This window comes from Lycium barbarum, chromosome 10 (genome assembly GCF_019175385.1).
Source record: "Lycium barbarum isolate Lr01 chromosome 10, ASM1917538v2, whole genome shotgun sequence".
NCBI classification, from domain to species: domain Eukaryota; kingdom Viridiplantae; phylum Streptophyta; class Magnoliopsida; order Solanales; family Solanaceae; genus Lycium; species Lycium barbarum.
This window is the reverse complement of record NC_083346.1, coordinates 36,629,453-36,701,541: the sequence shown is the minus strand read 5'-3', so window position 1 is coordinate 36,701,541 and position 72,089 is coordinate 36,629,453. Positions and strand designations below refer to the sequence as shown.

General features: G+C 39.7%; 1 protein-coding gene and 1 long non-coding RNA gene across 2 annotated transcripts; both read left to right on the top strand.

Moving 5' to 3' along the window:
* The first annotated feature begins 36,726 nt into the window (after positions 1-36,726).
* On the top strand, positions 36,727-37,194 carry LOC132612937 (secreted RxLR effector protein 161-like). Its single transcript, XM_060327007.1, has one exon. The coding sequence runs from the start codon at positions 36,727-36,729 to the stop codon at positions 37,192-37,194; it is 468 nt and encodes a 155-aa protein (XP_060182990.1).
* A 16,487-nt stretch (positions 37,195-53,681) lies between these two features.
* Positions 53,682-57,117, top strand: LOC132616084 (uncharacterized). Its single transcript, XR_009572984.1, has 3 exons — positions 53,682-54,316; positions 55,629-55,802; positions 56,267-57,117. It is a non-coding gene; the product is annotated as an uncharacterized LOC132616084 (long non-coding RNA).
* The last annotated feature ends 14,972 nt before the right edge of the window (positions 57,118-72,089 follow it).

Genomic DNA, 72,089 nt, shown 5'->3' with positions numbered 1-72,089 from the left:
GAATTCTTTGGATCAAAGCCGGATGAGGACCCTCAGAATTTTATTGATGGAATGCTAAGGACGCTTCGCTTGATACATGCTTCGGACACCGAATTGGTGTAGTTAGCGTCCTATAGATTGAGGGATGTGTCGATCCATTGGTACACGGTTTGGATGGCTTCCCCGGTATGGCAAGAATTTGTCGATGCTTTCCTCCGACATTATTTTCCTCCAGATCTTCGACGAGCTAGAGCCGATAAATTCTTGAATTTGAGGCAAGGTAGCATGAGTGCTTTAGAGTGTAGTTGTTACACCTTGGAAAATTCCCCAATTACGTACAGGGAATAGACTAACGAAGAATACGAGTATACGATATTTTAATAAGAAAGGAATGACGTTTGATGACCTTAATTAATATTTCAAAGGCATTTGAGATAAGAGAAGAAAGTTTGCCGAGAGAAGGCAAGGCATACGATGTGTATCAGAAAGAAATTATGAGTAACGAGTTAACGATAACTAAATGGTGCTTTGGAGAAGAGTTATAACATCCCTTAGATTGGTATTGAGGTGTTAAACAAGTGTTAAGAAAGTTCCAAGAGGATCGGAGATCAAACGAAGTGACGAGAATAAGTTCAGTGGACTGATGGGTTATATGGCTCATTATACCGACCGTATAATATTATATGGACCATATAATGGACCGTAGAACCATCACAGTGAAGATCCCTCACTGGTGGGATTAAACGGTCGGTTATACGGACTGTATAAATTTATACGGACCGTATAATGGACCCTATAATGGTCACAGAGAAGAGACGATGAAGGGTCCATTTCACGGTCACTTATACGGACCGTATAAGTGTCCGTATAATTGCCCGACGGATCAAATTTTAAGTCATTAAAAAGGAGACCCAAGTTCATTAATTCATTTCATTTCCACACCACTTCTCTCTAGAAACCTCTAGAATATTCTCCACTCTTCATCCACAAGAAAACAAAGGAAATCAAAGATCAATATCAAGAATTCAAGTGAATAAAGTGTATGAAATTCATCAAAGTTCATCCAAGCCAAGAAATTTCAAGGGAAGTGAACTAGGGTTTTGGGTGCAAAAAGAGTATTCCACTCAAGACTTATTCTACCATTATCTAAGGTAAGTTTTATGGTATTTATATGTTGTTTAAGGTCTTGAGAAGTTGAAACACTTGGATTTTAAAGGAATATAGAAAGTGGGTCATAAATGCAAGAATAGTGCCATTGTTGAGCCATAGTTTGGAAGGAACCATGAATATGAATATGTTGTGATTGTAAGTAGGTTATGAATGACATCTAGAACATGGAATAAGCATTGTATGTGAAAGAACGTAATAGTGAAATATGACCATGATTATGGAGGATTGAAGTGAAATTGTAAAATGTGGGCAATGCAAGTGAATGGTGATTGTGTTTATGATATTGTGATTTTTGTTATGGATGTTTGGGAGTTGATATGTAACATGAAGAAAGTCGTATAAACAAGGAAATACTGCACAATTTTCTCTAGCTCTAGTACGCACGATCTTATGATTGTTTAGCTAATGTCGATACGAATTCTCTTGAAGGTAGAACGTGTGCATTAAGGGAGAACGAGCAAGCAATACAATAGTTAAAAGACAAAGGTATGTGAGGCTATTCCTTTCTTTCTAAGGCATGAATCTTACGGCATGATTTTCCTCCTTCTTTATGAATTCCCCATCCTCAAGAAACTATGAGTCCTTGTTCATGAATAGCCATATGAGATAAGAGATACACAATGAGTACAATAATGATGATGATAAGCTTAAGTCTAAAGATTCTATAATATGTGATATGATGTTCCTATAAAGCTAATGATGCTATCTATAATCCATTGATGTCGTTATTGTATACACTCACCTTATATGCTAATTCCTTCAAGGTGAGGCAGAATGTCAATGAATGCTCCATAAGGAAATCGGGGGATCACGACCTTACATCACCCCGCTAAAGTATAGTTGTCTTTGAATCTTTATGCATGTATTATGATGAGCATATTATGAGGAGCATATCATGAAGATGATATAACACCGTGCCTATATGGTCGGGCAGTCACCTCTAAGGCGGGCAGCTATACACCATGGCCAGACGGCATGGGCAGACACCACTAGTGGGCGGCATGAGATGGTACCCCAGACGCGGGAGGCCTGGACGCAGGCTAATGTTATTGATTTTCACACCGTACCTATATGGTCGGGCAGCTTATGTATATTTATGCATACATAAGATGATGATGATTATGAAAGTAAGCCAGCATGCATTATTTCCCTTATGATTCACAGTCAGATACAGATGGCTCCTCATTTGATGCCTCCTATTTCATTGATATTTTATTATTGTTTATGCCTTACATACTGTCACGACCCAAACCCCGTGGGCCGCGACTGGTGCCCTAACTGGGCACCCATACGTACCTACCTGATCGAACTCGAACCATACAGAGTTTTTTTTTTCAAAACAGAAGTACAGAAGTAGGCCGATACAAATACGGCGTGCGCGTAACATACATATATATACATATACCTGAACACACAGACATTTACAGATAAGCCGATAAGGCTAACATACAGACGGAACCCGTAACCCACACATATATCTACAGGCCTCTACAGACATACAGAGTCATATGACGGGACAGGGCCCCGCCGTACCCAGAATATACAAACATACAGAGTACACAGAAGACAGAAGATATATACCAAAAGCTATGCTCCAAGTCAAAGGAGCTCTTCAAAAAGCAGAGTCGGAAACCTACGCGGGCGGCGTATCACCTGGTGCGTCTGTACCTGCGGGCATGTAGCGCAGCCCCCGAAGAACGGGGGTCAGTACGGAAAATGTACCGAGTATGTAAAGCAGAAACGTAACAGATATAAACATAGTCCGAACTAGAGTCACAGAAATATAACGGGCAAAATCATAAGTCAAACTAACGGACAGAGTTATGATCCAGACAGACATATAGAATCGTGTTACACACAAATGAACAGAATTATAGTTCGGACAGACAGACGGAATCATAATACGGACAGACGAGCAGAATCTGAATCCACACGGACATACAGAAGCAGAAGCCATACGGACATACAGAAATAGTCGTAACACAGACGGACAGACAGTAGTATGACGGACAGAATTATGCATGCAGAGTAGCACAGAGTCATACAAAATCATACCAAGGCGTGTGCTTTATAAATACAGATGGCACACGCATATATTCATACAGATCCCGGCCCTGTCTGGGGGCGCGGTAACAGAACCCGGCCCTCTTAGTACGGGACGCGGTGGACAGACAGAATCAAATCGGATCATATGCCATCCTGGCCGCCATCCCCATACACAGATCATACAGACATACAGATCCCGGCCCGTACGCCGAGGGACGCGGTGAACAATGCAGAGAAAATATGCACGATAACAGAACCTGGCCCGGGTCGCAGTGAAAGAATACATTGAGACAGACACGAATCGATAAATGAGAAACCACCTACCTACAGACTCAACATACAGACTCGATCAATCGGAAGGGTGCCAAACGGCGAGCCAAAATCAGAATATCCAGATAGTATGCATAGCACGCGCTCATATCCTAGTTAGGAAGGCACGACAAATTATCAGAATGGGATGCTCGGATGTTCAGAAATAAGATTGTATAAATTACACAAAAATATCCATAATATTCACAAAATAATAGTTCAGAAGTTTTTGGAGAAGATCGGACCCAAAACAGAAGTATTTTAAAAATCGTACCGGAAGTATCGGGCCTTGTGGGCCCACCTCGGACCAACCCGAGGCTACATACGTAAATTACTGATGATTGACCTTATGAGGTCACCTATACTCATTCGGAAGTGTTCCGACTCCGTTTGGGGAAGTTTTGTACAAAATCTCACTTTAAGGGCAATTTGCAATAAAATAGTTTCAATTGAATTGAAGGAATTGGAGCGGTTTTCCGTCTCGAATTCCGGGGAACGGAGTCGGACCTAGGGCTCGCGGCCGAGCCTACCACATCCAGAACATGCCTAGGAACGTAGAGAAGTGCTTCACATACCTCGATGGCGCCTTACGCTCGCTCGGCGTCAATCCAAGTTTCGTCCAAAATCTGGAAATGGTCAAGTTTACCATTTGGTTAGTTTCATTCTTTCAATACTCTATCTTTACACATAATTGCCTACCGAAATTTCGGCAGCATTTCCTCTGTATATACGACATCCCCGAGACTTAGCTCGGCTCAATTCCTCAACACAACAGCCCAGAGAAAACATCCAAACAACAACAAACATCAATAAACACTAATTCATACACTATGGCATTATTAGCCATCTTTCGACACAACGAGTTATTTTTCGTTTTAAACTTGCATTTCCAACCAAACTTATTATTTTCATATCCATTATCCATCAAAATCATTACGACACACATCGGAGGCATCCATACCATATTCACATAACATTCATAAGTTACTCAAACATTCAACTTCCTATCAAATCACTACCTTTCCAATCTTTCCTAACTTCCAACATGCAAACTCATCAACACATTTTTATATTCCAAGTTCATTGTCATAAGCATAATTTGCCTCTTAACACTTTCATTTTCACTTATACACAAATCATAACAAAGTTCAATAATTTCCTTCAACAACTTAATAACCAATCTTCCATAACAACACAATTAACATGCTAACAAGATTCAATTCACCTTAACTCAATTAGCATACAACCAAAAATCAAATTCATATTTCATATCAAACCTAGCACCACACGGCCACCTCCCACACTTCCAATTTTTCACTAATTCATTCCACTTTCCTTTCTAATATAATTCCCATCATATTACAACTAGATTACAACAAGAATTCAAGCCATTAAAATCATGCAATTTCATGTACATATTCGGCCAACACACCCCTAGTTCCAACACACAAAATTTCAATGTTTTTCATTCATTCACACATACTACAACATACATATACCATTTATAACACAACAAAAGCATGAAATTCTCACCTTTCTTCAAGCCCTTCACTTGGAGGATGAAAGTGTTTTCTTGCCACAATATTTATACCAACTTGAAGAGAACCTTGAGCTTAGTACAAATCTCACAAAACTTGGATTTTTAGAGCAAAGATTTGGCTCCCAAAATTTTTCTTTCTTTTCTCTCTTCTTTTCCTCCTAAACCCGAAATGCCTCTTTTTTTTTCCTTTGGTTTTTGCTTTGCTTCTTGAACCTTCTTAGGATAAGTATACTTATAATTCCACATGGAAATTAATCACTTAAGGGGCTTGGACCCTTTGGCCGGTTGGGCCTCCCCTTGTTGGGCCTTGTTTCATTAATTTTTTTATTGAGCCCAAATTGGTGGTTACATATTGTAATTCATGGGGCAAGTTTCCAAAATTCCAGTTTTTGCCCTTGGCCACCTTTCGTAATTCCACACCATTGTTTTTATACCCTACACATTCATACCAAGAAATGTCCAATTGTGGCCTTATCCATTACAAGTCAATTTACCTTGAATTTTTCGAATACACAAAAATGTCGGATGTAACATCCTCCCCCCCTTTAGAAACATTCGTCCTCGAATGTTAAATTTACCTTATGGGGCGTCATACTACTTCGGGAGGGTTCTCTTTACAATCGTCCTTTACCGACTTTCCGACATGGCTTCTCTGCCAACATTATGGGGTAATTTTTCACATCACTGATTTAAATACCTTCATAATATATCTTCTCGTACCCCACGCAATCGTCGAACCATAAGCTATATTCTTGTAACTGACGAACGCTTTCCAGACGTCATAGTCCGTATCATTTCTTGTTACACTCCGGAGATTTCTACCACATCAATATAATCCCACTTCATACCAGACACTTCTTACCAACAGATTCAGGACTGGAACCGGACGCGTAGAAGCATATCGGACGGATTCGTAATCGGAAGCAGACATGCCAAACTATGGCGGATAGATTCATAATCAAAAGAAGAGATACGGAAGTATGTCAGACAGATCTGAGATCAGAGTCAGATGTATAAAAAGGTATCGGACGGACTTCGAAATCGGAATCAGGCTTACAGAAATGTATCATACAGAGTCACACTTAGAATCAGACATGCGGAGATGTATCAGACAGATGCGTGACCAAAATTAGACGTACGGAGGCACACCAGACGGATTTATATCCAGAGTCAGACATACAGAGGTGTGTCAGACAGATTCGTAATCAGGTTTAATCGTACAGAGACATGTCAGACAGGAACGTATTCAGAATCAATCATACAAATCGCCTTGGGTGTCGCTTATCGACTTTTTCAAAGTTTCTGCTTACTCGCCCTACTTATCTCTCTCCTCCCTACTATCCATACTCTTTTTCCTTTTACAACTATCGTCATACCAGCCTAACTTATGACGTAATTGGGCTTTTTCTATCCCCTGACAACATTCGGGTCGTCGCTGACTGTTATCCAGATTCGCTAAGTTTTCCGAGTGGTATCGCACCTTTCCTTTTTGCCCATTTAACCCGCGTCGGTCTGTGTGGTATCTGTAAAGGCGCTAATTACTCCATACATTCTCTTTTCCTTTAGATTACCCCAAGTTTTCATTTATATCGGTCATACCTACACTTGAGCAAAACTTTGCATTACTTCCCAGGGGGTCACCCATCCCAGAATTGCTATGGCCTGAGCACGCTTAACTCCGAAACTTTCATGCATTTCGACACGTTAGGGCTAATATAATTTCGTCGATTGCCCCTCACGACCTTTGTCACGTAATTTTAGAGTACATCGGGGTCTTCGCAGATTTTCTGAAAATTTTTGGTAGCGGGTCCCACCCCCGGCTAAGTCATACCATTACCATATTGCTTTTCTGAATCTCGGTATCCACCAAATTAACATTTATCTTACTATTTCCAATACCCAGAAGTATAAGATCACGTAATTCAGCAAAATACAAACTTATCCATACATACATTTCTCAAAAAGGATTGGCTGGCGTACCTGGGCGTGCACTCGAAGACGCTCCTGGGTCCTGCCGGCCGGTTAAAGCAAACACGCGGTTCGAAGGACCGCTGTAACCAGAAGCTGCACCACGTCCTCTGCCACGACCCGCTGGCGCTGGTGCTGATGCTGGTGCTGGTGCTCCTCGCCCCGCAGGGCGCATGGCCGCTGAAGGAGAAGATGAGCCTGCAACGGACCCAGCAGGCCGGGCTGAACCCGAACTGCCCTTAAGTGGGCACTCTCTGACTCGATGGTCTGGGCTCCCACAAAAATAACAAGCGCCCGTAGCGCGGTAACACTCCCCCGGGTGGGGCCTCCCACAATAAGAACACGGGGGTATGGGTGGCCTCGACTGACCGGGACCTCTGGAGCTCTGTCCTGCGAACTGTGGGGGCGTACTGTAGGCTGGCTGGGACGAATACCTATTTCTTTGCCGCTGGGAAGGCTCGCTCTGAAATCCCTATGAATACCCAGCCGATCTGGCTCTCTTAGGCTGGCCCCTATCGTAACCCCTATCAGGCCGACGTTCCCTACGTCGGTCCTCCATGCCCTGGGCGTGTGCCTGTACCCGGGCTACATGCATCCCTGGCTGAGTAGCCACAGCCAAACAACCATCAATCAGATAAGAGTCCAGTCCCATCACATACCTGTGCACCCTGTCGGCCATCTCAGCTACTATGGTGGGTGCATACCTAGCCAGTGAGTCGAACTCTAGGCTGTACTCGCGAACACTTCTACCATTCTGTCTCATGTTCAAGAACCGATCAACCCTAGCTCTTCGTAGCTCTGGTGGTAGAAAATGGTCAAGAAAGGCCTTAGTAAATTCGGCCCATACCGCTGCGGGCGCGTCGGCACCCCTGGAGAGCTGCCAAGACTCATACCAATTTGCTGCCACCTCATACAGTCGATACGAAGCCAACTCCACAGACTCAGTCGGCGAAGCCTTAATCAATCGCAGTGTGCTCTCCATCTTTCTAATGAACTCCTGGGGGTCTTCCTCAGACTTGGTCCCGGAGAATTCTGGAGGACCACATGTCAGAAACTCGCGAGCCCTTGAGCTCTCATACCTGTCCGCACGACCACCCCCAAATCCATGCCTGCGAACCTGCTCCGCCATTAATGTGGTCAATAGCTGAACCGCATCTCGCATGGCCCTACCCTCCGCCCCTGCCTGTGGAGCTGGAGGCTCGGGCGCTGGAACCTCAGGAGCTTGCGGTGGAGCCGTCTCCCGATTAGCAGCTCCTCCTGCTGTGATATCCTCCGGCAAGGGGGGTGTAACAGATCCAGACGACGGGGGCACATCCTCAAGTGCAGGCTGTACACTGGCCCTGGTAACCCTCGGGGCCTGGCTATTCTCTCCTGCTTCAATCCTCGCCTTGCCCTTCTGGGCGGCTGTTGCCTTCCTCGGAGGCATCGCTGAAACATAGCAGATCGTTAGGAGAGGATCATCCTACTAATACAGTTCTATCGCACGATCTAAGAATCCAAAGAAGGGTAACATCCTAAATGCCCTGTAGCTTCCCGTTTATAGATGTGGTGCACAACACATCGATAAACAAGACTCTACTAGACACGGCCTGTAGACATTCCGAGGACTAACCGCTCTGATACCACTTTTGTCACGACCCAAACCCCGTGGGCCGCGACTGGTGCCCTAACTGGGCACCCATACGTACCTACCTGATCGAACTCGAACCATACAGAGTTTTTTTTTTCAAAACAGAAGTACAGAAGTAGGCCGATACAAATACGGCGTGCGCGTAACATACATATATATACATATACCTGAACACACAGACATTTACAGATAAGCCGATAAGGCTAACATACAGACGGAACCCGTAACCCACACATATATCTACAGGCCTCTACAGACATACAGAGTCATATGACGGGACAGGGCCCCGCCGTACCCAGAATATACAAACATACGGAGTACACAGAAGACAGAAGATATATACCAAAAGCTATGCTCCAAGTCAAAGGAGCTCTTCAAAAAGCAGAGTCGGAAACCTACGCGGGCGGCGTATCACCTGGTGCGTCTGTACCTGCGGGCATGTAGCGCAGCCCCCGAAGAACGGGGGTCAGTACGGAAAATGTACCGAGTATGTAAAGCAGAAACGTAACAGATATAAACATAGTCCGAACTAGAGTCACAGAAATATAACGGGCAAAATCATAAGTCAAACTAACGGACAGAGTTATGATCCAGACAGACATATAGAATCGTGTTACACACAAATGAACAGAATTATAGTTCGGACAGACAGACGGAATCATAATACGGACAGACGAGCAGAATCTGAATCCACACGGACATACAGAAGCAGAAGCCATACGGACATACAGAAATAGTCGTAACACAGACGGACAGACAGTAGTATGACGGACAGAATTATGCATGCAGAGTAGCACAGAGTCATACAAAATCATACCAAGGCGTGTGCTTTATAAATACAGATGGCACACGCATATATTCATACAGATCCCGGCCCTGTCTGGGGGCGCGGTAACAGAACCCGGCCCTCTTAGTACGGGACGCGGTGGACAGACAGAATCAAATCGGATCATATGCCATCCTGGCCGCCATCCCCATACACAGATCATACAGACATACAGATCCCGGCCCGTACGCCGAGGGACGCGGTGAACAATGCAGAGAAAATATGCACGATAACAGAACCTGGCCCGGGTCGCAGTGAAAGAATACATTGAGACAGACACGAATCGATAAATGAGAAACCACCTACCTACAGACTCAACATACAGACTCGATCAATCGGAAGGGTGCCAAACGGCGAGCCAAAATCAGAATATCCAGATAGTATGCATAGCACGCGCTCATATCCTAGTTAGGAAGGCACGACAAATTATCAGAATGGGATGCTCGGATGTTCAGAAATAAGATTGTATAAATTACACAAAAATATCCATAATATTCACAAAATAATAGTTCAGAAGTTTTTGGAGAAGATCGGACCCAAAACAGAAGTATTTTAAAAATCGTACCGGAAGTATCGGGCCTTGTGGGCCCACCTCGGACCAACCCGAGGCTACATACGTAAATTACTGATGATTGACCTTATGAGGTCACCTATACTCATTCGGAAGTGTTCCGACTCCGTTTGGGGAAGTTTTGTACAAAATCTCACTTTAAGGGCAATTTGCAATAAAATAGTTTCAATTGAATTGAAGGAATTGGAGCGGTTTTCCGTCTCGAATTCCGGGGAACGGAGTCGGACCTAGGGCTCGCGGCCGAGCCTACCACATCCAGAACATGCCTAGGAACGTAGAGAAGTGCTTCACATACCTCGATGGCGCCTTACGCTCGCTCGGCGTCAATCCAAGTTTCGTCCAAAATCTGGAAATGGTCAAGTTTACCATTTGGTTAGTTTCATTCTTTCAATACTCTATCTTTACACATAATTGCCTACCGAAATTTCGGCAGCATTTCCTCTGTATATACGACATCCCCGAGACTTAGCTCGGCTCAATTCCTCAACACAACAGCCCAGAGAAAACATCCAAACAACAACAAACATCAATAAACACTAATTCATACACTATGGCATTATTAGCCATCTTTCGACACAACGAGTTATTTTTCGTTTTAAACTTGCATTTCCAACCAAACTTATTATTTTCATATCCATTATCCATCAAAATCATTACGACACACATCGGAGGCATCCATACCATATTCACATAACATTCATAAGTTACTCAAACATTCAACTTCCTATCAAATCACTACCTTTCCAATCTTTCCTAACTTCCAACATGCAAACTCATCAACACATTTTTATATTCCAAGTTCATTGTCATAAGCATAATTTGCCTCTTAACACTTTCATTTTCACTTATACACAAATCATAACAAAGTTCAATAATTTCCTTCAACAACTTAATAACCAATCTTCCATAACAACACAATTAACATGCTAACAAGATTCAATTCACCTTAACTCAATTAGCATACAACCAAAAATCAAATTCATATTTCATATCAAACCTAGCACCACACGGCCACCTCCCACACTTCCAATTTTTCACTAATTCATTCCACTTTCCTTTCTAATATAATTCCCATCATATTACAACTAGATTACAACAAGAATTCAAGCCATTAAAATCATGCAATTTCATGTACATATTCGGCCAACACACCCCTAGTTCCAACACACAAAATTTCAATGTTTTTCATTCATTCACACATACTACAACATACATATACCATTTATAACACAACAAAAGCATGAAATTCTCACCTTTCTTCAAGCCCTTCACTTGGAGGATGAAAGTGTTTTCTTGCCACAATATTTATACCAACTTGAAGAGAACCTTGAGCTTAGTACAAATCTCACAAAACTTGGATTTTTAGAGCAAAGATTTGGCTCCCAAAATTTTTCTTTCTTTTCTCTCTTCTTTTCCTCCTAAACCCGAAATGCCTCTTTTTTTTTCCTTTGGTTTTTGCTTTGCTTCTTGAACCTTCTTAGGATAAGTATACTTATAATTCCACATGGAAATTAATCACTTAAGGGGCTTGGACCCTTTGGCCGGTTGGGCCTCCCCTTGTTGGGCCTTGTTTCATTAATTTTTTTATTGAGCCCAAATTGGTGGTTACATATTGTAATTCATGGGGCAAGTTTCCAAAATTCCAGTTTTTGCCCTTGGCCACCTTTCGTAATTCCACACCATTGTTTTTATACCCTACACATTCATACCAAGAAATGTCCAATTGTGGCCTTATCCATTACAAGTCAATTTACCTTGAATTTTTCGAATACACAAAAATGTCGGATGTAACACATACTCAGTACAATGTTCGTACTGACGTCCGTTTTCTTTGGACGCTGTGTTCATGCCCACAGGTAGACAGGGAGGTGATCTAGACTCGTAGGAGCCATTAGCTGACTTGAGTGCACTACATTGTTTCGGAGGTGCCTTTGATTATTATTTTGTGTAAATACGTATATTATGGGCACGACGGGGTCCTGTCCCGTCCTTATGTCTAGCACTCCAGTAGATACTCGTAGATACGCAGTGTGGGTTATATGGTCTCACGAGATTGCTCATGGACATATATATGTATATGTGTATTATCATTTTGATAGCAAAGAGGCTTATGTATATAAAAGTGTTTATGTTCTCAAATGAAAAAAAAATGATTTTCTTATGATTTGAATATGAATTTGATAAAAGAGGGCTTGACGAGTATAATGAGTAGCAGAACGAGTGGTGCTCGGTGGTTAGCCCAGGGTACCCATCACGGCCCCTATAGTTGGGTCGTGACAAAAGTGATATCAGATCAGTTCAGTCCTAGGAAGTGTCTACTAGCTGTGTCTAGTAGAGTCTTGTTTATGGTGTGTTGCGCGCCACGCTAATAAACAGGAGGCTACAGGGCATTTAGGAAAAATGACCATTTTTCTTGTTATGAGATCGTGCGATAGAGCCGTGTATAAGATTTTATCTTCCCTAATAGTGTGTTGTGATTTCAGAAATGCCGCCAAAGGGAAAGGCTAAAGCCACCCAGAAGGGCAAGACTACGACAAAAAGGCGGGCAGAAAGAGAGCCGCCAATGGATGTAGATGAGGGTGAATCACACCATGAGGCTCCATCTAATGCCTCTACTACTCCGCCTATTATAGAAGAACAAGAAGGGGCTTCAGCTCCAGCTCCTATGCCTCCAGTTCCTCCACCGGATACTTCGGGTCAACAAGTGACCGAGGCCATTCATTTATTGGCACAGTTGGTTGCCGCCGAGGCACAACAGCAAATGCGTGCCCAAGTGACCGGTCAGCTTGTACTAGAGCCCGTGACTTCATGACTTTGAATCCTCCAGAGTTCTTTGGGTCAAAGCTGGATGAAGATCCGCAAGGCTTTATTGATGAGATGTTGAGGACCTTAAAGATTATTCATGCCTCCGAGACTAAATCTGTGGAGTTGGCATCGTATAGACTCCGGGATGTGGCGGTCTTATGGTATAATAATTGGATAGCATCGAGAAGAGAGAATGCGCCTCTTCCCGTTTGACAAGAATTCGTAGATGTCTTCATTAGTCACTATTTGCCACCCGACGTCCGCCAAGCTAGAGCGGATAGGTTCTTAAATCTGAAGCAAGGAAATATGAGTGCTCGGGAGTATAGCCTTCAATTTAATTCATTGGCTAGATATGCCCCAACTATGGTGACCGAGATGGGAAATCGGGTGCATAGATTTGTAAGTGGCTTAGGGCCACATTTATTCAAAGATTGTTTGATGACTTCGTTGCAAGATGGGATGGATATTTCCTGCATTCAAGCCTATGCCCGAAATCTAAAAGGACAAAAACCTCCGCAAAGGGGTGATCGTGATGTTGATAGAGGGCAAAGCAAAAGGGCCAGATCTGTGGGCATAGGCAGTGATTATAGAGGGGGATCAAGGCAGACACATTCTAGGCACTCAGGCCAGTTGGTGATTAGTGCACCTCCCCGATTTGCAGGTAGGAGACTTGATCGCTCCTTTCGTTCAGGACAGGGTCAAAGTTCGAGGGCCTCAGGTTCACAGTTTGGGGGAGATTATAGCCAGAGGAGACCCCCGGTACCGCAATGCATTAAGTGCGGAAGATTACATTCCGGACAGTGTCGCCAGGGTTCAGATGCTTGTTATACCTATGGCCAGGTAGGACACATGATGAGAGATTGCCCGTCGATGAGCGGTAGAGTTAGGGTCCAGTCCACAGGATCAGCGGCTGGTTCTTCCTCAGTGCGCCCGGTAGGGAAGGTTCCCCAGGTTCCAGCAGGCCGAGGTAGAGGCCGAGGGGGAGTATCTACTTCAGGTGCCACACAGCCCCGTATATATGCTTTAGCCGGACCACAGGATCTCGAGTCCTCCCCAAATGTGGTTACAGGTACATTGTTCGTATTTTCCCACGATGTGTATGCTTTGATAGATCCGGGTTCTACTTTATCTTATATTACTCCATATGTTTCTAATCGTAGTGGGGTGAAACTTGAGCCAATCAAACCTTTTGAGGTATCTACTCCGGTTGGTAATCCCGTGATAGCTAGACAAGTATACAAAGATTGTATGATTGTGATATGTAACCGCCAGACTAAAGCTAATTTAGTTGAGCTGGAAATGTTAGATTTTGATGTGATTATGGGTATGGATTGGTTGGCCTCATGTTATGCTAATGTTGATTGTCGGATGAAAATAGTTCGATTTCAATTTTCGGGAGAGCCCGTGTTTGAATGGAAGGGTAATACAACATCTCCAAAAGGTAGGTTTATTTCCTACCTTAAGGAAAGAAAGATGATGGCTAAGGGCTATATTTATCACTTAGTCCGAGTACATGATACCGAAGCAAAGTCACCAACTTTCCAGTCCGTTCTGGTAGTGAATGAATTTCCGGATGTATTTCCAGATGAACTTCCAGGCCTTCCTCTAGAAAGAAAAATTGACTTCGCTATTGATGTGTTGTCGGACACCAAGCCTATTTCTATTCCTCCTTACTGAATGGCTCCGGTAGAACTAAAGGAGCTAAAGGCACAGTTAAGGGATTTGATTAAGAAGGGGTTTATTAGACCCAGTTCATCACCGTGGGGAGCACCAGTCTTGTTCGTGAGAAAGAAAGATGGTTCCCTACGAATGTGCATGGATTATAAGCAATTGAACAAGGTGACAATAAAGAATAAATATCCCTTCCCAAGGATTGATGATTTGTTTGATCAACTACAAAGTGCTAAATGGTTTTATAAAATAGACTTGAGGTCGGGTTATCACCAAGTGAGAGTTAAAGAAGAAGACATTCCCAAGACAGCTTTCAGGACGAGATATGGCCATTATGAATTCTGGGTGATGTCGTTTGGGTTGACTAATGCTCCGGCAGCGTTCATGAATTTGATGAATAATGTATTCATGCCACTTTTAGACTTATTTGTGATAGTATTCATTGATGATATTCTGGTGTGTTCTCGCACAGAATCAGAACATGCAGATCATTTACGTATCGTTCTGGGAATTCTTCGAACCCGAGAATTATATGCAAAATTTTCAAAGTGTGAGTTTTGGCTGAATTCTGTAACATTTCTGGGCCATGTTATTTCAGATGATGGTATTCAAGTCGACACTCAGGAAATTGAAGCTATGAAGACTTGGCCAAGGCCTACGACGCCTACAAAAGTCCATAGTTTTTTGGGGTTGGCAGGGTACTATAGAAGATTCGTAGAGGGATTTTCCTCTATTTCAGCCCCATTGACGAAGCTAACCCAGAAGTCAGTTAAATTTCAATGGAATGATGCTTGTGATCGTAATTTCCAAGAGTTGAAGGACAGGTTAACCTCAGCTCCTGTCTTAACACTCCCAGAAGGGCCAGATTGCTATGTCGTATACTGTGATGCTTCCGGCGTTGGTTTAGGATACGTATTAATGCAGCACGGTAGAGTTATTGCTTATTCTTCGAGACAACTGCGGAAACATGAAAAGAACTATCCAACCCATGATATCGAATTAGATGCAGTCATTCATGCATTAAAAATGTGGAGACATTACTTGTATGGTGTGTATGTTGATATCTTCAAAGACCACAAAAGTCTTCAGTACATCTTCAAACAAAAGGAGTTGAATCTGCGACAGAGGTGGTAGTTAGAACTATTGAAAGATTATGATGCGAGCATTTTATACCACCCCGAAAAAGCAAATGTAGTAGCCGATGCGCTTAGCCGCTGATCAATGGGCAGTCTATGCAATGTTCCTCCGGAAAAGAAAGAGATGATTCATGAGCTTCACCAGCTAGCTAATCATGGAGTACGTATAATTGATTCGGGTAGTGCAGGGATTGGTGTTAATGATCCCACAGTTTCTTCTCTGAATATGGAAGTGAAAGAGTGACAATATGAAGATTCTCAGTTGAGCCATCATAGAGATGTATTCCAGAAGAAAGAGAAGTCTCCATTTGAAGTTTCTATGGATGGAATTCTTAGATACCGAGGCAGGCTATGTGTTCCGAATGTTGTAGAACTACGTCGTAGAATTCTAGAAGAAGCCCATTACTCTCGGTATTCTATTCATCCAGGTGCAACCAAGATGTATCATGATCTCAAGCTGATATATTGGTGGGATGGCATGAAAAGAGACATATCGGAATTTGTAGCTCAATGTCCAAATTGCCAATAAGTGAAAATTGAGCATCAGAAGCCAGGAGGATTATTACAAGCAATGGAAATCCCTACGTAGAAGTGGGAAGTGATCAACATGGATTTTATTGTGGGATTACCCCGTTCCCGAGGCAAGTATGATTCTATATGGGTGATTGTCGACAGATTAACAAAACCAGCTCATTTCCTTCCAGTCAGAACCATATACTCAGTAGAAGATTATGCAAGGTTGTATCTAAAGGAGATTGTGAGACTCCATGGTGTTCCATTATCCATCATCACAGATAGAGGGGCTCAATTTACAGCCGAGTTCTGGAAATCTTTTCAAGAAGGTCTAGGTACTCAACTGAAGCTTAGCACGACGTTTCATCCACAAACTGATGGGCAAGCCGAACGTACTATTCAGACCCTGGAAGATATGCTACGGGCATGTGTATTAGACTTTGGTGGTAGCTGGGATGATCATTTACCTCTGATTGAGTTCGCATATAACAATAGTTACCATTCCAGTATCCAAATGGCTCCGTATGAAGCATTATATGGAAGGAAGTGTAGATCCCCGATTGGATGGTTTGAATTAAGAGAAGTGCAGCTAATAGGCGCTGAATTAATTCAGCAAGCGGTAGGAAAAGTCAAGGTGATCCGAGATCGACTGTTGATAGCTCAAAATCGCCAAAAGTATTATGCGGACAATCGCCGGCGAGACTTGGAATTTCAGGTTAATGACTGGGTGTTTTTGAATGTGTCGCCAATGAAATGAGTGATGAGATTTGGCAAGAAAGGGAGCTTAGTCCCCGGTACATTGGACCTTATGAGATTGTGTGCAAAATAGGCAAAGTGGCCTATGAATTAGATCTACCTCCGGATTTGGAGTCAGTCCATCCAGTCTTTCATGTCTCAATGCTCCGCAAGTGTGTTGGAGACCCTACGAGGATTGTTCCGGTTGATGATGTTCAGGTGACAGAAAAGCTAGCATATGAAGAAGTGCCCATTGCCATCTTAGACAGGCAAGTACGAAGACTTCAAAATAAGGAAGTAGCTTCAGTTAAAGTCTTATGGCGGAATAACAACCGAGAAGAGATGACTTGGGCAGCAGAAGAGAAAATTAAATCCACATATCCGCACCTATTCCAACCCCCAGAAGAGATGCATGCTGAAACATCAAGATTTTGAGGTATGTATGCTTACTTTTCATGCTTTTGGTCGTGTGTGGCCAATTTACATTGTTATTGTGCTGTGGCCCTGTGAGGCAATATTATTATGGGTTGTTGTGACAGGACGGTAGTGTCATATTACAGGGGAAACTCTGGCGAAATTTTCGTAGAATTCCCGAGTGTTTAACATTCGGAGACGAATGTTCCAAAAAGGAGGAAGAATGTTACACCTTGGAAAATTCCCCAATTACGTACAATGAATATACTAACGAAGAATACGAGTATACGATATTTTAATAAGAAAGGAATAACGTTTGATGACCTTAATTAAGATTTCAAAGGCATTTGAGATAAGAGAAGAAAGTTTGCCGAGAGAAGGCAAGGCATACGATGTGTATCAGAAAGAAATTACGAGTAACGAGTTAATGATAACTAAATGGTTCTTTGGAGAAGAGTTTTAATGTCCCTTAGATTGGTATTGAGGTGTTAACCAAGTGTTAAGAAAGTTCTACAAGGATCGGAGATCAAACGTAGTGACGAGAATAAGTTCAGTGGACTGATGGGTTATACGACTCATTATACGGACCGTATAATGGTCACAGAGAAGAGACGATGAAGGGTCCATTTCACGATCACTTATATGGACTGTATAAGTTTATACGAACCGTATAAGTGTCCGTATAATTTCCCGACGGATCAGATTTTATGTCATTAAAAAGGAGACCCAAGTTCATTAATTCATTTCATTTCCACACCACTTCTCTCTAGAAACCTCTAGAATATTCTCCACTCTTCATCCACAAGAAAACAAAGGAAATCGAAGATCAATATCAAGAATTCAAGTGAATCAAGTGTATGAAATTCATCAAAGTTCATCCAAGCCAAGAAATTTGAAGGGAAGTGAACTAGGGTTTTTGGTGCAAAAAGAATATTTCACTCAAGACTTATTCTACCGTTATCTAAGGTAAGTTTTATGGTATTTCTATGTTGTTTAAGGTCTTGAGAAGTTGAAAAACTTGGATTTTAAAGGAATATAGAAAGTGGGTCATAAATGCAAGAATAGTGCCACTGTTGAGCCATAGTTTGGAAGGAACCATGAATATGAATATGTTGTGATTGTAAGTAGGTTATGAATGACATCTAGAACATGGAATAAGCATTGTATTTGAAAGAACATAATAGTGAAATATGACCATGATTAGGGAGGATTGAAGTGAAATTGTAAAATGTGGGCAATGCAAGTGAATGGTGATTGTGTTTATGATATTGTGATTGTTGTTATGGATGTTTGGGAGTTGATATGTAATATGAAGAAAGTCGTATAAACAAAGGAAATACTGCCCAATTTTCTCTAGCTCTAGTACGCACGATCTTATGATTGTTTAGCTAATGTCGATACAAATTCTCTTGAAGGTAGAACGTGTGCATTAAGGGACAACGAGAAAGCAATACAATAGTTAAACGACAAAGGTATGTGAGGCTAGTCCTTTCTTTCTAAGGCATGAATCTTACGACATGATTTTCCTCCTTCTTCATGAATTCCCCATCCTCAAGAAACTATGAGTCCTTGTTCGTGAATAGCCATATGAGATAAGAGATACACAATGAGTACGATAATGATGATGATAAGCTTAAGTCTAAAGATTCTATAATCTGTGATATGATGTTCCTATAAAGCTAATAATGCTATCTATAACCCATTGATGTCGTTATTGTATACACTCACCTTATATGATAATTCCTTCAAGGTGAGGCAGAATGTCAATGAATGCTCCATAATGAAATCGGGGGATCACGACCTTACGTCACCCCGATAAAGTATAGTTTTCTTTGAGTCTTCATGCATGTATTATGATGAGCATATTATGATGATGATATAACACCGCACCTATATGGCCGGGCAGTCACCGCTAAGGCGGGTAGCTTACACCATGGCCAGACAGCATGGGCAGACACCACTAGTGGGCGGCATGAGATGGTACCCCGGAAGTGGGAGGCCTGGACGCAGGCTAATGTTATTGATTTTCACACCGTACCTATATGCTCTGGCAGCTTATGTATATTTACGCATACATGAGATGATGATGATTATGAAAGAAAGCCAGCATGCATTATTTCGCTTATGATTCACAGTCAGATACAGATTGCTTCTCATTTGATGACTCTTATTTCATTGATATTTTATTATTGTTTATGCCTTACATACTCAGTACAATGTTCGTACTGACGTCCGTTTTCTTTGGACTCTGTGTTCATGCCTACAGGTAGACAGGGAGGTGATCCAGACTTGTAGGAGCCATTAGCTGACTTGAGAGCACTCCATTGTTTCGGAGGTTCCTTTGATTATTCTTTTGTGTACATACGTATATTATGGGCACGACGGGGTCCTGTCCCGTCCTTATGTCTATCACTCCAGTAGAGGCTCGTAGATACGCAGTGTGGGTTATATGGTCTCACGATACTGCTCATGGACATATATATGTATATGTATATTATCATTTTGATAGCCGAGAGGCTTATGTATATAAAAATGTTTATGTTCTCAAAGGAAAAAAACTGATTTTCTTATGATTTGAATATGAATTTGATAAAAGAGGGCTTGACGAGTATAATGAGTAGCAGAACGAGTGGTGCTCGGTGGTTAGCCCCGGGTATCCATCACGGCCCCTAGTTGGGTCGTGACAATAGTCTCCGCTTCAATTCTTTGGCTAGGTATGTTTCGGCCATGGTAACGGATATGGGTGACCGAGTGCACCGATTTGTGAAAGGCCTCGGGCCACATTTGATCGATAGGTGCTTGACTGCGTCCCTTCAAGACAATATGGATATTTCACGCATTCATGCCCATGCCCAAAATTTGGAAGAAAGTCTACAACAGCAAAGAAGTGAACGTGAGCCTGATAGGGGACATAGTAAGAGAGCCAGATCTTCGGGTCCGATGAGTGAGTTTAGAGGCGGGCACAGATAGCAGTTTTCTAGGCATTCAGGCCTATCCATGACTAGTGTACCTCCATGATTTTCAGGCCAGAGATTCGATAGATCTACTCGTTCCGGGCCGAGTCAGAGTTTTTCAAGATCTCAGTTCAGAGGTGATTTGGGTCAGGTGAGGCCACCCATGCCACGATGTTCCCAGTGTGGGAAGTTACATTAGGGTCAGTGCCGATCGGGTTCAGAGGTTTGCTATTCGTGTGGTCGACCAGGCCATATTATGCGTGATTGCCCCTCAGTTCATGGTAGAGGTAGGACCTAGCCTTCAGGGTCGGTAGTCGGATCTTCATCGTTTGTACGCCCTATGGGGCTAGGTTCACATGCGCCAGTCGACCATGGTAGAGGCAAAGGGAGAGTCCCCAGTTCTAGCGATCCTCCGCACCGTATTTATGCTTTGGCTGGACGCCAGGATCTTGAGTCTTCTCTTGATGTGGTCACAGGTATATTATCGGTATTCTCTCATGATGTATATGCTTTGATAGATCCAGGCTCCACATTGTCATATGTTACTCCGTATATTGTGGGTCGGTTTAGAGTCGAACCGGAGTCGATCAAACCTTTTGAGGTGTCTACACCTATTGGTGAATCGGTAATAGCTAGCCGAGTATATAGAAACTATATAGTTATGGTTTGTGACCGACGTACTATGATTGAATTGCACGAGTTAAAAATGGTAGACTTTGATGTCATTATGGGCATGGATTGGTTGGCTTCTTTCTATGCCAATGTTGATTGTAGAATGAAAATGGTTCGTTTCTAATTTCCGGGAGAACCAGTTTTAGAATGGAAAGGGAATACTGCGTCACCAAAAGGTAGGGTTATTTCCTATCTAAAGGCAAGGAAAATGATCACAAAAGGGTGCATTTATCATCTAGTTCGAGTTCAAGATGTAGAAGCTGAATCGCTAACTTTTCAGTCGGTCCCCGTGGTGAATGAATTTCCGGATGTGTTCTCGGAAGAACTTCCAGGCGTTCCTCCCGAGCGGGACATTGACTTTGCTATTGATGTGTTGCCAGATACTAAGCCTATATTTATTCCTCCTTATAGAATGGCACCCGCAGAATTGAAAGAGTTGAAGGAGCAATTGAAAGACTTGCTTGAGAAAGGCTTCATTAGGCCTAGTTCATCCTCGTGGGGAGCACCCGTATTGTTTGTCCGAAAGAAAGATGGCTCCTTGAGAATGTGCATTGACTATCGGCAATTGAATAAGGTGATGATTAAGAACAAATATCCTCTTCCAAGGATTGATGACTTATTTGATCAATTACAAGGTGCCAAATGGTTTTCTAAGATAGATTTGAGCTCCGGGTGTCATCAAGTAAGAGTTAGGGAGGAAGATATCCCTAAGACAACTTTCAGAACAAGGTATGGCCATTTTGAGTTACGGGTAATGTCATTTGGGCTAACTAATGCACCGGCAGTGTTTATGGATTTGATGAACAATGTGTTCAGGCCCTTCCTAGATCTATTTGTAATTGTATTCATCGACGATATCTTGGTGTACTCTAGATCTGAGGCAGAACATGCAGATCATTTGCGCACTGTCCTTAGAGTTCTTCAAGTTTGAGAGTTGTTTGCAAAATTTTCTAAGTGTGAGTTTTGGTTGAACTCAGTGACATTTTTGGGGCACATCGTCTCAACCGATGGTATTCGGGTAGATAGCCAAAAGATTGAGGCCGTGAAGGCGTGGCCAAGTCCCACAACTCCTACGGAGGTTCGCATCTTTCTAGGCTTAGCAGGTTATTACAGGAGATTTGTTGAAGGTTTTTCTTCTATTTCTGCACCACTTACAAAGTTGACCCAGAAATCAGCAACGTTTCAATGGACAAATGTTTGTGAGCGTAGTTTCTAGGAGCTAAAAGATAGATTGACTTCTACCCCAGTCCTGACACTTCCAGAGGGATTGGAAGGTTATGTTGTTTATTGCGATGCTTCAGGCATTGGGCTAGGCTGTGTGTTGATGCAACATGGTAAGGTGGTTGCGTATGCTTCAAGGAAATTACGGAAACATGAGAAAAATTATCCAACCCATGATCTAGAATTGGCTGCAGTGGTTCATGCATTAAAGATATGGAGACATTATCCATATGGTGTCCATGTGGATATTTATACAGATCATAAGAGTCTTCAGTATATCTTCAAGTAAAAATAGTTGAATTTGCGGAAACGACGATGGTTGGAATTGCTAAAGGATTATGATGTTGATATCCTATATCACCCCGGGAAGGCAAATATTGTGGCTGATGCTCTTAGCCGTAGATCTATGGGAAGTTTGCATGATGTACGACCAGAGAAGAGAGAAAAGACTCGTGAGCTCCAGCAGTTAGCTAGTTTGGGAGTTCGAGTAGTGGACTCAGGTAGCAGGGGAACTACCATTCAGAATTCAGCAGTCTCGTCGCTAGTAGCGGAAGTGAAAGAGCGACAATACGAAGATTCCATCTAATGCATTACAGAGATACACTCCCCCAGAAGGAGGAGTCATCATTTGAACTTGCAGGAGACGGGGTTCTTCGATGCCGAGTCAGATTATGTGTTCCTGATGTGGCAGGTTTACGCCACCAAATATTGAGAGAAGCTCATTGTTCCCGTTATTCTATCCACCCCGGAGCGACGAAAATGTATCATGATCTTAAGTCGATGTATTGGTGGAATGGGATGAAGAAAGATGTAGCGGATTTCGTAGCTCAATGTCCCAACTGTTAACAAGTGAAAATCGAGCACCAAAAGCCGGGTAGATTGTTGCAAGCTATAGAAATTCCAACTTGGAAGTGGGAAGTAATTAACATGGACTTCATTACATGCTTACCTCGTTCTCGACGTAAGTATGATTCTATATGGGTGATTGTGGATAGGCTCACGGAGTCAGCTCATTTCTTGCCAGTTAGAACGACATATGTTGCAGAAGATTATGTAAAGCTTATGTTAAAGAGATAGTGCGACTCCATGGTGTCCCAACATCTATTATCTCTGATAGAGGGATTCAGTTTACAGCTAATTTTTGGAAGTCTTTCCAAGAGGGTTTAGGGACCCAAGTGAGCCTTAGTACGACATTTCACCCCAGACTGATGGACAAGCTGAACGTACCATTTAGACTCTTGAAGATATGTTACGGGCGTGTATGATAGATTTTGGAGGTAATTGGGATGATCACTTACCCCTAATTGAATTTTCTTATAACAATAGTTATCATCCTAGCATCCAAATGGCACCGTATGAGGCTTTATATGGGCGAAAGTGTAGATCCCCGATTGGGTGGTTCGAGGTAGGAGAGACTAAGTTGATAGGGCCAAACATGGTCCAGTAAGCTATAGAGAAAGTTAAGCTCATACAAGATCGGTTATTAGCAGCTCAAAGTCGTCAAAAGTCCTATGCGGATAATCGTCGAAGGGATTTAGAGTTCCAAGTGAAAGATTGGGTATTCTTGAAAGTGTCACCAATGAAGGGTGTAATGAGATTTCGCAAAAAGGGGAAGCTTAGTCCCCGGTACATTGGACCTTATGAGATTATGCGCAACGTAGGCAAAGTGACCTACCTCCTGTTTTAGAGTCAGTTCACCCAGTTTTCCATGTCTCGATGCTTCGAAAATGTGTTGGAGATCCTACTAGGATCGTGCCGGTAAATGATGTTCAAGTAACAGAGAAGTTGACTTATGAAGCAGTACCCATTGCCATACTAGATAGGCAAGTACGGAGGCTTAGAAACAAAGAAGTGGCCTCAGTTAAGGTTTTATGGAGAAGCAATAGATGAGAAGAAATGACATGGGAAGCGGAAGAAATTATGAGATCCAAGTACCCACACTTATTTCAGCCCTTAGAAGAAATCCAAGATGAGATATCAAGATCATAAGGTATGTATGTTTTCCTTTATGATTTTGGGTTGTGTGTGGCCAAATTCTATTGCTATTATGTTGTGGCCCTGTGAGGCATTGTTATTATGGGCTGTTGTGACAGGATAGTAGTGCCATATTACAGGGGAAACTCTGGCGAAATTTTTACAGAATCCCCGACGACTTAACATTCGAGGACGAATGTTCTTAAAGGGGGAAGAATGTTACACCTCGGAAATTTCGTATGTGTTGCTTTGTGGATAGGTTATGTGAGCTTAAGGTTATTATGAAATCCCTATGAGGTTAAGCGAAGGATTAGATAGCTTGAGGTTCATCCAATAGGATTTTGAAGTTCTATGAATATGTGAAGTTTAGTTTGTTGAAGGGAGCGAAACGTAAGTCGTGTTCGGAAAGGTTCCGCTATGATTGAGCTAATGTTTATGTGGTGATGTTTTAAAGGGATGATATAGAGCCTATTGTATGGCCAATAAAGTATTATACAAGTGTTAAGAAGGTTCCATAAGGATTGGAGATCAAACGAAACGACGGAAACCATTCCAGAGAAATGGAGTTATACGACCACTTATACGGTCCGTATAAGGTGTCCGTATAACTCCCAGCAGGGAGTTGATTTGCTGGTTGGTGAACCACTACCACCTTGCATGGATCATGAAACTTTCCAAGGACCGTATAAGGGTCCGTATAATACCCAGCAGAGATGATGCTCTCCTGGTGGTGAACCACGACCACTTATACGGGCCGTGAAATGTTCCACGGACCGTATAAGTGTCCGTGGAAGTCCCGACGGGCTGATTTTCAATGTTTGTATAAATAGATGCCTTGGGTTCTTTTAATTCATTTTTCATATTCCACAAGTGTTGAGAGCTCAAAAACCCCTCTCTAAACATATTCCACTCAAGTCCAAGAGAACACTAAGATCAAAGACTAGAATCAAGTGTTTATGTGTTAGAAAGCTTCCAAGGGTTAGAGGACCACAAGAAATTCCATTGGAGGAGAACTAGGGTTTGGTTCAAGTGAAGTATTGCCACGACCCAACCCCATGGGCCATGACTAGTGCCCGAACTGGACACTCGTATACGTACCTGCTAAATATAGTCAGACTGAAACTAAGGACAGTATGGAGACTTGTAAAAGCAACCGAAAGATTCATATCGCCATATATCATAATCTCCTGAGGAGTCACAGCTAACCAAAGCACGATATAATATGCAAGCCGACAAGGCTGCCACTACATACGGGAATATCCAGAACAAATCATATCGAAACAGCTGACCATAACCCATACACAACCCACACATATGTCTACAGACCTCTAAGAGTATCAATAGTGAAATATGACGGGACAGGGCCCCGCCGTACCCCTGGATAAACATATATATACATCAAAAGATCTGTACCAAAATAATCTAGGCTCCAGAACAATGGAGCTGTCCAAACAGCCGAGCAGAAGTCCTAGGCTGGAGGATCACCAAATCGAGTATCCGTACCTGCGGGCATGAAACGCAGCCCCCGGAAGAAAGAGGGTCAGTTCAAGATATGTATTGAGTATATAAAGCATGAAATACAATAAAGAGGATCATGACTGAAATAGAGATTACAGGAGACAAGTATGACAATCATAAAACCAATACACTTGCCTTATGGAATGTAAATCATGCATATCAATATCATATATCATACCCAGCCCATTATGGGACTCGGTGAATAAAGTCATCATATACCATCCTTGGCGCCATAATCACATCATCATATCATCATATCATCATATATATATATATATATATATATATATATATATATATATATATATATATATATATATATATATATATATATATATACCGTATCCCGGCCCTCTAGTGAGGGACTCGGTGAACAATGCAGTGAAACTGTGCACGAGAACGTACCCCGGCCCGGGACTTGGTGAAAGATATATTGAGGCATGCACGAGCAGAGTAGTGAGCAACCATATGCAAACTAAGTCATATCTGAGACTCAATAGAATAATTAAAATGAGCCATCATTTGGTAATCGAGACAATAGTCATATCAAATATCCTTCGAATGTCACTATGGATTATATCAAAATAAAACTTCTGGAATCATAGACACGTATCAGGACATAATGGAATAGCTTCTGGAAATCAAGATCATTAGCCATCCTAGTGGCTCTAAGAATAAGAGCTTCTTTGAAATTTATACATTCGTCGTCTGTTTGTCTCACATGGATCATGCCAAAAAGAAAGAAGGGATAGCTTTACATACCTTGTCGCTTCTCAAGTTAACCTTAACTTAGGTCTCGGGCTTCACCAATCTACAAACAATACCAAATGTGCCAATAATCAAATTAGGGTACTCTTTCAAACAAATCCTTAATTACTTAGAAATCTAACAATTTTCGGGTAGCATCTTCCTTAAAAACTTAATAATCCTCATGATTCCAATTTATCCAAAATATCAATCATAATACCAATAACGATATCAACAAATACATATCCCAAATAGAATCAAAGCCATTCTTAAATCACTTCCAAAATAGCCCAATATAAATTCCTATACCGATGCTTGTATACCCTTCTTTATTTCCGCATATACATAGTATAACAACAAACATAACAACAAAAACTACATCCAATCCCACGATATTTCAGCCCACAAAACAATTCATAACAACCACCAAACAGCCCACACGATAACAATAACAATTTATTCGATTTCCGATATAGTTTTCGTAATTCTTTTATCTAGCAATGTCGATACGATCTGGATAACTCAAGTATGTCTAGTAGAGGAGAATTCTTACCTCATATACCAAGAAATACTCTTCTTCAATATTACTTTACTTTGAAGAAAGCCCGAATCCAACAATACGACAAACGGAAACAACGAGATGGAAGCGGAGAACAAAACCCGTAAGTTAGAACTCACGTTACTGCCTGTTGATATTCCTCCTTGTACGAAAGAGCTGATCATGTACGTATACATATAGTGCATTGATTATCCAGATCGTAGTCTTGGTATCAATTTATCCAATTCAATTCTATTTGAATTCTTAAATACTATTCTATTTGTACGTATACAATTTGTTATGGTCTTTACTTTACATGTGCTAACAGATTTGTACGTGTACAATTTGTCATGGTCTTTACTTTACATGTGTCATGTTAGCACTTCATATGCCATGACTCACCAATATAGTTGCTATCCTTTAGTTCAATACGTGGCAAACTCATTTAAGTGGAAAAAAATTGTTGTCCATGCAATATATATCCAACAGCCTTAATTAATACAACAATTAACTCCGTACTCTTCCACTTTATTCCAACATTTAATCAATTGCCCACATAATTAATTTCTTGATCTCAATTCACTTAAATGGTGATAATTTTTGACACACTTTATATACTCATTACCATGACCGTGTAATATAACACTAGTCCATAACCTCATTTTCCATACATAAAATATTATTTCCAATCATCGTCGTCACATTTTTGTCTTAAATCATTTCGAGATTTCATCCCATGTATACACCAAGTTCTTTTATTTTCATGCTTGAAATGACCAAATCCTCCGGGCTCGAATAAATTTGATCCTGTTTGGCGGTTCAATTTCCTAGTCTAAAAATACGGGGTATTATAGCTTGGACCATATTTCACTCAAATAAACGTTGAACCTTAATGAAAATTATTTTATCCAATTCACTTGACTTCTAATCCTTTTATACATCTGTACCATCACTCTAACCACCTATGAACTTGAGGGATAACCTCGCTTCCATTACTAATGCCATTTAACTCGCACGCTTTCCAACGCACGAAAATACGGGATTTAACATGTATTTCCACTCAAGATTCATTCCCACACCATCTAAGGTAAGTTTTATGGTATTTCTATATTGTTTAAGGTATTTGAGAGTTGAAACAGTTGGATTGTAGAAGGATATAGAAAATGGGCCATGAATGTGAAATAGTTCCATCTTTGAGTAATAGTTTGGATTGAGTGATGATTCGTGATATGATATGATTGTAATCATGTTGTAAATGATGTTAAGAACATGAGATAGACATTGTATGTGAATGAACAAAATCGTGTGTTATGACCATGGATATGGATGACTTGAAGTGAATTGAGAAATATGGATAATGTAGGATGAATAAAGACTATTGTTATGATATTGTGAGTGTATTATTGATGTTTGGGAGTTGATTTACGATATGGAGGAATGTCGTATAAATAAAGGAGATGCTGTCCAATTTTTCTAGCCTTAGTCATGTATGCTAGCTATCGGTTTCTAATGATAGTTATAACTTTAATGAAGGTAGAAATGTGAGCATTGAAGGAGAACCTATGAGTGGTAAAATAGTTGAACGGAAAGGTATGTAAGGCTAACCCTTCTTTCATAAGGCATGGTTCTTTGGCCAATCATCTAAATTTTCTATAAGTCTATGATGTCCTCCCAATGATTCTATCTTCAGAGCTATTAAGCTCATGATTCTTGATATGTATTACGATTGTACTAAGTTCCTCATATGATGAGTAATCCCATAAGGATAGATGTAACGAACGATGATGATAGTAATAACGATAAGGATAACGACGATAATAGCGATGACGATAACGATGACGATGATGATAATAGTAGAGATGTTTATGAGCTATCATGTATATGTATCTATGTATGACTATTATGGAACCCCGAGATTATAAGGCCGGGTAGAATATGTATGTATTTATGTAACGCGCGCACACCTCAGCAGTTGGGTATGGATAACCCTGAAGCTTTGGTAGGGCCAGGTATGTGTAACCCTGAAGCCTTGGTAGGGCCAGGTATGTGTAACCCTGAAGCCTTGGTAGGGCCAGGTATGTGTAACCCTAAAGCCTTGGTTGGCCAGGTATGTATATGATGTAAATGTGTATATGATATAACTATGTATATGATATGGACATGTACATGATATGGATATGTATATGATATAGATATGAGTATGAATACGAACATGATACGAATATGAATAAGAATAGGCATATGAATACGATTATGGATACGAAATGTAAATGAGTAGGGATACGAGCACGGATACGAATACAGATGTATGTACACAACCTCATATTAGAAATGGAAAGTCCCTATGGAAAGCAAGTAAGTGCTTATGACGATGATTCTACTATCTCCCATCTTATGCTATTTCTCATGTTGCTTATTATGCTTCTATATTGATATTGATCATGCTTTACATACTCAGTACATTCTTCGTACCGGCGTCCTTTTGTTTGTGGACGCTGCGTCATGCCCGCAGGTGGTCAGGGAGACAGGCTTGATCCATAGCTATATTTTCTCAGGGACTACATAGCGGAGCTCCATCTCATTCGGAGCTATAGCTTTTGGTACTTATTATTTTGTGTGTATATTTATGGGCATAGCGGGTCCTGTCCCGCCTACATGATGTGACATATTCTCCTTAGAGGCTCGTAGTCATGTGTATATGGTTAGATGTGTTTGGCCTTGTCGGCCTATATTTTGGATATCATTTTGTTAGCTTCGTCTACTTATGTACATTGATATGGGCATAGTTACAAATGATGACATAAATGTATTGATTGTCCAATGGGATTCGTATGATTGATGAGTAGAAATGTATGACTTAATATGAGGCTCACCTAGATGTAGATGTAAAGGTATGCTAATGGGTGCCCGGGTGGGCTAGCACCGGGTGCCCGTCGCAGCCCTCCGGTTGGGTCGTGACATTTTCATTATACAATCAACATTGGCATAGAAAGAAGCCAATAAACTCATGCCTATGATAACATCAAAGTCCACAATTTTTAACTCATCTAAATCAACCATAGTATGATGGTCACAAATCACAACTATACAATTTCTATATACTCGACTAGCTATTACCGGTTCACCAACGGGTGTAGATACCGTAAAGGTTTGATCGACTCCAGTTTGACCCCAAACCGACCCGCAATATATGGAGAAACATATGACAATGTGGAGCCCGGATCTGTCAAAGCATATACATCATGAGAAAATACCGATAATATACCTGTGACGACATCGGGGGAGGACCCAAGATCCTGGCGTCCAGCCAAAGCATAAATACGATGCTGAGGACCACTAGAACTGGGGACTCTCCCTCTGCCTTTACCAGGTGTCGACCCTGAAGACTGGGCCCTACCCCTACCACCAATCGAGAGGCAATCACGCATGATATGGCCTGGCCGACCACATGCATAGCAAACCTCTAAACCTAGTCGACACTGAACCTAATGTAACTTTTTGCACTGGGAACATCGTGGCACGGGTGGCCTTGCCTAACCCGAATCGCCTCTGAAATGAGAACTTGAAGCCCCTAAACTCTGACTCGGCCCGGAATAAGTAGATCTATCAAATCTCTGGCCTGAATACCGTGGAGGCGCACTAGTCATAGATTGGCCTGAATGCCTAGAAAACTGCTATCTTTGTCCTCCTCTAAACTCACTCATCGGACCTGAAGATCTAGCTCTCTTCATATACCCTCTGTCATGCTCACGCTCACTTATTTGCTGTTGTTGGCTTTCCTCCAAATTTTGGGCAAGGGCCTGAATGTGTGAAATATCCATGTTGTCCTGAAGGGACGCAGTTAAGCACCTATCCATCAAATGTGGCCCTAGGCCTCTCATAAATCAGTGCACTCGGTCACCCATATCCGCTACCATGGCCGGAGCATACCTAGCCAAAGAATTGAAGCGGAGACTATACTCTAAGGCACTCATGCTTCCTTGCCTAAGATTCAAGAACTTATCAACTCCAGCCCACCGAGCCTTTGGGGGAATGTAATGTCGGAGGAAGGCATCCAAAAATTCTTGCCATACCGGGGAAGGTGCATTAACTCCGCGTGAAGCCATCCAAATCGTGTACCAATGAACCGCAACATCACGCAATCTATAGGAAGCTAACTCTACCGATTTAATGTTTAAAGCATGCATTACCCGAAGTGTCCTCAACATCCCATCAATAAAGTTTTGAGGGTCCTCATCCGGCTTTGACCCGAAGAATTTCGGAGGGTGCAAGATAATAAAATCACAGGCCCTTGTATTGACAACCCTATCACCTTGCCCTGTACCTTGCCCCGGAGTCTGAGCGGCAACCAACTGAGTAAGTAAACGAATGACCTCTTTTACATCTTGGCCTGAAGCATCTATTGGAGGAGCTGGGGGTGCTAGAGTTAGGGCTGAGGCTCCCTCATGCTCCTCAGAAATAGGCATTGAGTGGGAGGACTGAGATTGAGCCGCATTCTGGGACTCACCCACCTCTACAACTGTTGGCAGTACTTTTTCGGCTCGCTTTTCTGACACTGTCTTTCCCTTTTGGGCTGCCATAGCTTTTCTTTTTATAGGCATTTCTGAAATACATAATACACGGTTAAGGAAAGAGAAATCCTTATATCATGGCTCTATCGCACGATCTTATGAAGAAAGAAGGTAATTCATTCCTAAAAATGTCTGCAGCCTTCTGTTTATAAGTGTGGCGCGCAACACACCCATAAATAAGACTCTACTGGACATGGCTCGTAGACACACCCGAGGACAGAACTGCTCTGATACCACTTTTTTCACGACCAGATCAGAGGGCTATGACGGGTACCCGGTGCTAACCCACCTGGACACCTCTTATCGTACATTCACATTCACATCTAGGTGGGCCGCATGGCCTACGCATGATTTCTATACATCAATAATGCTAATCTCATTGGGCAACAACACATTCATATCATCCTAAAAAACTATGCCCATATCCATATACACAAGCCGATGAGGCTATCAAAAAAATATACAAAACATGAGCTGACAAGGCTGCAAGACATCTAACCATACACAACTGTCTACGAGCCTCTAAGAAGAGTATGTAACATCATATAGGTGGGACAGGACCCCTCCATTCCCATAGGTATGTACACAAAAGAATAATACCAAAAACTGTAGCTCCGGATGAAATGGAGCTCCGCTATGCAATCTCTGAACAAGCAGTCTATGGGCCGAGTCTATCTCCCTGTCCACCTGCGGGCATGTCGCAGCATCCTCAAACAAAAGGACGTCAGTACGAATAATGTACTGAGTATGTAAAGCATAATCAACATCATAATAGGAGCATAAGAAATAGCATATGAAGTATCATAAGAAATAGCATAAGATAGAAGAATCAGGAGGTAATAGAGCCGTTTGTACCTCTAGTGGCCATCATTATATTTACTTACTTGTCTCTCATAAGGACCTTCCATTTCAAATGCTTACTCATGTACACACATATATATATACTCGTATTTGTATCATACCCAACCATGAAGGTTCGGTGTCTCATATACCCTGCCATGACAAGGCTCGGTGATTATACATACCTGGCCCTACCAAAGCTCAGTGCTATCTGTACCCAACTGCAGTGGTGTGCGCGCAATAGGTATCATACGCGACCATATAAGCTCGGTGTTACATAATAGTGTTACGTACTTAGACACATATACATAAGAGTCCATAAGTATCATCAACATCATTACCATCATCGTTTTCTCTATATCTATCCTAAAAGGATCAACTATCATAAAAGGGAAGCAATAGATTCATGAAAGTATCGAGGATCATGAGCATTAGTAACTTTAGAGATAAAGTCATTTGGAGGACATTATGGAACTCAGGAAAGGGGTATATAGCAAAGGAATCATGCCTTAATGCAAGAAGGGTTATCCTTACATACCTCTTTGTCTTCTTAACTACTTAACGTTCACCATCGTAGCTTGAACAACCTACATTTAGAAGGATTCATACCATGGTTAAGCCTTAATGATACTTTTAAATTCAAACTAGAATAATTCATGATCTAATGAAAATTTGGCAGCATTTCCCCTATTTTGTCAACTTCCACCATATTACAAAACAACTTCCAACAACCACAATAACATCCACAATATCATAATCAAGTAATCACATTCCATTAAGCCTTCAAAATTCATTCTCATGCTCAACTTATAGTAACAACTTCACATCCATTCTTAGCACATTTTCATACAATGCTTCCTTATCACCATTACGACCTTCCATAACAAGATTATATCCATATTGTACTAAGAATCATGACTCAAGTTGCTTACTACTCAAAACATCATAAAAGTTACATTTAGCCCTCATTTTCTACTTTCTTCTTCAACCCAAGTTCTTCAACAACCAAGCATTCATGATAATATGAAATAAGCATGAAAACTAACCTTTTATCTCATGGGAATGAGATTTGGAGCAGCTATCAACTTAGGTGAAAACTCTAGCTTTAATACCCAAGAATCTCTTGTAGCCTACTAACCCTAGCAAGACTTTTAACACATGGGTACCTTGATTCTTGCCTCTTGATCTTTGTAATCTCTTGGGTTTGAGTGGAATACTCTTGGAGAAGGGTTTGGAGCTCTCAAGTCTTGTGGAATATGAAAAATGAAATAAAAGAACAAGAGCCATCTATTTATACAAAAATATAAAAATCAGCCCGATAGACTTATACGGACCACTTATACGGTTTGTATAAGTGGACCATATAACACCTCCAAGAGAAAAACCCTTTTTGTAAATTTCAAGTTATACAAACCCCCTTATACGGACCGTATAAAGTTATACGGACCATATAAGTGGTCGTATAACTCCAGTTGTCTGAAACTTTCTCTCGTTGATTTGTTTGACTTCCAATCCTCGTGGAACCTTCTTGAAACTTACATAATACTTCATTAACCATACAATAGGCCGTATATCATCCCCTCAAGATATCACCAAATAAATATTAGCTCAATTATAGCGAAAACCTTTCCTAACTCGACTTATATTTCACTTCCTTTAACAAACTAAATTTCATGTATTCATACAACTTCAAAATCTTATGGTATGCACCTTAAGCTATCTAATATATTCCTTAACCTCGTAAGGGTTTCATAATCACCTTAAGCTCACATTAGCCTATCCATAAGGCAACAAAATCAGAAATTTTTTAGGTGTAACACAATACTATGGAGAAGTTAGCTAAGTTGTACATTCGTGATATTATGGGATTGCATGGGGTTCCTATTTCTATCATATCTGATCGAGGTACTATCTTCACTTCCCATTTCTGGAGAGCTTTTCATGATGAGTTGGGTCCCGAGTGGATCTTAATACAACTTTTCACCCCAGACCGATAGGGAGTCCGAGCGGACCATTCAGGTGCTCAAGGATATGTTGAGAGCCTACATTATAGACTTTGGTGGTACCATTTGGAGGAGGTAAAATGGGGCAACTCAAAAGAATAGGGAAGATAGGTAGATCAAAGAATCATGCAATTGAGAACGTTTACCACATTGATGGACTGCAACACAATCTACTAAGCATCTCACAGTTATGTGACAAGGGAAATATGTTAGTTTTCACATATGCAAGTAGGTATGCTGTTGATCTCAAAACATGTAACACAATTCTAACAGCCCTACGACACAAAAATGTGTACAAAGTAGATATCATAGGAATACTTGTAATGACTTAAAATGCCTAAGTGTTATAGAATGTGACCCCTATTGTGGCACAAGAAACTGGATCATGCCAGCCTTGGTCAACTAAACACACTCGTCTCCAAAGACTTAGTGATTGGTTTGCCAAACATTAAGTTCAAAGATGACCAAGTTTGTAGTGCTTATGCTAGGGGAAACAAGTGAGATCATCATTCAAATTAAAAAAGTTAATTTAGTAAAACCAAGTCTCTAGAACTGGTCCATATAGATCTGTGTGGATGAATGGGAGTAATGAGCAAGGAGGTAAGAGGTGCATGTTTGTTATTCTTGATGATTTCACCAGATTTACATGGATACCGTTTCTTGTATCTAAAGATGAGGCATATGACACCTTCGTGATTTTGATAAAAAGGTTAGAAAGAAAAATAGGAAACAAACTGAAGTCAATCAGATCTGACCATTTAACTGAATTCAAAAATGCAAAATTCGAAGAATATTGTTCCACAAATGGTATTGACCATAAATTTTCTACTCCTAGAACCCCCCAAAAAATGGAGTAGTTGAAAGGAAGAATAGGACCTTACAAGAGATGGATAGAACAATGATGCTTGCTAGTGATATTGTTAGAAACCTTTGGGCTGAGGCCATAAACACTGCTTGCTACATTCTAAATAGATACATGACTAGGTCTCTACTAAATAATTTTCCTTATGAGCTGATTAAAGGAAGAAAGCCTAACATCTCTCATCTAAGAACCTTTGGATGTTGATGCTTCATTCACAACAACGGAAAATAGTCTCTAAGGAAGTTTGATGCATGAAATGATGAAGGAATTTTTGTAGGATATGCGCAAAACAACAAAGCATACCGGGTGTTTAATAAAAGAACTATGCTGATAGAAGAAAATGTACATGTAGTCTTTGATGAATAAACTGTTGTTTATGAGAAACAAGTACATGATGATGATGAGGACCCCATAATCAGCTATACCACGAGAGCAAATAATGCAACTGAAAATGAAAATGAGCCAAGTAAGTCACTTGATGATTCAAGTCCGCCAATAAGTGAAGAGCAAGTCTTGCAGACAGGGGGAACAACTGATGAAACCCCTGATGAACCTAGTTCACCAAGTGAGGTTCAGAATGAAAACTCTTTAATCTCACAGGGAGTAATTGCATGAAGATTTAGATATCAAGGATCTCATCCCATAGATAATGCATTGTCGAATCTAAACTCTGGGGTCATGACAAGATCCATGTTAAATAATATATGTGTATTTGCTCCATTCCTATATTTTATTGAGCCCAAAAAGGTTAACGACGCTTTGCAGGATGCAAATTGTATTATTACAATGCAGGAGGAACTTAATCAGTTTGAGAGAAACAAGGTGTGGAACCATGAACCAAGACCAAAGGATACAACAATAATCGGCACAAAACAGGTGTTTCAAAACAAACTGGCTGAGAATGAACAGTCACACAAAACAAGGCAGGGTTAGTAGTCCAGGGGTATAATTAAGAACATGACATAGAGTATGATGAAACGTTTGCCTCGGTGGCAATATTAGAAGCAATAAGGGTCCTTATAGTATTTGCAACCCACTTGGAATTCACACTCTACCAAATGGATGTGAAGAGTGTCTTTTTAAATAGTTACTTGAAAGAGGAAGTATATGTCAAGCATCCTCCAGGCTCCGAAGATGCTGAACATCCTGAGTATGTTTACAAGCTCGACAAAGCGCACTACAGAATCAAGCAAGCTCCAAGAGCTTTGTATGAAAGGTTATCACGATTTATTCTAGCACATGGCCACACTAGAGGAAAAGTAGACAACACACTGTTCTTGAAGGTCAAAGGAAAGAACTTGCTGGTTGTGCAAGTTTCTGTGGATGACATTATCTTTGGAGCTACAAATGAGTCAATGACTAAAGAATTTGCTAAATTAATGGGGAGTGAGTTTGAGATGAGCTTGATAGGAGAACTGAACTTCTTTTTAGGACTACAAATAAAGCAAACAACAACGGGGGCACCATGATCCATCAACTGAAGCATACTGAGGAACCACTCAAATAGTTCAAAATGGAAGATACTAAGGCAAGTGATACTCCAATTGCAACAGCCACAAAGCTCACCTTGGATAAAACTAGTCCCCCAGTTGAGCAGAAAATATACAGAGGTATGATTTTCTCCTTTCTGTATCTTATTGCTAGTCTACATGACATTGTATTCAGTATGGGATTATGTGCAAGATTTCAAAATAATCCTAAAGAGTCTCATCTAAAAGCTATGAAAAGAATCTTGAGATATTTTAAAGGAACAAGTGAGTTGGGGTTGTGGTATCATGGAGGCAGCAACTTCGATCTAGTTGGATATGCTGATGCTGACTACGCAGGGTATTATTTAGATAGGAAGAGCACTACAGGTATGGCACACTTTCTTGGATCATGTTTGGTCTCTTGGGCGACAAAGAAACAAAATTCTGTGGAACTATCTACTGCTGAGGAAGAATACGTGGTTGTTGTATCATATTTCTCTCTACTGCTATAGATTAAGCAGTAATTAAAGATTTTTGGTATGGAAATTGATTGTGTCCCCATATTCTGTGACAATACTATTGCTATCAACATTGCAAAAAATCTCATTCAGTATAAGAGAACCAAACACATTGACATAAGACACCACTTTTTACGTGACAATGTTGAGAAGGGTCTTATTTCAATCCAGTTTTGTGCCACTGAAAAAACAAATTGCAGACATTTTCACAAAAGCCTTAGGAAGAGAACATAATGAGTGAAACTGGTTGGAACTGGGAATGATTAAGATTGCTAAGGTACCCCTCAATGATTGGTTAGAATAGTTGCTTCAAAATTAATAAGCCTAAAATTGAATAATATTCTACTCAATCTTGTACATTAAGTTGTATGTTATGTGCTTTAATAAGGTCATGATTTCATTATGTTTAAAGAACGATTCAGTCACAGCAGCCAAGAATTAGGAAATGCATCAGATTCTACATTGGTACTTCAGGTCTGTATTCAGTCCTTGATTATTGTTAGTACAGTCAGACTATAAAACATGTTGTTCAACCTATTCCAATCTTCATAGTCTAAGCCAGCTATTGACAATTGGTGGCCACAACCAAAAAATAAATGGGTTATGTACACACTCCAGTCAATATTGGAAAACTCCTTTTCATTAAATAACTCTGTCTTGGACACTTACCACCATAAAATCTATCTCTTATCAACAAGTTGTGGCTAAAACTCTCTCTCTCACACATCACAGTTTAGGGCAAGCACAACTTCTCTTTCACAAAATCCTACTCAAAATGTCAGATTCATTTTCCTCCCATGATAATCCTTTCTCATCAATGAGGGACCGTGACGAGTCAAATGAAAGATTGCATATTTCAGTGGTCCACAACCCTCCCTTACTACCAGTACTAATCTATTTCCTAAGGAGTGAGGGTTCAATAGAGACGAAGCCTACCCCAATTATCAAACTTGGGATCCTCTGGAAGACTCAGAGTTATTGTTGTGCCACTCCAAAAGAAAAATGAGTAGTCTAATATTCAAGCGAAAAAGTTGGATGAATCTAAGGATACAAAGAACAGCGAACAAGAGTAAAAGTAAGAAATTATTCAAAGCAGGATGATCAGCTACAGAAAATGCACCTACTCATCTGAAGAAAAAAATACAGGTGGATTCAGACAACTGAAGAAGGGTGGTGGATGAAATTGTACAGATGATCCAAATATGCTAAATCTAAGTTCCTTTTGAGTTGCAGCCCCTCTACTCCAGTAAAATATAACTTATCCTCCTTCTATGTCCTCCTTATCATGTCAAACTGGCATGTATTATCTTATGTGATCAATGGTTGAATATGTATTTCAAGGTGCTAATGAAATTGTTGGATTATTCAGCCTGTGGATTGTGCATGATATGAATCCTATAACTAGTTATAATATTGAGAAAGCGATCCTAGCTTGAGCATATGTGATAGCCCAAGTGGGAATGAGTTTAATATTGTTATATTCAATTGATGCTAAATTTAACTGAAACAACTTTTTAATGATGCCAAAAGGAGGAAGATGTATCCTATGTAGTGCTTATGACCCTACTATGCTAACCTGGTTCAATCTTAGTGTTCATATTATTCAAACAGGTTATAAAGTAGTCTGAGGAACATGAATTTTGTCATCATCAAATAGGGGAATTTGTTGGCATGCTTAAGTTTTGATGATAGACAAAATACGCGCACGTGGTAAATGAACCAGGTTCCCAGAAATGTTCTATCAAAAGGAGATACGAAAATACAAACACAGAGCAAAGAGCATGATGCACGAAATAGGTCTGTCAACATGTTCCATCATCCATCACAAAAATAGCTCAAGATAGAGTGGCAAGAATGAACAAGAAGGGGATGATGAAACATGTTCATGAACATGTTCTATCTCTGACAGTAGAGAGATTCGGAGGCAGATGAACTAGGACAAGAAGCGGACTCAACAAGGCAAGAATCCAAATACAACACAAACCCTAACATCTCATGGGCCTACTCGAGGAAGGTTTAATGTTTGCCGACCTACTGTGCACTTAATGTTATAAATATCCAAGTCTTACCTAGAAGAAGGTTTGTGCACCCACAAAGAGAGAATTTAGAATATCAAGCTACTAAAAGATTTATCAAGCATATTCAGAATCCAGGCGTGCGTCCCTAGTACGAGTAGAAGATTGAAGAAACTGTAGAATAAAGTTTCTATTTTGCAGTTCTTGAGTCTAGAAAACTTGTATTAGGTTGATTTATCGAGTTGTATCTTTATCCACTTTATTAGAAGCAATACTGTTAGATAAAAAACATTGTAAATTCAACTTCAAGTTAAGGATCAACTTGAAGGTTGCTTGCCAGTCAGAGGTTCATTAGTGAGATAAGACTTAGAGGGATTGTAACTTTAATTTTCAGAGGCTCATTGTTGTAGCGGAGTTTGAGGAAAATCCTATAGAGGTATAGGTCGTGGTTTTATCCCCCCTTGTGAGCCGGGTGGTTACCACGTAAAAATCATTTTGTTCTTTACTTACCTGCTATTTATATTCTACAAAGACATTAGCATAGAACAGGTAGAGTAACATGTTCCATACTATAGGCGAAAATTGGAGGCTGCGTAGGACAGGAAGTAGGTCATGCAACCTAACAATTCATACTTCACAGTAAACAGAGGAGGTACATTCATACACACATGCTAAGGTATCATAGAGCGACTATGGTATGGCTCAGATTTCAAGGTTAAGCACTAACACATATATGCACACACATATCTATGACATTCTGGGAACCTAGGATATGGTCCATGCTTTACACTATTCATCCAAAGAGAATGACAAACACATAATTCATCAGTTTTAACCTTCCAAATGCACACATACCATTAAACAATGCAGCAGACGACTTCTAAGTCCTTCTCCAAGTCCAAAAAGTGTATACCCTCTATATTGATTAAAGTTGACCCAAAGCAAAAAGTAGTAGTGACATTTAAGTTTTCAAAAAAGAAAGGGTATTGATAAACTTGCATAGAAAAACACCTACAACCCCCTAATGTTTCAAGTTCCAGGCAAAGAGTCAAGTAAACATACACAGGGCTATATGAACATAACAATCATAGGATCCTTGAATCTTGTTTCTGCTTAACCACACAGTAACACAGTTGAAGGGGATAGAGGTAGTGGGTCATTCTTGTATGGATCACAAAGGGACAACCTAAATGTTTAAAAATCATTAAGTTTCAATTTCAAAGAGGCAAGACAGTCCAATGACTTTCCAAAGAAAACAAAATCAATTTTAAAGTCTCTTTCGATGTTAAATACAAGGTCATACATCACATAAAGTAGGAAAAACTCGACTCATACAAGATAGAGGCAAAATTGCCCATTTTTCCATTCATGAACTCAAATAAAAACAAAATAGTGAAGCACTAGTAGTATTTAAAATCATTTAAAGTCTTCAATCTAGACTCCAAGTTCATATACCACTTAACATGTTACAAATCATAGTAGTTTGAGAATCATACACCACTTATGATGTTGCAAATCATAGCTATTTGGGAAGAAGACAAGGGAAGATCACCTATGGATGTTAGCAAAAGCCAACACCCTTAACTTAAGCACTTTTAGTTGGGAAGGTCTCATACAAAGCACACATGTAACAGTCAGGCAAACCAATTATTTTTGGCTACACACATAAGCAAAGAAAAACCCTAACACTGTCTCAATACAACGTCATGGTTCCAAAGCCTGTTTAATCCCTTCATTACTTATGAATCACTTCAGCATATAAGAACAAGCAAAGCCGTATCAAAACATGATCCCTTTTGACACATCATTTCATTCTATCATTGGATACACAAGTTACATGTTAAATTACTCGCAAAAGGAGCAATAGACCACATGATCCTACATAAGATTATTAAAACAAACCCCTACATCAAATCATCACACTTTACTCTAGTGCACTAGTTAAAATCTAGAGAGAAAAACATATTTAGCCATCTTAGTTTATCATGACAACTTGTGTAGGAGTGTCTTAATAGTGTTTAATCACACAAACCGGCATGAATGGATACCGAATCATATAAGTCCTTTTCTCTTCATATAAAAGCTAAGCTTGTCATTTACTCAAGCTAACACCTTCATGCTTGCAATTAGGACATAATAAAGCTACTTAACTACTCCTTCTAACTACATAATAACTATTTTGAACCAACTTAAGCATATAATCTTGAACTAACTTAAGCAATAATCACGGGAAGGTGATGCCTTTACATTAACAAATCCCTAGTCAAACATTTAAGCAATCTTTATAGGAAACCAACAGTTAACTACAAAACTAAAGAACTTAAACTACTTAGCAACTAATCCAAACTATAGTAGATAGACTAACATACGCTCATGACATACAATAACAAACACTAACACATGCTCATAATACACAAGAACAAACACTTAAATTGTTGAAATTAAATGAGAAGGAGGGTGGTTTACCTCTTTTGATGGCAGCCTTGATCGAGAATGGAATTTTGGGATCCTTTTCACTCCTTGACCAAGCACGAACACTCAGCCAAACAAAAGAAAGATTTTTAAGTAAAAAACCAAATTCGGCTAGGTAAAGGTTCCAACTCAAGGTAGATTCCTAATTAAACGGTGTTTGGGTTAGAAAATTTCTAATAAAGAGTTTCTTGTGCATTGAAAAGGTTGTGAACAAGTGGGAAGGGGTTCTATAGAACCCTAAATATTCCAACAACTTGGGTTTAATAGATGTGGGACTTGTGGAATTGGGAGAAAAATTTCTTCCAATATGCAATGACCCAATAGGAATCTATCATTTGAAATCAATAAGAAAAGAACAATTAAAATTTGTAGCAAACGAGACGGGGAAAGGGGTAACCTCACCTTTTGGGGTGTACCATGGAGGATCAGGTTAAAGAAAGTGCAAGAGCTATTAATGCGTAGAAAGTTGCCAATTTTGGCATCGATAGAGGCGAAATCGCCTAGGGTTTGAAGGGGTCTTCCGAATGATTAGTTCCACACTTAACCACCATTGGTCTAACATAACAATAATTATGTGTTACAAGCCTAAGTTTGTGAATCCTCCAAGTTCAAAAGCTATTCAATTAGTCAATTAAGCATGATAAGTGCATTTCAATCAATAATTCAAGCAAGTCACTCAACAAGGAGTTCATAAGATGATATGATATGCATATGGAATGCAAGTACTTTCCATCAATGGTATATATTGACACCTAATTTTTGACCTCCCATAATTTATTTTAATCACTCAGAGTCCTTGGATAATAAATAAAATGAGCTATGCACCTGAAAGGGTTTAAATGATTTTTATATAAATTGTTCAAGTCAATATTTTACTCCTTTAAATTGGTAAAAAAGATTCTTATGACATCACAAGTTACTTAGAAATTAATTGGTACCTTTTATGACATTTATGAGATATTTGTTAGATTTAATAAAAGAAAAAAGGGCATTTTGTTTAAAAATAATATTCATTTATTTAATTGTTCAAATTGTCAAAAATGAAAATTAGGAAATACTTTAAATTCAAGGAGTTTGAGTAATTAAAATAACTAACCATTTCATCCCTAATTTTGTATAATTTTAATTTGTCAAAATTATTTATAATTGTCTATAAATGTTTTAACTTTGGCCTGAAATACGGACCGTAAAACAGTTTACGGGTCGTAAACTGCCATGTCATATTTCAACTTCCAAAACTTCAACTTTCTGTCAAAAGCTTGAATGGTTAAAGACGACTTGAAATACGGACCGTAAACTGAAATACGACCCGTAAACTGAGTCGTAAATCACCATGTCCTCAGAATGCCTTTCTGGTTCTGTTATGCTTTAATACGCCCATGAAATACTGACCGTAAACTGGAATACGGCCCGTAAACTGGGTTTACGACCACTGTGTACTTTCGACGACTGTTCATTTTAGATCAGATTTTGGGTTATTAAAAAGGGGACCAAGTTTATTATTTCATTTCCACATGACACCCCTTCTCTCTAAAACATCTCTCTACATTTATTCCACAAGAATTCAAGGATATTTGGTGATCAACAACATAAACCAAGTGTAAGCAAACCCATTAAAGATCATTCAAAGTCAAGAAATCCCAATGGAGGTAAACTAGGGTTTTGCTCAAGTGGAGTATTATCAACTAAGACTCGTTCCTACAACATCTAAGGTAATATTCATGGTATTTATATATTGTTTGAAGTATTTAAGAGTTGAAATACTTGGGTTGTAGAAGAGAATAGAAAAATGGGTCATGAATATGGAATAGTGCCATTTTGAGAAATAGTTTGAATTGAATTATGATTCTCGATGTATTGTGATGTAAATATGTTATAAATGATGTTGAGAACATAAGATGAGCAATGTATGTGAATGGACGTCGTCGTGTATTATAGCCATGGATATGGATGATTGAATGTAAATTGAGAAATGTGGATAATGTGAATGAATTATGACTATTGTTATGGTGTTGCGAATGTATTATTGACGCTTGGGGGTTGATATAAGCTATGGAGGAATGTCGTATAAATAAAGGATATGCTGTCCGATTTTCTCTAGTTTTAGTCATATATGCTAGCTATCGATTCTAATGATAGTATGACTTTAATGAAGGTAGAAACACGAGCGTTGGAGGAGAACGCGCAAGTGGTAAATAGTTGAACGGAAAGGTATGTAAGGCTAACCCTTGTTTCATAAGGCATGGTTCTTTGGCCAAACACCTACATCTCTATAAGCATATGATGATGTCCTCTAAACGACTTGATCTTCCGAGCTATTAAGCTCACGATTCTTGAATATGTTATGATTGTATTAAGTTCCTTATATGACGAGTAAGCCTATAGAGATAGATGTAATGAATGACGATAATAGTGATAATGATATAGATGACGACTATAATGGTGATAGCAATGACGATAACGATGACGATGATGATAGTGATGAAAGTAGTAAAGATGCTTATGAGCTATATGTATGTGTGCCCATGTATGGCTACTATGAAACACCGAGCTTATATGGCCGGGTAGTATATGTATAGATGTATATGTATGTATGTTTACGTAACGCGCGCACCCCACTACAGTTGGGTATAGACAACACTGAGCCTTGGTAGGGCCAAGTATGTGTAACACTGAGCCTTGGTTGGCCAGGTATGTATGATCACCGAGCCTATATATGGTGGGGTACGTGAGACACCGAACCTTCGAGGTCGGGTACGTTATGTAAACGTTATGTATATGATATGACTATTTATATGACACGAGTACTAATATGGAACGGATACGATTATGGATATGGATATTGATGTATGAACACAAATACGCATTAGAATGGAAAGTTTCTATGAAAGGCAAGTAAGTGCCCATGACGATGATATTACCATCTCCAATCTTATGGTTAAAGGGGTTCTTCCGCAGTGAAGCAAATGATCTAGCCATTTCTCATGTTGTTCGTTACGCTTCTGTATTGATATTGACTATGCTTTACATACTCAGTACATTCTTCGTACTGACGTCCTTTTGTTTGTGGACGATGCGTCATGCCCGCAGGGGCACAGGGAGACAGACTTGATCCATAGCCACACTCTCAGAGACTACATAGCAGAGCTCCATTTCATTCAGAGCCATAACTTTTGGGTACTTATTTTTTTGTGTACATAATTATGGGCATAGCGGGGTCCTGTCCCGCCTATGTGATATGTTATACTCTCCTTAGAGGCTTGTAGACATGTGTATATGGTTAGATATGCCTGGCCTTGTCGGCCTATATTTTGTATGACATTTTGATAGCCTTTTCGACTTATGTACATTGATGTGGCTTAGATGCCAATGATGATTTTACAAGCACTGTCGTCCAATGGGATTAGTATGATTGATGAATAGAAATGTATGTTTAATTATGTGGCTCACCTACATGTAAGTATAAGTGTAAGCCAGGGGGTGCCCGGGTGGGCTAGCACCGGGTACTCTGTCACACCCCAACCTTACTGGGGTGTGATGGGCACCCGACCCTATATTCGGAGCCGAGCGAACCCTCTGACTCTTATTACATACATACTCTTTTGGACCTTTAAATCAAATAAGAATGAAATATATAGTAAGCTTTCAAAATCTTTCTTTTCCATCGTACTCAAGTCACATAGAATCTGTAATCACATGGACTTTATAACCTAACATAAAATGACACATTGGCTGGTGGAGCTGTTTGCAATACTGACACTCTATACCAACGACTCTGTCTGCAAAGTCTCTAACTTCAACCAAGACATCATAGCATAGCACTCTGACTCGGCAACACTCCAGGGCCAAATGGAGCTTGCCAACTTTGCTGGAACATCTTCTATGGTGGCTTCTACTCATCTGGGTGTACCTACGCGGCATGAAACGCAGCGTCCACAAGAAGGGACGTCAGTACGAGTAATGTACCGAGTATGTAAGGCATGAATAGTAACATACGAGGGATACATAGCATGAATAATGACATAAAGGAAACATAGAGCATATTATGAGATAACAGAGCAACCTGTACATATGAGTGCCTTTTGGCGGGTACCATGCATGCTTAGTGCTGTGGAACGTGCAGCCCGATCCATATATATATCATATTGCTGCGGAACGTGCATCCCGATCCTTATACATTGCTGCGGAACGTGCATCCCGATCCATATATATCATACTTTACTTGCTTTGAAAACGTTTCTTTTTCATATATATATATAGAAAATAGAACATATCATATCGCCGAGGCGTCGGCTTCGATCCATTTAACCACATATCCCGCGTCCGGGACGATATCATGTCATATAATACCAACTGATCAGGTGGATACGCGTATATAACGCTCTGCCCTCTTTCCCATCTTCCCCATATACATATACATATATCATGTAAGCAGCATGCAGGAGAGCCCAAAGAAAGTCATGTATCTATCGGAGTGACGTAAGGTCGGTAACCTCCGATTATATTATGGAATAACCATCTCGCCTTTGTCTCACCTTGAAGGAACAATTACTATAAGATGAGACTAGCAACGAATAACAGCGTACATAAACCGACACCGGAAGACTCAGAAACAAGTTTCGGGTCAATCCAATTTAGTATGAGAAAGTTATGAACGTTTGAAGTACAGAACCTTCTACGGACGTTTCAGAAGCCATTTTTGGAAAATCAAAGCAATAATCATATCAAGTACCTTTAAACATGAAATCATTCTTATCATAGTCATCATAAAAATATTCTCATGCTCGACATCATCAATGTCATTGTAAAACATATCCATCGTTTTTGTCATAAAAGCTTACAATACCATAAACCTTTGTTTTGGAAAAATACGGACATTTTGGAAAACATTTACGAGTTATTGGGAAGAGAATCATGCCTTAGAATCATAAACATCTAACTTTTGAAAAACAAGTAAGATATGGAAACAATTATGAAATCATAACATCGAGATCATGCCTTTGAAAGAAAGGGGCGAGCCTTAACATACCTATTCCACGTCCTATTAGCTACGCTTAATTGTCCAAGCTCGCTATCGCTAGTCTACATTCAAGAAGATTTACATGATCATTAGATTCATCGTCACACACACTTGTCTTAGTCTTTCAAATAAATTCACTTATGATCTGCCGAAATTTCGGCAGTACCTCCCCTGTAAATACACCATCCCCGAGAATATAACTCGGCCCAAATCATCAATTAACAATCATACTATCAACTTCAACAACCAATCCCAAAGTATATTCTAACATTCAAATATTAATCCGAAATCATTCCAACATGATTCAAGAATACTTCAAACAATTCACATAATATTCAAAACCACTTATTCAACTTACTACTTCACCTGAAGCCTTCCAAATTCAACAAAAACAATAGCGACACACTTTCTTCTTTCAAATTCCATCATATCAACCCAATTTACAATCTTCCAAACACATGTCTCACTTTCAAATTCATAAATTATATTTACAACTCACACATTAGCAACTCTATTCTTATAATTATAAGGAACCATACTAATGTCACATTAACTTCTTCCATAATCCACAAACAATTACAACTTCATTTCCAACCATTAAATCCTCATTTTTTTTTCATCATAGAATCTACCACAACAACAATTAAAATGCTAAGTAAAATCAATTCATCACTTCAATACTATACAATAACCACACGACCACAACACCCCATATACACGGCCATCACTTGCACAGACATATTTCATGCTTTTCATCCATTTCCACACACTACAACATGTACAAAACATTCATAACATACAAAAGAAGATTGATTCTTACCTTTTCTCCTTAATTCCCCACTTAGCTATGATTTGTAACTTGCAAGAATATGTGTTTTGTTTGCTCCAACAATTATCTCATGTTAAAGAGGACCTTCCAATTGCTTGGAATACCACAAGAAAATATTTTTTTGGATCAACTTTCCCATGGGTCATGTTCGGCCAACCTTTGGCCGAATGCCCTTCATCTTCTTTTTTTTTTCTTTCTTGAAACTTCTTGAGTTGAAATGATGAATTATGTGTCTTGCCATGTAAGCTCTCATATATATAGTTCCTACAAGCATGTGAGGGGCACATGCCCTCTTTCTTGAAACTTCTTTAATATTAAAAAAATAGGATGACTAATTATTTTACTTTTTTCATCACTTTTTATATATATACATATATATACACAGCCAAAGGCTCTCCAAGAACTCTTTTGAACTTTTTGTGAAATTCCCATTTTGCCCCTAGCCTTCCACAATATTACCGTAAGCCACTTTGCGAATTTTCCCTTTTTGCCCTTAGCCTCTCTCAATATTTTCATACTAATAATGTTCATAAATAATATTCATAACCAACTTGTACCTTAAAATAATTTTGGAAGATGGTCATTCCCTTAACTTACCATGATTTCCTTGAAATATCCGAACGTACAAAATACAGGATATAACATCCTCCCCCCCTTTAGAACATTCATCCTCGAATGTTCAACTGATCTCATGGGGTGTTATAATACTTCGGGAGGGTCCCTTTTATAATTGTCCTTTTCTTCGAGCCCATTCCCTATCCTTTACCTTATTTTCTTTATCATCGAACTCCTCAGTCCTTACATGAGTCCTCGTTCCGTGTCATTGGTTTCCTAATTCATTGTGCCAACTTATCATCCTTGTCCTTCCCAGGTCATCTTTTGACACAAGTATACTTGTCTTTGATTTCTTTGTATTGGCGCTCGTTTCGTCCATCGTTATTTCTTGTTGGCTCTCCGGTGTGGATTCCCTACAAACATGATTGAGTATCGCTTCACGTCGATGATTCATACAATTCCATAGCGTACATTCTCATGCTCCGTACAATTAATGGTCCATGAACTATTTTCTAATGTTCGATGAACTCTTTTGTTTCCTTCATAGGCACTGCGTTCTTTCTTCCTTTCAACTCTGTGCCTAACATATCGAAAACTTCTTATCCTAAGTTTTTTCTTTTAATTTCTTTCTATGTCATCTATTTGTCCACATTTCCATACCCTTCCATCCACTATTCGTCCTTTTCACCTACTTAGCTTACTTACTCGTGATTCCTCTTAACCACGCGTTCGCGTTGCAGCTGTGCGTCGATATTGCTCAAGCGTCCCGCTACTTTTGTTCCTAGCACAGAACCCTTACAATTTTCACTCTCCCTATCCTTGTTCGTCGAACCATTAATTATATTAATATAGCTACACATCTATTCTTTTATATATCCCTCACCTTAACATCATCGAAAGGCCTAATCATTCTTTCTCTTACTTCACATCCCCTGTCCTAGTCACTATTCCTTTAGCCCCACTTATTGATATTGGTTCTCGAACTTCACACACTCCTCTCCTGTTTCCTTTTACCACACTCTATCCCTTTTCACATGACTACCTTGAGTTCTTACCCAAATAGTCTCGTGCTTTACCGGTAGTTTCTCTCGGGAGCTTCACTCACTAAGGTTTCTTGCCTTTTACCTTTTTCCGACATTTTAATCTCCTTGCCTTCCATTTACTCACACTCTTTTTCTTTTCCAAATATCGTGGTATTAAAACTTTCCAACCTTAACCTGTAGTGAAAATAATAACAGCTTACCTCGTAACACTGGTACCATTTACTTTTGTTGTCACTTGAACTTTGGTACCCTTACTCGATTGATGCCTTTCATATCGTAGCTTCGGTTGCTGGGACTCACACGTCCACCGATACAATCACATATGAGACATCATACGCATTCATATATATATATATATATATATAATTACTATTAACTAGCCCACAAAGTACTTTCCAACGCTATTCAAGCCTATCCTAATTCTAGAGCCGTGGTACACCTTCTTTCTCTTCACCGGTCTAGTCTACCTCGTCCTATGTGACCTTTTATGGTCTCCAACCATCCCGCGCACTCCAGTTCCCCTTAGGCTACTCTAGCTTCTCATTTTCCTCTTATGTCTCAATTTATAGAACTTTCAGTTTACTTCCCAGGGGGTCACCCATCCTAAAATTGCTCCCACCTTAGCACGCTTAACCTCAAAACTTCGATGAAATCCGGTGCATTATTGCTGATATAATCACGTCCACTTCCTCGCATGACTTTCATCATATAATCTGGAGCATGTCGAAGTTTTACAGATTCCGGGACATTTTCGAAGTCTTACAGATTCCTAAATTCTTTTCCTGATGGTAATGATCACACCTTCATCGCCATGCCAAATCCATAACCCTTCTGAAACAACGCACCCCACTTATCGTCTGTTTATGGTATTTCCTTTCCACACTTCCTTCTGTTAGGCGTATCCATTCTGGCAGAATCTCCTTTACCATTTCTACTATTCAAGATCTGTACGTAGCAAATATCGACAATACCTCGCAGAACACACGGCTATATGACACATTCCAGCCATCCAGTGATTCCAGTTCAGGTAACAGAACAAATGTATCAGTACTTACCCCTGTGACTTTCCATGTCGCCGCTCATCTTCTTCCGTCATACGTAAGGATTATTTAAGGAATTAAATTTCCTATGACTTGGCTCTATCGGACGATCAAGGACAGAAAGAAGGTCAACAATCCCTAGATGCCCCGCAGCCTCCTGTTTATAAATGTGGCCGGCTTCACACCCATAAACAGGACTCTACGGGACACGACTTTGCAGACAACCCCTAGGACGACCTGCTCTGATACCACTTTTTCACACCCCAACCTTACTGGGGTATGATGGGCACCCGACCCTAAATTCGGAGCCGAGCGAACCCTCTGACTCTTATTACATACATACTCTTTCGGACCTTTAAATCAAATAAGAATGAAATACATAGTAAGCTTTCAAAATCTTTCTTTTCCATCGTACTCAAGTCACATAGAATCTGTAATCACATGGACTTTATAACCTAACATAAAATGACACATTGGCTGGTGGAGCCGTTTGCAATACCGACACTCTATACCAACGACTCTGTCTGCAAAGTCTCTAACTTCAACCAAGACATCATAGCATAGCACTCTGACTCGGCAACACTCCAGGGCCAAATGGAGCTTGCCAACTTCGCTGGAACATCTTCTATGGTGGCTTCTACTCATTTGGGTATACCTGCGCGGCATGAAACGTCCACAAGAAGGGACGTCAGTACCGAGTATGTAAGGCATGAATAGTAACATACGAGGGATACATAGCATGAATAATGACATAAAGGAAACATAGAGCATATTATGAGATAATAGAGCAACCTGTACATATGAGTGCCTTTTGGCGGGTACCATGCATGCTTAGTGTTGCGGAACGTGCAGCCCAATCCATGTACATTGCTGCGGAACGTGCAGCCCGATCCATATATATCGTACTTTACTTGCTTTGAAAACGTTTCTTTTTCATATATATATAGAAAATAGAACAGATCATATTGCCGAGGCGTCGGCTCCGATCCATTTAACCACATATCCCGCGTCCAGGCATCCCGCGTCCGGGATGATATCATGTCATATAATACCAACTGATCAGGTGGATACGCGTATATAACGCTCTGGCCCTCTTTCCTATCTTCCCCATATATGTACATATACATATATCATATACATATATCATGTAAGCAGCATGCAGGAGAGCCCAAAGAAAGTCATGTATCTATCGGAGTGACGTAAGGTCGGTAACCTCCGATTATATTATGGAATAACCATCCCTACTTTGTCTCACCTTGAAGGAACAATTACTATATGATGAGACTAGCAACAAATAACAGCGTACATAAACCGACACCGGAAGACTCAAAACCAAATTTCGGGTCAATCCGATTTAGTATGAGAAAGTTATGAACGTTTGAAGTACAGAACCTTCTACGGACGTTTCAGAAGTCATTTTTGGAAAATCAAAGCAATAATCACATCAAGTACCTTTAAACATGAAATCATTCTTATCATAGTCATCATAGAAATATTCTCATGCTCGACATCATCAATGTCATTGTAAAACATATCCATCTTTTTTGTCATAAAAGCTTACAATACCATAAACCTTTGTTTTGGAAAAATACGGACATTTTGGAAAACATTTACGAGTTATTGGGAAGCGAATCATGCCTTAGAATCATAAACATGTAACTTTTGAAAAATAATTAAGATATGGAAACGATTATGGAATCATAACATCGAGATCATGCCTTTGAAAGAAAGGGACGAGCCTTAACATACCTGTTCCACGTCCTATTAGCTACGCTTAATTGTCCATGCTCGCTATCGCTAGTCTACATTCAAGAAGATTTACATGATCATTAGATTTATTGTCACACACACTTGTCTTAGTCTTTCAAATAAATTCACTTATGATCTGCCGAAATTTCGGCAGCACCTCCCCTGTAAATACACCATCCCCGAGAATCTAACTCGGCCCAAATCATCAATCAACAATCATACTAAAAACTTCAACAACCAATCCCAAAGTATATTCTAACATTCAAATATTAATCCGAAATCATTCCAACATGATTCAAGAATACTTCAAACAATTCACATAATATTCAAAACCACTTATTCAACTTACTACTTCACCCGAAGCCTTCCAAATTCAACAAAAACAATAGCGACACACTTTCTTGTTTCAAATTCCATCATAGCAACCCAATTTACAATCTTCCAAACACTTATCTCATGTTAAAGAGGACCTTCCAATTTCTTGGAATACCACAAGAAAATATTTTTTTGGATCAACTTTCCCATGGGTCATGTTCGGCCAACCCTTGGCCGAATGCCCTTCATCTCCTTTTTTTTTTTTTTTTTTTTTATTTCTTGAAACTTCATGAGTTGAAATGATGAATTATGTGTCTTGCCATGTAAGCTCTCATATATATATATATATATATATATATATATATATATATATATATATATATATATATATATATATATATATATATATATATAGTTCCTACAAGCATGTGAGGGGCATATGCCCTCTTTCTTGAAACTTCTTTAATATTAAAAAAATAGGATGACTAATTATTTTACTTTTGTCATCACTTTTTATATATATACATATATATACACGGCCAAAGGGGGTTCTCCAAGAACTCTCTTGAACTTTTTGTGAAATTCCCATTTTGCCCCTAGCCTTCCACAATATTACCGTAAGCCACATTGCGAATTTTCCCTTTTTGCCCTTAGCCTCTCTCAATATTTCAATACTAATAATGTTCATACATAATATTCATAAACAACTTGTACATTAAAATAATTTTGGAAGATGGTCATTCCCTTAACTTACCACGATTTCCTTGAAATATCCGAACGTACAAAATACGGGATATAACATGCTCGTCGCGGCCCTCTAGACGGGTCGTAACACTTAATGGCCTTAATTGAAATAACCAAATTCATTGGCTCAAATTAATCAAGGTCATTAATGCAATTCAATTTTAAAATTTGCTAATTGGGCCAAATATGGCCATAATTGAAATAATCAGTTAGATTAAAACCAATTAAGGCCAAATATGGACATAATTGATATAATCTGTTAGATTAAAATCAATTAGGGCAATATTTGCAAAATTAAGCCCATTTACACAGTTGGCCTCTTTTAAATTATTTAATAGGTTAATTATTTCCGAATTTGTTTATAATTGAAATGTTAAGACCAATAATCGATATTTTAGTTTTTGTCTGTTTATTAAATTACCTACTTTACTCTATATATACGTGTATACATTAGGTATACATACATATGCATACATTGTATACATAAAAAGGCCAATCATTTTTTTTATATAATCTAGATCGAGTCCAGTCCAAAAATGGACCGAGACCCTACCCAAGCCCAATCCGCCTCAGCCTTAAGGGGGAATAATATCCCCTTATTCATTATCGTTCATACCAAACGACCCCTATATCCCTCTCACTTCTCTCTCTTCCCCTTTCTTGCAAGCCCTAGGAGCTGCCGCTGCTTCCTCTTTCTCTCTCGTCCCAAATATGGTAAATTCACAAAGTAAGCGTAAAATACACAGCTTTTGCAGCATTATTTACGTGAAACAAATTAATTCCAAGATTTGTTTTACTCAGATCTTTCCAAAATCGGAATAGACTTTTTTCTTTTGCTTTTCTTTTAAAATTATTCAGTCAAAAGTTGATTATTGCTATCTTATTTGTTGTACTATGTTCATTTTGCTCGACTTTCATTGGTTGGGGATGAATGGGTTGGATCGAGTCCAACGAGGCTCAAGTCTGACCATTCATTTGTTGTTGCAATCATTTTGAGCGATAGATTTTGTTTTACAAAGTTAATTTCCGGGAGAAATTAGTTGTCCCACATCGGTAATTTTGAGGGTTTTGAACAATTTTAGGGTTCTATAAATAGAACCACACCCTCACTAAGAATAGAGGTCGGAAAATAGGAAAAATTATTAAAGAGGCAAGAAATTTCGAATTCAAGCCTCTCAATATAAAAAAATTTAAACTTTGACTTGAGTTGAGGTTTTCTTAGTTCTAAAAAATCGTTTTCTTGCTTGTTTTGTGTCTGGTGTGGCTGAGTGTGGGTTTTGGAAGCACAAAAAGGCTTTCAAATTCGATCTTGTCTACGGCTGCACCTAAAAAAGGTAACATTTTAATAGTTTTGCTTATTTTTGTTATTTTTCAGTAGCTTTGTTATGTGATAATGGTCTGTTTTATGTTAGCTGTGTTGTTAGATTGTCTTGGGTTTAATTAAGTGGTAATATGCTGCCCTAAGTGATGTTTAATATTAATTAGGAGTTTGAAATAGAGATCACTTTCTTGCCTTCATAAATGACATGATTAACCTTAATAATGGTTGTTAATAAGAACTGGATGCGTGTGTCTAGATAATTTTATTTGATACTACTCTATTGATAGAGATGTACAGGTTGTTGTATACTTTATTAGATGCTAAAGTTTTGCTTGGCTCCTCATGCCTTAAACATGATAAAATATGGTTATATGATTAAAAATAGTAATTTTTGTAACCGTCTAGACTAATATTAATCCCATTTGAATGTAAGAGACTGCTAAAGTACTGTGATGATCCATCTTGAGTAATTTAAGGTAGTTACTAGCTTTCTCGATGAGATTGTGTTAATCTAGAATCTTTAATCTGCTTTCCTGAGTCTATATACTTTGTTTATGTCGTAATTAGTGGTATAAGTCATGATTAGGATAAGTAAAGGATCATGATTCGACTAAAACGAAGCTTAAAGATCCTAGGCATACTTATATGAGCCTTATGATTTGGTCAAGGTACTAGAACAGGATTGAATGAGGTTTCGTTGCATTTGAATAGGCCTAAGTTGTTACACCTCGGAAATTCCGGATTTGTTGCCTTGTAGATAGGCTAATGTGAGCTTAAGGTGATTATGAAATCCTTACAAGATTAAGGGAAGTATTAGATAGCTTAAAGTGCATACTATAAGATTTTGAAGTCATATGAATATGCGAAATTTAGTTTGTTGAAGGAAGTGAAATGTAAGTCGTGTTCGGAAAGGTTTTCGCTATAATTGAACTAATATTAATTTGGTAATGTCTTGAGGGGCTGCTATAGGGCCTATTTTATGGTTAATGAAGTGTTAAATAAGTGTCAAGAAGGTTCCATGAGGATTGAAAGTCAAACGAATCAACGAGATAAAGTTTCGGATAACTGTGAGTTATACGGCCACTTATACAGTCCGTATAACTTATACGATCGGTATAAGGGTGGTCCGTATAACATGATCTTTACAGAAAGTGATGTTTCCATGGTGGTGTTTTATGGTCCACATATACGGACCGTATAATATTATACGGACCGTATAAGTGTTCCGTAGGTTTTTAACTTTTGTATAAATAGGTAAGCCTTGTTCTTTTATTTCATCTTCTCACATTTTCACAAGTATTGAGAGCTCCAAACCTTTCTCTAAGCATATTCCACTCCAACCCAAGAGAAAACAAGGATCAAGAGGCAAGAATCAAGATGATAGCTGGGTATTGAAGTCTTGCGAGGGTTAGTAGACTACAAGAAATTCTTGGGTATTGAGGCTAGGGTTTTCACATAAGTTGATAGCTGCTCCAAAGCTCATTCTTATGAGATAAAAGGTTAGTTTTCATTCTTATTTCATGTTATCATGAATGTTTGGTTGTTGAACAACTTGGGTAGAAGAAGAAAGTAGAAAGTAGAAAGTGAGGTCTAAATGTAGCTTTTATGATGTTTTTGAGTAGTAAGCTAACTTGAGTCATGATTCTTAGTATGATATGGGTATAATCTTGTTATGAAAGGTAGTAATAGTGATAAGCAAGCATTGTATGAAAATGTTCCAAGAATGGGAGTGAAGTTGTTAGTATAAGTTGAGCATGAGAATGAATGAAGACTTAATGGAATGTGATTACTTGATTATGAAATTGTGGACGTTATTGGATGTTTGGGAATTGTTTTGTAATACGGTGGAAGTTGACAAAATAGAGGAAATGTTTCCCAATTTTCATTAGATCATGAATTATTCTAGTTTGAATTTAAGAGTATCATTAAGGCTTAACTATGGTATGAATCCTTCTAAATGTAGATTGTTCAAGCTTCGACAGTGAACGTTAAGTATTTAAGAAGACAAAGAGGTATGTAAAGCTAACCCTTCTTTCATTAAGGCCTGATTACTTTGCTATATACCTTTCCATGGGTCCAAAATATCTTTTAAACGACTTTACCTCTAAAATTACAAAAGCTCATGATTCTCGATATTTGTGATGCTATTACCTCTTTTATATGACAGTTGATCCTCTAAGGAAAGATGTAATGAAAACGATGTTGGGGATGATACTTATGGGCTAGTATGTATACGATTATAAGTATGAATGGCTGTTATGTAACACTGAGCTTATATGGCCGAGTATGATATTTATCGTGCGCACACCACTGCAGTTGGGTACGGATAACACCGAGTCTTGGTAGGGCCAGGTATGTAAAACACTGAACCTTAGCATGGTCAGGTATACAAGACCCCGAACCTTTATGGTCGGGTATGATATTTCTAAATGTATGAACTTATGAAATGGAAGTTTCCCATTAGAATGAGGGTAAGTAAATATGACGAACGTCGCTAGAGGTATACCTAGCCCTTTCATTTCATAACTCATCTATCTTATACTATTTCTTATGCTTTCGTTATGTTATTGATCATGCTTTACATACTCAGTACATTATTCGTACTGACGTCTTTTTGTTTGTGGACACTGCATCATGCTCGCACGTGGACAGGGAGACAGACTTGATCCATAGATTATTTGTTCAGGGACTGCATAGAGGAGCTCCATTTGATCCGGAGCTGCAGCTGTTGGTACTATACTTTTGTGTACATACATATGGTATGGCGAGGTCTTGTCCCGTTCGTATGATGTTACATACTTTCTTTAGAGGCTCGTTGACCATTGTGTATGGTTAGATGTCTTTTAGCCTTGTCGGCTTATATTTTGTATATCATTTTGTTAGCCTCGTCGGCTTGTGTATATGGATATGGGCATAGTTGTTGATGATGATATGAATGTCTCATTGCCCAATGAGATTAGTATTATTGATGTATAGAAATCATGCGTAGGCCATGTGGCCCACCTAGATGTGAATGTGAATGTACGATAAAAGGTGCCCCGGCGGGTTAGCACCGGGTGTCCGTCATGGCCCTCCGGTTGGGTCGTGAAAATATTGGTATCAGGGCAGTTCGGTCCTAGGGTGTGTTTATGAGCCTTGTCCAGTAGAGTCTTGTTTATGGGTGTGTTGCATGCCACACTTATAAACAGGAGGCTGCGGGCATTTTAGGAATGAATGACCTTCTTTCTTCATAAGATCGTGCGATAGAGCTATGATATAAGGATTTCTCTTTCCTTAACAATGTATTATGTATTTCAGAAATGCCTGTGAAGAGAAAAGCTATGGCCACCCAAAAGGGCAAGACAGTGGCAGAAAAGCGGGCTGAAAGTGTATCGCCAACGGATGTAGAGGAAGGTGAGTCCCAGAATGCGGCTCAATCTCGGTCCTCTCACTTATTACCCGCTTTAGAGGAGCATGAGGGAGCCTCGGCCCCAGCTCCTCCACCAGATGCTTCAGGCTAAGATATAAAAGAGGCCATTGATTTACTCACTCAGTTGGTTGCCGCTCAAACCCAGTGGCAAGGTACAGGTCAAGGTGATAGGGCTGTTAGTGCAAAAGCCCATGATTTTATTATCTTGAACCCTCCGAAATTCTTCGGGTCAAAACCGGATGAGGACCCTCAAAACTTTATTGATGGGATGTTGAGGACACTTCGGTTAATGCATGCTTCAGACATTGAATCGGTAGAGTTAGTGTCTTATAGATTGCGGGATGTTGCGGTTCATTGGTACGCGGTTTGGATGGCTTCACGGGGAGTCAATGCACCTCCCCCGGTATGGCAAGAATTTGTGGATGCCTTCCTCCGACATTACTTACCTCCAGAGGTTCGGGGGGCTAGAGCTGATAAGTTCTTGAATCTTAGGCAAGGAAGTATGAGTTCCTTAGAGTATAGTCTCTGCTTCAATTCTTTGGCTAGGTATGCTCCGGCCATGGTAGCAAATATGGGTGACCGAGTGCACCGCTTTGTGAGAGGCCTAGGTCCACATTTGATGGATAGGTGCTTGATTGCATCCCTTCAGGATAACATGGATATTTCACGCATTCAAGCCCTTGCCCATAATTTGGAGGAAAGCCAACAACAGCAAAGAAGTGAGCGTGAGCATGACAGAGGGTATAGCAAGAGAGCTAGATCTTCGGGTCCGAGTAGTGAATTCAAAGGAGGGAAAAACAACAATTTTCTAGGCAGTCAGGCCATTCTATGACTAGTACGCCTCCATGGTTTACTGGCCAGAGATTTGATAGGTCTACTCACTCCGGGCCGAGTCAGAGTTTTAGGGCTTCAGGTTCTCAGTTCAGAGGCGATTCTGGTCAGGCAAGGCTACCCATGCCATGATGTTCCCAGTGCGAAAAGTTACATTGGGGCCAGTGTCGACTAGGTTCAGGGGTTTTCTATGCATGCGGTCGGCCAGGCCATATCATGCGTGATTGCACCTCGATTGGTGGTAGGGGTAGGATCCAGCCTTCAGGATCGGCAATCGGGTCTTCATCATCTATACGCCCTATGGGGCCAGGTTTACAGACGCCAGTCAGCTATGGTAGAGGTAGAGGCAGAGCGCCCAGTTCTAATGGTCCCCAGCACCGTATTTATGCATTGGCTGGGCGACAGGATCTTAAGTTTTCCCCCGATGTCGTCACAGGTATATTATTGGTATTTTCTCTTGATGTATATTCTTTAATAGATCAGGGCTCCACCTTGTCGTATGTTACTTCATATATTACGGGTCGGTTTGGGGTCAAACCGGAGTCGATCAAACCTTTTGAGGTATCTACACCCGTTGGTGAACTGGTAATACCTAGCTGTGTATATAGAAATTATATAGTTGTGATTTGTAATCATCATACTCTAGTCGATTTACATGAGTTGAGAATGGTGGACTTTGATGTCATTATGGGCAGGGATTGGTTGACTTCTTGCTATGCCAATGTTGATTGTAGAATGAAAATTGTTCGCTTCCAGTTTCCGGGAGAACCAGTTTTAGAATGGAAAGGAAATACTACATCCCCGAAAGGTAGGTTTATTTCTTATCTCAAGTAGGTTTATTTCCTATCTCAAGGCGAGGAAAATGATTGCTAAAGGTTGTATTTACCATTTAGTTCGGGTTCAAGATGTAGAAGCTGAATCGCTAACTCTTTAGTCTATCCCTGTGGTGAATGGTTTTCCGGATGTATTCCCGGAAGAGTTTACAGGCCTCCCTCCAGAGCGGGATATTGATTTCGCTATTGATGTGCTACCAGACACTAAACCCCATATCTATTCCTCCTTACCGAATGGCTCTAGCAGAGTTGAAAGAATTGAAGGAGCAATTGAAGGACTTGCTTGAAAAAGGCTTTATTAGGCCTAGTTCTTCCCCGTAGGGAGCACCCGTGTTGTTTGTACGAAAGAAAGATGGCTCCTTACGAATGTGCATTGGCTATCGGCAACTGAATAAAGTAACGATCAAGAACAAATATCCGCTTCCAAGGATTAACAACTTGTTCGATCAATTGCAGAGTGCCAAATGGTTTTCAAAAATAGATTTGAGATCCGGGTATCATCAGGTGAGAGTTAGGGAGAAGGATAGACGGCTTTCAGAACAAGATATGGCCATTTTGAGTTCTGGGTAATGTCATTTGGGCTAACTAATGCGCTGGCATTATTTATGGATTTAATGAACAATGTGTTCAGGCCTTTCCTAGATTTATTTGTGATTGTGTTCATCGACGATATCCTGGTATATTCTCGGTCTGAGGCAGAACATGCGGATCATTTACGTACTGTTCTTAGAGTTCTCCAAACTCGAGAGTTATTCACAAAATTTTCTATGTGTGAAATTTGGTTGAATTCGGTGACCTTTTTGGGGCATGTTATTTCAGCCGATGGTGTTCGGGTAAATACCCAAAAGATTGAGGCCGTAAAGACTTGGCCAAGGCCTACAACACCTACAGAAGTTCGCAGTTTTCTAGGCTTAGCAGGTTATTACAGGAGATTTGTAGAAGGCTTTTCTTCTATTTCTGCACCACTCACGAAGCTAACCCAGAAATCAGCTAAATTTCAATGGACGGATGTTTGTGAACATAGTCTCCAAGAGCTATAGGATAGATTAACTTTTGCCCCAGTCCTGACACTTCCAGAGGGATTGAAAGGTTATATTGTCTATTGCGATGCTTCAAGCATTGGGTTAGGCTGTGTGTCACACTCGAAGAAGAGGACATTGAAGAAGAAGCTGAAAATGGAAGTGTGCCCTTATACTGTACGTTATTGGCTACTCACCAACAATAGGAGCAGTAGATCGGTTCCTAGCTAGTCAAGGTAATTTTGATGCAAAACCCCTAATCTTCTATCACAACGACGATTAATTTATTATTCGATTCAATAGTATGGAGGATAGAAACAAAGTGCTACTAGCAGGGCTGGGTACAATTAATAATCGACTAGTAATAATGAAAACTTGGACGAACAACTTTCTGCTCAAGGAAGAAGTATTGCGCACTTTTTCGATCTGGGTAAGGTTCCCAAACATACCCTTGGTATGTTGGGGCAAGAAAGCACTTGGAAAGATAAGCAGTGGGCTTGGAACACCAGTCTATGCAGATGACTGCACCACGAATGGGGCACGAGTATCTTATGCCAGGGTACTGGTAGACATGGATGTCACCAAGCCATTACCAAGTGTGTAAAAATTCATGTACCCCGAGAAGGACTAATCGAACAAGAAGTAGCATATGATTGGGAGCCTGAATATTGTGAGAGATGCTTAAAAATTGGGCACAACTGTGCAAATTCTCACTATACACAACCAGTAATACAAGGACAAGCAAAGGCAACTTCTCCAATGCAAAAAACAAGGTTTCCCAGAGATGGACAACTGTGGAAGGACCGAGACAATGGGAATCATCTGAATGCCACAAAAAATCAATACAATAAGGACAAGCAACAGCATGATAAGACAAGGAAACACACACAAAATGCACAGAGAGGAACTCAGATGCAACAGAGAGACAACACAAATGCAACAGAGGGCTGGGTAGCGGTCAGGGGAAAATCCTCTACTAAAACCATACTAGCAACAACAGATCAAACAATACACACAGGTAATACTTTCCATATACTAAATCGTGAAGAAGGAAATGAAAAGAATACTGGTGGTGTAAAAAATAATGCAAATAAGAAAGGGAGTACCAGTGGGTAGAACTATCATGAAGTTTCCCCCCCCCCCCCCCCCCCCCCCATATCCAAATGAAGATAGTTTCATGAAATGTGAGGGGCATAAATACAATCTATAAGCAAAAGGAGATGAAGGAGTTTATTAGGAGAAATAAGATGTCTGTCTTGGCTATAATAGAACATAGGGCTGAGAATAGTAAAGCTAGTGCTATCATAAATAAAATAGCACCTGGATGGGATTGGCTATCAAATGCATCAACAACAAATAAGGGAAGAATTTGGCTGATATTGGATCCTAGACAAGTGACTATCACAGAAATTGAGAATAAAACTCAGTTTATAGTAGCTAACATACAAGACCCTAGAGGTGGAATGCAAATTACCCTGGTAGCTATCTATGGCCTACAAACAGTTCATGATAGGCAAACCCTCTGGTAGGAACTAAGGGAGCTGGACCAAAGGACCCACTCACCATGTCTATTGTTGGGTGACTAGAATGCAGTCTTGAGTATAGAAGACAAAATAAATGGAAATGAAGTACAGGACAGTGAAATCAAAGATTTTAGAGAGTTCATAAATGACACAGGAACGACAAAACTACCAACAAGGGGGAGGAAGTTCACCTGGGCAAACAACCATGTGAGTAGCAAAATTGATAGAGCACTAGTAAACGCTCATTGGATGCTGAATATGGAGCCAGTGGTGGTACAAGTGCTAGACCCTCTTTTCTCTGATCATTCACCACTGGCACTGATACTAGGAAATGACACAAAGAAAGGAACAAGACCATTCAGATTTTTTAATTGCTGGGCAACTCATCCACGCTTCACAGAAATAGTTCAAGAAAGCTGGAACACTGATGAAACAGCAACAAATATGCAGGAAGTTTGGGCCAAATTAAATGAGGTGAAGAAGGGATTAAAAGATCTTAACAACAAAGAATTCAAAGGGGTTGCAGAAAAGATTAAAGAAGTAAAGGGTTAGTTGCAAGAACTATATGGAAAAATAAGGGATCCTACACAAGCTATCAATACATATGACACAGAAAAACTGTTAAAGGAAAAACTAGAAAAATGGAACCTCATTGAGGAAAATATATACAAACAAAAATCAAGGAATAAATGGCTGAAGGAAGGAGACTGCAACACTGCTTACTTCTTTGCTAGTGCTAAAAGCAGGAAAGCTCAAAATCTGATTATCACACTTCAAAACGAAAATGGGGACACTGTAAGTACATAACCAAGCATACAAGAAGAGGTCCTGGGCTTCTATAACGATCTGTTGGGGACAACAAACCAAGCTATACCAGCTATACATCCTCATATGCTGAATAATGGGCCAACACTGACTAGAGAACAACAAACAGAGCTCATCAAACCATTCAGTGCTGCAGATGTATACCAAGCCCTCAAATACATAGATGACATGAAGGCACCTGGTGTATATTGTTTCAACTCATGCTTCTTCAAAACAGCATGGCCAATAATAGGAGATGAAGTAACTAAAGCAGTCCTACAAGTTTTTGACACATATAGCATGCCTAAAGCCATTAATTGCGCATTTGTTACTTTAATCCCCAAAGTCCAAAACCCAACCTCTATAAAACAATACAGACCTATTTCTTGTTGCACCACCATTTATAAAATCATCTCAAAGATGCTATCCTCTAGAATGCAAGGAGTAATAGACAGTATAATAGATAAGGGGCAGGCTGCTTTTGTACCAGGGAGGGTCATACATGACAATATCATACTTAGTCATGAACTAGTCAAAGGGTATGGGAGGAAGGGAGTATCACCTAGATGCAAAAAGCCTATGACTCACTAGAATGGGTGTATCTAGAACAAATTTTGTGTGGGCTGAATTTTCCTAATATCTTTGTTAGATGGATCATGACCTGTGTGTCAACAGTTTCGTACTCCATAGTGATAAATGGAAACCCATCCAAGCCCTTTGATGCAAAAAGAGGGGTAAGGCAGGAAGAATCCTTATCACCTTTCCTCGTTGTAATTGCAATGGAATACTTGAGCAGGATCATGAAAACCCTCAAACAGAACCCGGATTTCAATTTTCACCCCAGATGTGAGAAGCTAAACCTTTTACAATTAGGATTTGCTGATGACCTTTTATTATTCTGTAGAGGGGAGCTTGGGTCTGCCAAATTATTGCTTGATGCTTTCCAACTATTCTCAAAGGCATCAGGTCTAATAGCTAACCAAAGCAAAAGTTGTATCTATTTTGGGGGTGTAGACCCTGTTGATCAGCAAGAAATCACCCAGACATTAGGATTCACCACAGGCACCTTGCCTTTTAGATATCTAGGGGTCCCTCTAAGCTCTAAAAGACTTTCTATTGGTCAGTGTCAACCCATGCTGGATTAAATGCTAGGAAAGATCACCAGTTGGACTGCTAAATTCCTTTCATGTACGGGTAGGCTACAATTGATCAAAAGTGTCCTGCTAGCTATACAAACCTTTTGGTCCCAAATCTTTGTCCTTCCTAAAAAAGTCATCGAACAAATAGAGTCAACCTATAGGAAGTTCCTCTGGACTGGAAAAGCAGAACAGTCAAGGAAGGCATTAGTTGCCTGGGACACATTATGCCTACCAAAGACATCAGGAGGCCTAAATATTACTGATATACTTATATAGAACGAAGCTGCTATTCTTAAACACCTATGGAACCTGTGCAAAAATAAGGATAAGGTCTGGATACAATGGGTACATGCATATTACATAAAAGGAGGAGACATATGGCACACAGAAGCAAACCAAGCATCTTGGGTCATAAGGAAAATCATGAAAACACACAAGTATCTAAAGGGTACTGGCATCAGTCAAGCTTACTTTCTACAAGAGTCAACATTCTACATCCGGAAACCTTATAACAAACTGAGAGGTGAATTCCCAAAGGTGCAATGGAGGAAAATGCTATGCAATAACTAGGGCTGCCCAAGGTGGATTTTTATCCACTACTTAGCTATATATGGCAGGCTAGCAACAAAACATAGACTTATCAAATGGTCCATTAATTGCAACCCAATCTGCCCATTATGTGAGAATTGGCTAGAAAGTAATAATCCCCTGTTCTTTCAATGCCCAGTGACACATGTGGTGTGGGAAAAGCTACTAACATGGCAGGGGATCCATAGGTAGATATATACTTGGGATCAAGAGCAAAGGTGGGAAAACAAACATGCACATGGAAAAAATGCAAAAGCTGAAGTCTACAGGATAGCCCTATTAGGATGCATATACTACACATGGCAGGAAATAAATATGAGAGTGTTCCAATAGAAGAAGAGGACTATAGCAGCAATGATTAAACAGATTATACAAGACATACACTCCAAAGGAGAGACGAAGCCAAAAATCACAAAGAGACTAAGAGGGCTAAACTTCTATCCATAAGCTGTAGCTAACATGAGCATGTAATGAGCTGAGTTATCTTTGTTTTTGTGATTTGATGAACTAGAAGTTGGGGCTCAATGTCCAATTCTAGAGGGTCCTGATCATGAACAGTGTAAACATTTACACTGGTTATATAAATCAATAGTTATAAAAAAAATGGTAAGGTGATTGCGTATGCTTCAAGACAGTTACGGAAACATGAGAAAAATTACCCGACCCATGATCTTGAATTGGTTGCAGTGATTCATGCATTGAAGATGTGGAGACATTATTTGTATGGCGTCCATGTTGATATTTATACAGATCATAAGATCCTCCAATATATTTTCAAGAAGAAGGAATTGAATTTACGGCAATAGCGATGGTTGGAATTGTTGAAAGATTATGAAGTTAACATCCTATATCATCTCGGGAAGGCGAACGTTGTGGCTGATGCTCTTAGCCGTAGATCCATGGGAAGTTTATGTGATGTTCAACCAGAGAAAAGAGAGATAGCTTATGAGCTCCAGAAGTTAGCTAGCCTAGGAGTTTGAGTAGTAGACTTAGGCAGTGTGGGAGCTATCATTTAGAATTCAGCGGTCTCGTCGCTAGTAGTTGAAGTGAAAGAGCGTCAATACGAAGATCCTATGGTAGTTCATTACAGAAATACACTCCCTCAGAAGGAGAAGTCATTATTTGAGATTTCTGGAGATGGAGTTCTCCGATGCCGAGGCAGGTTATGTGTTCCTGATGTTGCTGGATTACGCCCCCAAATATTGAGAGAAGCCCATTGCTCCCGTTATTCCGTTCACCCCGGAGCTACGAAAATGTATCATGATCTTAAATCTATATATTGGTGGAATGGAATAAAGAAGGAAATAGCGGAATTCGTGGCCCAATGTCTTAATTGTCGGCAAGTGAAAATTGAGCATCAAAAGCTTGGTGGATTGTTGCAAGCTATAGAAATTCCAACTTGGAAATGGGAAGTAATTAACATGGATTTCATTGCAGGCTTACTCCGTTCTCGACGTAAGTATAATTCTATATAGGTGCGACTTCACGGTGTTCCAGTCTCTATTATCTCCGATAGAGGGATACAATTCACAACCAATTTCTGGAAAAATGTCCAAGAAGGTTTAGGGACTCAGGTGAGTCTTAGCATAACATTTCACCCGTAGACTGATGGACAAGCTGAACGCACTATTCAAACCCTTGAGGATTTGCTACGGGCATGTATATTGGATTTTGAAGGTAGTTGGGATGATCACTTACCACTAATTTAATTTGCTTATAACAATAGTTATCATTCTAGCATCCAAATGGCCTCGTATTTGGCTTTATATGGGCGCAAGTGTAGATCTCCAATTAGGTGGTTCGAAGTAGGAGAGACAACATTGATAGGGCCAAATTTTGGTCCAGCAAGCTATAGATAAAGCCAAACTTATATAGGATCGATTATTAACAGCTCAGAGTCGTCAGAAATCCTATGCAGATAATCGTCGAAGGGACTTAGAGTTCCAAGTGAAAGATTGGGTATTCTTGAAGGTGTCACTAATGAAGGGCGTCATGAGATTTGGCAAAAAGGGCAAGCTTAGCCTCCGGTACATTGGACCCTATGAGATTATATGCAAGGTAGGTCAGGTGGCTTATGAATTAGATCTACCTCCTGATTTGGAATTAGTTCACCCAGTTTTCCATGTATCGATGCTTCATAAGTGCATTGGAGATCCTTCTAGAGTTGTATCGGTAGATAATGTTCAAGTCACCGAGTAATTATCCTACCAAGAAGTCGCCATTGCCATTCTAGATAGGCAAGTACGGAGACTCCAAAACAACGATGTAGCTTCGGTTAAAGTTTTCTAGAGAAATAAAAATATAGAGGAAATGACTTGGGAAGCAGAAGAAGACATGAAGTTCCGTTACCCGCATTTATTTCCACCTCCAGAGGAGACTCAGGCAGAGACGCCATTTCCCTCAGGAATGTAGTGTTTTCCTTGATGTTTTCCTGGTCATGTGAGGCCATGATGATAGATTTTGTTATTATATCCCTGTGAGGCGGTGTATTGTAGGTTGCTGTGACAGGATGGCAGTGCCATTTTATAGGGGAAACTATGCCAAAATTTTTATAGAATCCCCAAGAACCTAGCATTCGAGGATGAATATTCATAAGGGGGAAGAATGTTACACCTAGAAAATTTCAGATTTGTTGCCTTGTGAATAAGCTAATATGAGCATAAGGTGATTATGAAATCCTTACAAGATTAAGGGAAGTATTAGATATCTTAAAGGGCATACTATAAGATTTTGAAGTCATATGAATATGCGAAATTTAGTTTGTTGAAGGAAGTGAAATGTAAGTCGTGTCCGGAAAGGTTTTCGCTATAATTGAACTAATATTAATTTGGTAATGTCTTGAGGGGCTAATATAGGGCCTATTGTATGGTTAATGAAGGGTTAAATAAGTGCCAAAAAGGTTCCACAAGGATTGGAAGTCAAACGAATTAATGAGAGAGTTTCAGATAACTGTGAGTTATACGGCCACTTATACGGTCCACATAAGGGGGGTCCATAAAACATGATCTTTACAGAAAGGGTTGTTTCCATGGTGGTGTTATACGGACTGTATAATATTACACGGACCGTATAAGATTATACGAATCGTATAAGTGGTCTGTATAATTCCATCGGGAAGCTTTTTAACTTTTGTATAAATAGATGACCCTTGTTCTTTTATTTCATTTTGTCACATTTCCACAAGTCTTGAGAGCTCCAAACCCTTCTCCAAGCATATTCCACTCCAACCCAAGAGAAAACAAAGATCAAGAGGCAAGAATCAAGATGATAGCTGGGTATTGAAGTCTTGCTAGGGTTAGTAGACTACAAGAAATTCTTGTGTATTGAAGCTAGGGTTCTCGCATAAGTTGATAGATGCTCCAAATCTCATTCTTATGAGATAAAAGGTTAGTTTTCAATCTTATTTCATGTTAACATGAATGTTTGGTTGTTGAACAACCTGGGTAGAAGAAGAAAGTAGAAAATGAGGTCTAAATGTAGCTTTTATGATGTTTTTTAGTAGTAAGCTAACTTGAGTCATGATTCTTAGTATGATATGGGTATAATATTGTTATGGAAGGTAGTAATAGTGATGAGGAAGCATTGTATGAAAATGTGCCAAGAATGGGTGTGAAGTTGTTATCATAATTTGAGCATGAGAATGAATTTTGAAGACATATTGGAATATGATTACTTGATTATGATATTGTGGATGTTTGGGAGTTGTTTTGTAATACGGTGGAAGTTGACGAAATAGGGGAAATGCTGCTCAATTTTCATTAGATCATGAATTATTCTAGTTTGAATTTAAGAGTATCATTAAGGCTTAACTATGGTATGAATCCTTCTAAATGTAGATTGTTCAAGCTTTGACGATGAACGTTAAGTAGTTACGAAGACAAAGAGGTATGTAAGGCTAACCCTTCTTTCATTAAGGCATGATTCCTTTGCTATATACCATTCCATGGGTCCAAAATGTCTTTTAAACGACTCTACCTCTAAAATTACAAAAGCTCATGATTCTTGATATTTGTGATTCTATTACCTCATTTATATGACAGTTGATCCTCTAATGAAAGATGTAATGAAAACGATGTCGTGGATGATACTTATGGGCTAGTATGTATACGTGTATAGGTATGAATGACTATTATGTAACACCGAGCTTATATGGCCGAGTATGATATTTATCGCGCGCACACCACTGCAGTTGGGTACGGATAACACTGAGCCTTGGTAGGGCCAAGTATGTACAACACCGAACCTTATCATGGTCGGGTATGCAAGAGATCGAATCTTTATGGTCGGGTATGATATTTCAAAATGTATGAACGTATGAAATGGAAGTTTCCCATTAGAAAGAGGGTAAGTAAATGTAACGAACATCGCTAGAGGTATACCTAGCCCTTTCATTTCATGACTCGTCTATCTTATGCTATTTCTTATTCTTTCATTATGTTACTGATCGTGCTTTACATACTCAGTACATTATTCGTACTGACGTCTTTTTGTTTGTGGATGCTGCGTCATGCCCGCAGTTGGATAGGGAGACAGACTTGATCCATAGATTATTTGTTCAGGGACTACATAGAGGAGCTCCATTTGATCCGGAGCTGCAGCTGTTGGTTCTATACTTTTGTGTACATACATATGATATGGCAAGGTCCTGTCCCGTCCGTATGATGTTACATACTCTCTTTAGAGGCTCGTAGATAGTTGTGTATGGTTAGATGTCTTTTAGCCTTGTCGGGTTATATTTTGTATATCATTTTGTTAGCCTCATCGGCTTGTGTATATGGATATGGGCATAGTTGTTGATGATGATATGAATGTGTCGTTGCCCAATGATATTAGTATTATTGATGTATAGAAGTCATGAGTAGGCCATGTGGCCTACCTAGATGTGAATGTGAATGTACGAAAAGAGGTGCTCGGGCGGGTTATCACCGGGTGCCCGTCATAGTCCTCTAGTTGGGTCGTGACATAAGTATACCAACATCTGTTCAAGTATGTCTGGATTGGCCTAAAAATGACCTTGAATAGTTATATCCTATATACTGAAGGTAGGTATAAAATAAACAGCACTCTAGAACATGATATAGAAGTTCTAAAAATGAAGGTTGAGACCAAAGTTTATTCATTTGGTATAATATGCTCACAAATGGTTTACTAGAGGCTGATACATGCTTATGAAACTGTAAAATCATCTAAAATGAGTCAGGATACATAGATATCACTAGGATGATTATGTGACATGATTGTTTGTTAGGACAGGACCTAGTCTTGATTTTTATGTCACCGGACCCTCCCCTCCTTCTATATATGAACCATGTTTGAGTCTTAAAAATGATTAATCAACCAATGAAAAGGAACTATTTGAGTCCAAGGATTAGTGTTCAGTCTAAACTTAAGTTTGTAAGGATTAAGATGTCAAGTTTTTTCAAAGAAGTGATGTCTAAAAGGAATTCAAAATAACTTCATAGTTAAGACCCTATGCTGAGTTGATTGAAACTGCTAACTTGTGTGGTCAACTAGGTGTTTAGTTGGAATTTAATCTAAAGGAAGTGTCAAACTAAATCCTAATCATAAGGTCTTGGTGGCTACCACTAGGCATGAGGATGAGGTAGGGAGTTGAGGTTGCCTCAGGAGAGTAAAAGGTGAGCTTAGGTATGAACTGGAGGTAATGACCAATGGAGCCTTTGTTCCTTTTTTACTGAAAGAAAGACTCAGAAAAGGGATGGGGAGGTGATAACCTCACCCTACCCTATTTCTCCTTTAGGACCCTGAGGTTCCCTCGTTCTCCTAGACCTCATTCCCATGGCTATGGGATTCACAGAGGTCTTATGTTTGGTTAGATAGAAGTTTACCATGCTTGGGGGACCTTTGAGATTTTATGCTATCAAAACCAATTTAGAGTGAAGTATGAGGTCTGTCACATTCTCTGTCATAATTAAAGGGATTGAGAATTACAATATTGACCAAAATTCTAGGAGTAAGTCATTTATCTGGACCTGGATTCATGTATTAGAGTTCAAAATATCTTGTTTTGTGTTGTTTAAGAGTGAATATGTTCAATGAAAACCTGCATGATATATTTATGCTTGAACTATCTGTGTTGGTCCTAGCCATAGCTTGAATCTAGAAAGAGGACATTTTAGTTAAGATAAGATTGGTGGGAATTCTTGCTTTTGAACTTGAACTGTTACATTTAGACCTTACTATGCATTATGGTGTAACTTGGATTGAGAAGATGAAGTTGTACTCTGTTTAATGAGGTTTGTCTCTATACTATTGGTTTGTTTAAAGTTATATTATCTTTAGAACTGTAGGATGAAATAATTAAGAATTGAGTCTGTGATAAATGGTGAATGAGTGGTAAACTAGAATTGGTCTAATGTTATTGTTAAGGATGTTGTGAGTGTTCTCAGGCAGCTTGTGAACTACTTGGCATAGGAAGGTCTTTTGAAAGACACCTCAACGAGAGGGCAAGGAAGAGTCAAGCTTAGCTTGATTCATAGTACCTACCCTCCAAATGAGGGGTTTCATGGTACATTCTATGAACCCATGGGGGGCATCCCTGTCATGAGAGTGCATTGATTTCTTTAAACTTTACCAGTTTACCAGAGGTTTGAAATGGAAAAAGGGTGGGGAAAATTAACCTGTCTAGATGGCTAAACGGACGTTGGAATTAAGAAAAGAAGACATGGTTGTTTCAATAAGTTGAATTTTGCTTCTTTCTAAGGTAAATGGATTAATTTGAAGCTATTAGCAGTAGGTGTTCTTTTAAGAAGTTAAGAAAATTCTGAGTCACAAAGAGTTATTTGAACCTAGTGTCATTCCTCTTTTCTATGAGGCCTTGTAATAAACATAACTGCTCCTTTTTTTTCTTTTCTTTTACATAAATATCAACTCACATGAATTCCGCTACTATGCATATTGCTATTACTGTTAGTGATTAAAATAGAGGCTCATTTTTTGTGTTCTCTGGGAATTTAAATCCGCTTAGTGTCAACTCATTTAAGGTTGATTCAACTTCAACCTTTTGGTGTTTCAACCCTTCTTTGTTATCAAAAGCTATAATGTGTTTGGTTCTTTTTACCCGTATCTCTGTATTGTGCTTGTTATTGACTGGCCTCCTAAATAAGCTTTAATCAGTTCTCACACTTGTTGCAATGAGGGCTGCTGATATATGAACCTGGTGTGAATCATTTACCTGACCTGTATAGGAATTAAGTTGAACTTGAAGTAGCTTCAGTCTTAGATTTTGAACACTGCTCTAAGAAATAGGAACTGATTAGGAGAATAATATGATTATGTTACACCTCGGAAAATTTCCCGTTGGTACGCAAGCAAACGAACTAGTGATGTGTGCGAGGAGTGTGAGTGTATATGTTTCATGAGCAATGTGCGTAAATGGACGGGAATGATTAGAATGAAAAGTCGAGAAATGGGAAAAGTTTAAAGTTGGCAAAACTGCCCAGTGGTCGTAAAGTGCAAAATACGGACCGTAAAATGGAATACGGTCCTTAAACTGGCAGTCGTAAATTGGCATCCAAAAACTTCAACTTTCTGCCAGTCGAGAAAATGGTTAAAAACAACCTGGTGGACGGACCGTAAAGTGATTTACGGCCCGAAAACCATGGTCGTAAATCACCATGCAT

Coding starts and splice junctions, on each gene's coding strand:
- LOC132612937 (XM_060327007.1), top strand. CDS start 36,727: ATGGAAGATACTAAGGCAAGTGATACTCCAATTGCAACAGCCACAAAG.